General features: G+C 44.0%; 5 protein-coding genes across 11 annotated transcripts; 2 read left to right on the top strand and 3 right to left on the bottom strand.

Annotated features, from left to right (window-relative positions):
- Positions 1-12,768: 12,768 nt before the first annotated feature.
- Positions 12,769-14,328, bottom strand: LOC103636412 (protein AUXIN-REGULATED GENE INVOLVED IN ORGAN SIZE). Its single transcript, XM_008658771.4, has one exon. It carries the CDS (start codon positions 13,372-13,374, stop codon positions 12,997-12,999), a length of 378 nt encoding a protein of 125 aa, XP_008656993.1. The 5' UTR covers positions 13,375-14,328; the 3' UTR covers positions 12,769-12,996.
- A 27-nt stretch (positions 14,329-14,355) lies between these two features.
- Positions 14,356-18,870, top strand: LOC100217272 (uncharacterized). Of its 3 annotated transcripts, none has more exons than XM_008656295.3 (14): positions 14,356-14,518; positions 14,651-14,756; positions 14,863-14,909; positions 15,419-15,489; positions 15,592-15,705; positions 15,791-15,966; positions 16,068-16,156; positions 16,255-16,372; positions 16,640-16,713; positions 16,785-16,832; positions 16,915-17,080; positions 17,186-17,257; positions 18,183-18,254; positions 18,336-18,870. In XM_008656295.3, exons 2-14 carry the CDS (start codon positions 14,673-14,675, stop codon positions 18,645-18,647), a joined length of 1,443 nt encoding a protein of 480 aa, XP_008654517.1. In that variant the 5' UTR covers positions 14,356-14,518; positions 14,651-14,672; the 3' UTR covers positions 18,648-18,870. The 3 variants fall into 3 exon arrangements, with proteins under 3 accessions (XP_008654517.1, NP_001137096.2, NP_001295305.1); NM_001143624.2 differs by having other exon boundaries at positions 14,404-14,518; positions 17,186-17,299; positions 18,336-18,867; NM_001308376.1 differs by having other exon boundaries at positions 14,404-14,518; positions 14,658-14,756; positions 17,186-17,299; positions 18,336-18,867.
- A 1,949-nt stretch (positions 18,871-20,819) lies between these two features.
- On the top strand, positions 20,820-25,162 carry LOC100283247 (uncharacterized). Of its 4 annotated transcripts, none has more exons than NM_001412416.1 (5): positions 20,820-21,153; positions 21,251-21,379; positions 22,337-22,565; positions 24,310-24,439; positions 24,505-25,162. In NM_001412416.1, exons 1-5 carry the CDS (start codon positions 21,045-21,047, stop codon positions 24,772-24,774), a joined length of 867 nt encoding a protein of 288 aa, NP_001399345.1. In that variant the 5' UTR covers positions 20,820-21,044; the 3' UTR covers positions 24,775-25,162. The 4 variants fall into 4 exon arrangements, with proteins under 4 accessions (NP_001399345.1, NP_001399342.1, NP_001399343.1 ...); NM_001412413.1 differs by having other exon boundaries at positions 24,508-25,162; NM_001412414.1 differs by having other exon boundaries at positions 21,251-21,283.
- A 393-nt stretch (positions 25,163-25,555) lies between these two features.
- LOC103636414 (2-C-methyl-D-erythritol 4-phosphate cytidylyltransferase, chloroplastic) lies at positions 25,556-29,055 on the bottom strand. Its single transcript, XM_008658772.4, has 12 exons — positions 28,765-29,055; positions 28,515-28,597; positions 28,362-28,430; positions 27,903-27,958; positions 27,738-27,817; positions 27,503-27,585; positions 27,340-27,417; positions 26,535-26,603; positions 26,304-26,372; positions 26,133-26,179; positions 25,942-26,032; positions 25,556-25,854 (listed from the first exon to the last, which is right to left on the bottom strand). The coding sequence occupies exons 1-12, from the start codon at positions 28,871-28,873 to the stop codon at positions 25,801-25,803; spliced, it is 888 nt and encodes a 295-aa protein (XP_008656994.1). The 5' UTR covers positions 28,874-29,055; the 3' UTR covers positions 25,556-25,800.
- An 11,470-nt stretch (positions 29,056-40,525) lies between these two features.
- Positions 40,526-45,563, bottom strand: LOC100272571 (uncharacterized). 2 transcript variants are annotated; one of them, XM_020541943.2, is made up of 13 exons: positions 45,154-45,563; positions 43,543-43,641; positions 43,342-43,455; positions 43,010-43,081; positions 42,807-42,917; positions 42,599-42,718; positions 42,247-42,348; positions 42,086-42,158; positions 41,641-41,721; positions 41,487-41,551; positions 41,252-41,353; positions 40,980-41,168; positions 40,526-40,880 (listed from the first exon to the last, which is right to left on the bottom strand). In XM_020541943.2, exons 1-13 carry the CDS (start codon positions 45,469-45,471, stop codon positions 40,812-40,814), a joined length of 1,515 nt encoding a protein of 504 aa, XP_020397532.1. In that variant the 5' UTR covers positions 45,472-45,563; the 3' UTR covers positions 40,526-40,811.
- Positions 45,564-70,408: the final 24,845 nt, after the last annotated feature.

The following is a 70,408-nucleotide window of genomic DNA, read 5'->3' on the forward strand; positions in this document are numbered from 1 at the left end:
GTCTTTGGACCGCTTGAGAGGGGTTGATTGCAACCCTCGTCCGTTGGGACACCACAACGTGGAGTAGGCAAGCGTTGGTCTTGGCCGAACCACGGGATAAATCTCTGTGTTTGATCTCTTGTGGTATTGTGTTTTGTTGAGACTCCTCTCTAGCCACTTGGCGATTATTGTGCTAACACTTAACAAGTTTTTGTGGCTATAAGTTTAAGTTTCACAGGATCACCTATTCACCCCCCCCCCTCTAGGTGCTCTAAGATATAGTATATTTTAACATTACTAGAACATGAGGCGCCCTTGCGGGCGCCCTATCGAAACGACGTAGAATCAGTAAAATGCTAGAAGTTAAAGCCATGAAAGCATTATCCAATGCGGCAATTGTCAGTATGTAGTTAGGGAGAATGCATATCCTAAAAGATCGGTTCTCAGAACAAACATGGAAAAGAAAGCAAAAACCAATAAGATTTGTTCTGAGTTGCCGCTTCAAAAGCGAATTGGTGGAAGTTGGAGCTCTATGAAAAAGCATCACAACAAGTCAAAAAGACAAGAAGAATCGAAAACAGATGACAGCGCAAGCAAAAGGAAGCATAGACATACCACTATACAGGAAGATAGAAATCATGAGGTGTCTCAAGGAATTGAAGGATCTAGTGCAACTGCGCAAGTGATTCAAATATTGTAGGCTCTGATGCTGTAATGCACCCTAAAATGAAGAGGGCATATATGTTTATCTCAAGAAGTTCAAAAGTTCCAAAATTAAAGAAGTATTTGATGTATCAACAACAAATCCATTAAGCATGTGTCTAGCCTAAATTAAACCAGCCTGCCAGAGTAGAAAAACAATTTCCAGCAGCACTCTCAACATACCTTTCAGTAACAAAAACATCTGAATTGTTGGGTCTATGCTTCGTCGCCGAAGGTCTTCAAGGGAGAAGCGGCTTTATAATGTGTGAGCAGGTATCTTCGGACTCGTATCAGAAAGGGAGAAGCTCAAAAGATACAAAGGTTGACACAGCGCCGAAGCTGTGAAGCAGGAAAGCTTCGGCATGTTCGCAGAAAAGGGAACCGACTTAAAGATGAAAAGGCCATTTAGACCTCGATAGAGTGCAATAGAATTATCACCAAATGTAAAGGGCATGTATGTAATTTTGTATGGGTTGTACCCCGTGCCTATAAATAGGTGAACAGTACCCCCGTACTGTTCACGCGGACTTGGCATTTGCTTTTGCGTCACACTTGTATTTTCATCTCCTTCCAAGCCGAAGGTACATTTATAATTCGATATTGTATCTATTTCTCTATGATGATATAATAAAGTTAAATGAATGATGTTATATGATTATTCGTGCTATCTTTTATGTTTCATATGCTTCGTCTTTCATTAATGTATACTGTGATGATGAAGGTTCGTCCTTCATAACCTTCGTCCGGAGATCGTTATATCCTAAGGGAAATAATGCCTCAAAGGACGAAGGACTTTATCGTTTAACATTCTCTATGTTGCCTTGTTCTTAACTCATAGCATTTGAGAACAAGTCCCCAACATTGGCGCCCACCTCCGGTGAACTCACTTCCACTTTTTGAGCTGATGGCTTCGTTCAACGACCAAGCTGGAGCTGCTTCGGACCCGAAGCTGGTGCTCCCGATCACAGGTGGCTCGTCCTCAGAGCCAGCTAACAAGAAACAGAAGAAGGAAGCACAGAGAAGGGTACAGCATGTTGGGGTGCAAGGACCCTTCATCAAGTCAAGATGGTCTCACATTCCTATTACCTTCTCCCAAGAGGACCTTCAGCTCAAAGATTACCCACACAACGATGCCATGGTTATCTCTTGTGTTATCAAAGGATTTCTGGTCCACAATGTCTTGGTTGACACAGGCAGTGCAGCTGACATCATATTTGCTAAGGCCTTCAGACAAATGCAAGAGCCAGAAGATAAGATTCATGATGCTACAGATCCTCTCTGTGGCTTCGGAGGAAGACAGATTGTAGCATTGGGCAAGATCACCATGTCAGTGACCTTCGGGTTCATCAACAACACTAGAACTGAGCAAGTTGTGTTTGACATTGTCGACATGGAATACCCTTACAATGCAATTATTGGTCGTGGTACTCTCAATGCCTTCGAAGCAATCCTTCATCCTGCCTATCTTTGCATGAAGATACCTTCGGATCAGGGACCCATCGCTATCCATGGAAGTCAGGAAGCTGCAAGAAGGGCCGAAGGTAATTGGACAGACTCAAAAGCAATCCATAACATCGATGGAGCTGAAGCTTGTGAACAGTACAAATTCAGAAGGGAGAAGGCAGCTTCAGCAGACCAGCCGAAGTCTATGCTCTTATGTGAGGACATAGCAGAGCAGAAGGTGCTGTTAGGCTCTCAGTTATCCGAAGAGCAGGAGAAAACCTTGATAAGGTTTTTGTTCAATAACAAGGATGTTTTTGCATGGTCAGCCAATGATCTCTGCGGAGTTAATAGAGATGTTATCGAGCACTCACTCAATGTCGATCCATCCTTCAGACCCAGAAAGTAAAGGCTTCGGAAAATGTCAGATGATAAGGCCGAAGGTGCTCGCAACGAAGTCAAAAGACTCCTCAGTGCAGGAGTTATCAGAGAAGTGAAGTACCCAGAATGGCTGGCTAACACTGTTATGGTAAAAAAGGCCAATGGCAAGTGGCGAATGTGCATCGATTTTACAGATCTTAACAAAGCTTGCCCGAAGGATGAATTCCCACTACCAAGGATAGATTCTTTAGTTGATGCAGCAGCTTCTTCAGAGCTCATGAGTCTGTTAGACTGTTATTCAGGCTATCACCAAATTTGGATGAAGCAGGAAGATGAGCCGAAGACTAGCTTCATAACTCCAAGTGGCACATATTGCTATCTTCGGATGCCTGAGGGGCTCAAAAACGCTGGAGGAAGTTTCAGCCGAATGATTGCGAAGGTTCTCCAATCTCAAATAGGCAGAAATGTGCTAACTTATGTTGATGACATCATTGTCAAAAGCACGAAGCAGGAGAATCATATTGCTGATCTGCAGGAGACCTTCGCCAGTTTCAGGCAAGCTGGCTTAAAGTTAAATCCAGAAAAATGCGTCTTCGGAGTGAAGAAGGGGAAATTTCTTGGATGCTTGGTTTCAACAAAGGGGATTGAAGCTAATCCAAGTAAAATTGAAGCTATACTTCGGATGGAGCCACCAACTACAAAGAAGGGGGCTCAAAGATTGACAGGAAGATTGGCATCTCTCAATAGATTCATATCCAGATCAGCAGAGAGAAACTTACCATTCTTCGAAGTACTGAAGTCAGCCGAAGTCTTTCAATGGGGACCAATCCAACAGAAGGCCTTTGAAGAGCTAAAACAGTACTTAATAGATCTAACAACATTGACTCCACCAATGCCAGGGGCTCCTTTGTTATTATATGTGGCAGCTTCGCACTCAGCGGTAAGTGCAGCGCTGGTTCAGGAGAAGCTTGATGGTCAAGTCAAGAGGCAGGCCCCAATATATTTTGTATCCGAGGTTCTTAGTTTGTCAAAGAAAAATTATACAGAGCTGGAGAAGGTATTGTATGCTGTCTTGATGGCCTCCAGGAAGCTTCGGCACTATTTCCAAGCTTACAACATAATTGTTCCTTCATCACAACCTCTGAAGGATATTATGAGGAATCGAGAAGCTACTGGAAGGATTGGAAAATGGGCTGCAGAGCTCAATGAATTTTGTATTGAATATGTTCATAGATCTTCGATTCAGTCACAGGCGCTGGCAGACTTTATTGCTGATTGGACGCCAGGGACTCAGGAGGAGGAAACGAATAAAGACAACGAAGCCTGGACAGTGTTTTGTGATGGATCTTGGGGAACCTTCGGAGCAGGAGCGGCTGCTGTGTTGGTTTCACCTTCCAAAGTCAAAATTTGTTATGCGGCAAAGCTTGATTTTAATTGCACAAATAACATTGCTGAGTACGAAGCATTGGTTCTAGGTCTTCGGAAGTTAAAAGCAATGGGAATCAGAAGGGCCATACTTAAAACTGATTCCCAGGTTGTTTCAGGTCATATTGACAAAAGTTGTAAGGCTAAGGATCCGAAGCTTGAAAAATATCTGGATATGGTTTGAAGAGTCGAAGCTTCCTTCGAAGGGTTTTCTGTCAAAAATATCCCTAGAGGACAAAATGAACATGCTGATTTGCTAGCTAAGTCAGCAGCACAGGGGCTGCCCTTACCTTCGGATGTGTTCTTCGAAACATTAAAAGCACCTTCGGTGGAACTTCTTGAAAGAGCAGTCCTTAACATATCTCCTCTTTTTAGCGAAGATTGGAGAACCGAGATCATCTCTTACCTTCAGGGTAAATTCTTTTCAGATGACGAAGCTTATAACAAGAGGATAGAGGCAAGAGCTCGTCCATATGTCATGATAGAAGGGGAGTTGTACAAACATGGAGTTTGTGCTCCACTGCTCAAATGTTTATCCAGAACCGAAGGTATAGAGTTAATGAAAGAAATACATGCAGGCCTGTGTGGATCTCACATCGGATCTAGGCCGTTACTTGGAAAAGTTTTCCGTCAAGGGTTTTACTGGCCGAAGGCAGCTTTGGATGCAGCAGAATTGGTTCAAAAGTGCGAAGGTTGTCAGAAATGTGCAAGAGATCAAAAACAACCTTCGTCCTTAACACAGCTCATACAACCCACTTGGCCATTGCAAAGGTGGGGTCTTGACTTGTTAGGTCCGTTACCACCGGCCCAAGGGAACCTGAGGTATGTTGTAGTAGCTGTGGAATATTTTTCTAAATGGATTGAGGCGAAGCCTTTAGCCACAATAACTTCGGCTACCGTCCAAAAGTTTTTCTGGCAAAATATTGTTTGTCGTTTTGGGGTGCCAAAGGCTATCACTGTGGACAATGGAACACAGTTTGACTCCGAAGCTTTCAGGGATTTCTGTGACCAAATTGGTACGAAGATCCATTTTGCATCAGTTAGGCACCCGGAATCAAATGGACTCGTTGAAAGAGCCAACGGCATTATAATGACAGGAATAATGAAGTTAATCTTCAATCAACCCAGAGGAAAATGGCCAGATCAGTTAATCAAAGTGGTATGGAGCCACAACACGACAACATCAAGGTCTACAGGCTTCACTCCATTCAAGTTGTTATTCGGTGACGAAGCAATAACTCCAGAGGAAGCTAAAACCGGATCAATAAGGATAGTAGCTTCGGCAGAATCAGATTCCGAAGCTGCTTATTCTATAGAAAAAGATGCTTTAGAAGGGATCAGACTGCAAGCCGTGGAGAATATCAATAAATATCAAGCCGAAACAGTTAAATGGCGGGATAGTAAGGTTCGGCTAAAAAATATTGGGCCAGGGCATTTGGTGCTCCGGAGGGTGGCCAACTCGGAAACAGTGGGCAAATTGCAGTTGAAATGGGACGGGCCTTTCTTAGTAGCATCTTCGTCAAGACCCGGTTCATACAGATTGAAAGATATGGACGGCAATGACATTCCTAGATCTTGGAATGCGGATGAGCTTCGGCGATATTATGTATAATTCGATGTAATTTTTCATATTTTTTATTTTTTAGTTCTTCTTTCATGGCACCCTTTTCCTTTCCGAAGGGGGAGAAAGATTTTTAACGGGGCCATCACGTGTAATTTTCTTTTTTAGTTCTATAAGAGCAAAATCCCCCAAAGGATGTAAATGTAAAAGCTGAGAATGCACCATCGAGTGCCAAAAAGAAAAAAAGAAGCTCCAAAGACGTTCCTAAGGGAATGCAGAGCTTACAGCGAAAAGTCAACGCTGATTCCGCCAAAAGTAAAGGCGAAGAAGCTCCAAAGACGTTCCTAAGGGAATGCAGAGCTTACAGCGAAAAGTCAACGCTGATTCCGCCAAAAGTAAAGGCAAAGAAGCTCCAAAGTCGTTCCTAAGGGAATGCAGAGCTGAGGTGTGATTGTTTTTAAGAAAATAATGGCTATGAATATGGCTTCGGATACGTGTTTGGCCATTCATTTGCACATCACATTACATCATAGCATTTGCATTCATAAACATTCATCTAGGCATATGTAGGATAACCATCTTCATCGCATAAAATGGTTGCTTCGGCAAGAAGAGAAAAAAGAAAGGGAAAAATTTCTATGAAGGAGAGCTTCGGAGAAAAGGAAAATGTTGTCTTCTATGAAGGAGAGCTTCGGAGAAAAGGAAAATGTTGTTTTCTATGAAGGAGAGCTTCGGAAAAAAGGAAAATGTTGTTTTCTATGCTTCGTTGCGTACGAAAAGAAGGGAAGGTGTTTTTTCGCCTTCGGCTCAAAAAAGGAAATTTCGTCCACATCAAAGCATTTCTCATACATTAGTGAAAGGTTAAGGATATATTACAAGGTATGAACAGCATATATCAAAAACAAGTTTTTGTTTACATTTACAAAAGTTATCTCAAAAGTTTTTCAAGTACTGTCTGCAGTCTACTATCTAAATCTCCAAGGAGCTTCGGCTTCGGCGTTATTTTTGATCATCAGCTTCGGCTTCGTCATCCTACATGAATAAGGTCGTTGGAAGTCAGAATTAAGTTTACAGGAAAAGGTAAGCGCAAGGTATGATTTCTTACTGGATCAAGGTGGCTACGAGCTTCGTCTCCAGCTTTCTCTCGACCACCTTTTGTCCATATCATTTTTACAAATCGATTCGAGATGCTTCGGGCGAGATCAGGGATGTCATCCAGGATTGATGGTGACAAAGTAAAATTTGGCCTATTGACAATTTTCCCATGATCACAGCCAGCCTTCATGAAGGCTGCAGCAGTCCCTCGAGAAGCCACCCAGGCACAGAAGTCACCATGCCCAGCTATGACTTCGTCGAGCTCGTCAATCTCCCCCTCAATGTGTTCGAAGGTTTTTGGTAGATCTTCAGCTGAGGGGGTAAATTTTTCGCTGCTAGCTCCAACCGAGTAAAAAATCTTTCTTAGTCATTGAATGCACTTGTTGCTAAATTCCAGGCATTTTTCTTGAAGATTTGTCAGTAGTTTTCTCAAATCCGAATTTTGCTGAGCTTCGGCTTCAAGTTTTGCATTGAGATCTTGTTTTTCTTGTTCGAACTGTTCAAACTGGCGGAGAAGCTTCGAGTTCAGTTCTGATATTTTTGCTTCAGCTTCCGCCAGTAAGCCTTCGGCTGCCTGGAGCTCAAAGTTCTTTTTCTCAAAAGCATCTGATTGCTCCTTTATTTTGTTTTCCAAATTTCCAATTATAATTTCATGCTTTTTATCTTCAAGATCTTGCTGCATTTGCAAGGCTTTGCTCAATAACATACTCTACACAAACACAACCTTCGTCAGACATGTTTTTATTAGAAGCAATAAAGGTTAAGGGACAAGTCATTCACCTTGAAGTTGGAGTAAAATAAACTACCAACGACATGTTGTCGTCGGTAGCGGCTGATGTCTGTTTCTAGCTTCGGGAATCCAATACTCTTGGACAGAGTACTGATAACTTTGGCCCCTGTTTGGTCCCGAATACACTCTAATTTCTCGTCATCAACGCCTCCGAAGAGGAGTGCCCCAGGTTTGTATCCACAGGATTGAGCATACTCTTTAAGCTCTTCTATTTCAGATTTTGTTAGATGTTCTCCAACTAAGTTTTGGAACGCGAAGGCTTCGTTTTCTGAAGCTTCATCAGCAATTTCTTTTCCTTTCTTTGACGCTGTGGTCACAGTCTCTTCGGCAGCAGTGGCAGCTTCTTCTGCAGCCATGTCTAGCAGCATTTGGTCAATATGTTCAATTGTGCTCTCTAAATTCAAATCTTCAGCTGAAGTAACTTCGGCGGCTGCGGCCTCCGAAGGTGCAATTTCAATATCTGCCCCCTCTAAAGCTGCTCGTGTTTTTTGGGCCGAAGCTCTTGGCGGCGTTTTGTCAATTACCTCTGTCACGGTAATGATTCTTTGTTTCCTTGCCTTGATTGTTTTCTTCGATTTCTCGGGCTCCTTGTCCTTCTGAAAAAACTTTGTCAGTTGAGGACCCAGTGGACTTAGCTTGGCAGGTAAGGATTCAGTCATTACCTTCAGAATTTCCTCAACAACAGCAGCAGAAGGTGATGCGGGAGTTTCTTCTGCTTCGGATATTTGTTGCTTCGGAGAAGAAGTTTTCCTTTTCTTCGGAATTTTCTTCGTTACTGGCTCTTTTTCACCTTCATCTAAGGCTTCAGTTACCCTTTTCCTTTTTTGGCCTCCGGCACCTTTGTTCAGATTTTCGTAGTCTGGGTATTCGAAACCCAAGGCGTCCAACACTCGATTTAGCCTTCGTTTCGGACGAGTGCCGAAGGCTGCGGTCATCAATTGATCTTCTTTTTTGGAATAATTGCCAAGTATTTCATTACACATTGCTTCAATCGTATCTAGCCACTCTTGGCAAGGTGCTTTAAAGTACTTTTTAAACTTGAAATAGTAAGGTAAACGTACGAGTTCACCTTCTTTCTTTTCCCCCTGTAGCTTCGGCATTTCCCATTCTCTCAAACTGGGAAAAACTTTGAATGCTAAAAACTCTTGAACCAGGTCCCTTGTGCTGATATGCTCTGCAATAATTCTGAATTCACTCATTGCGTGTTGTGTTGGACCTTCGGGTGTCATATTGCAGCGAGGTCGGGTTTCTCCGAAGATTAATTCCAGCGGGCTTTGTACAAGCTTTTCCTTGTCCTCATCAACCTTGACATAGAACCACTCTGATTTCCAGCCCGCTGCCCACTTGCTTCGGTAGCTAATTACAGGGAACTTTGTAGTTTTCCGATAGGCAAAGTTATAGCAACCAAAATTATCGTGTAATCCATCTTTTCTAGCCTTTGTTTGATAATGTAGCTCGTGAACCCGGCAGAAGCTGTCTGCAAATGGTTCCACTGCTTGGCTTCGGAGTGCCCAGATATAAACAATAAGCCTAACGATAGCGTTAGGGGTCAGCTGATGAAAATAGATACCGAACCTCTTCAGTACCTCTCCAATAATCCCATGTAGGGGGAACCTTAATCCAGCCTTTAGAAAAATTTTAAAAATAACAATCTCATCCTTCTCTGGCTTCGGGGTAGTCTCTTCTCCGCCGAAGCGCAACAACTTCTTCTGATTTTCAGTAAAAAAGCCTGCTTTTACCATCTTGGACAAATCAGCCTTCGAAACAGTAGATTTCCCGAAGTCCAAGTGGCTCGGCTTGCTTGGCATGGCAATGCGGTAATCATCTTCGGAATCAGTTTCCTCAATATCTTCTTCCTCTGCTTCAGCGATTGCTTGTTCTGCTTGTTCTGCTTGTTTTGCATCATCATGAGGGATCTTTTCTGAAGTCACTAGACCCGATCGTTGCATGGCTTCGGAGATGGGAAGAGTCTCCGAAGCTTCAGTTTTCTCCCCCTCGCGCTCAACCCTGGCGGTAGAGCGGACTCTGGCCATTCAATTATGAACTTGCGAAACTTTAAAATTTTCTTCCTCCGAAGCAGGTTTCAAACTGGAGCTTCGTTCGATTCTAACAGACAAGCTTCGGCGATGGTTAAAAATTTTGGCAGGAAAACAGTGCAAATAGCAATGAATGCTGTGGTAACTTTACACCTACTCGTCTGTTTATATAGTGCTACAGGTAAGAAGGCGAAGCGCCAGAGTTTTTACACCAGGCGCACACCCGCTTGCGCTCGCTGCGCGGTGGACCGCAGGGACAAACAGTAAACTCTGCAAGGTGGGACCGCTGCGTCCTGGGAAATTAAATCGTTTCTCGGCAACGAGCTCAGGGAAGGTGTTTTTTGGACCTTCGGCTCCCCGAAGCTTAAGAGACTTTTTTCACGGATCAAGCTCGTTACGAAAAACGATCTAGCACCGCGAAAGGGGCTACTGTTGGGTCTATGCTTCGTCGCCGAAGGTCTTCAAGGGAGAAGCGGCTTTATAATGTGTGAGCAGGTATCTTCGGACTCGTATCAGAAAGGGAGAAGCTCAAAAGATACAAAGGTTGACACAGCGCCGAAGCTGTGAAGCAGGAAAGCTTCGGCATGTTCGCAGAAAAGGGAACCGACTTAAAGATGAAAAGGCCATTTAGACCTCGATAGAGTGCAATAGAATTATCACCAAATGTAAAGGGCATGTATGTAATTTTGTATGGGTTGTACCCCGTGCCTATAAATAGGTGAACAGTACCCCCGTACTGTTCACGCGGACTTGGCATTTGCTTTTGCGTCACACTTGTATTTTCATCTCCTTCCAAGCCGAAGGTACATTTATAATTCGATATTGTATCTATTTCTCTATGATGATATAATAAAGTTAAATGAATGATGTTATATGATTATTCGTGCTATCTTTTATGTTTCATATGCTTCGTCTTTCATTAATGTATACTGTGATGATGAAGGTTCGTCCTTCATAACCTTCGTCCGGAGATCGTTATATCCTAAGGGAAATAATGCCTCAAAGGACGAAGGACTTTATCGTTTAACATTCTCTATGTTGCCTTGTTCTTAACTCATAGCATTTGAGAACAAGTCCCCAACATGAATCATTCAAAAGAAAATATGAGAATGACAAAAGACATTATGTTGTACAGATACTGCACCAATACCTCCTCTGCAGCAACTCTTCCAAATATAATCTTAAATTACCCACTCTAATTCTATCTTTCTCCTTGGTTGTAAGTGAACTTCATATCTTGTCTTCGATAGAAGCAATATCTTCCAACTCTCTTGATAAGATGGTCTTTATGATAACACAATAAAACCATTAGAGACCTTGTGGAAAAGTTTCCTGGTTACATTACACATATAAGAGCTTTAGGAGTTTGGGATCGTTCAATGCCTACCTTAATAACTCTTCCATCTGAAAGCTGATCATAAAAACTAAACTTACAGTAAGAAAAGGAACGGAGAAGAAATGCAACAAGTAATTTAAGACAACAGAGGCTAAACGGAGAATGCAGTTGATCACATACCACACATGTTAAATATGGTAGCTATGTACAAAGTTCAGCTCACCCTGAAGAAGCCAATAATTAGAGCTAATATGTGAAATCTGTCTAGATGGCCTTTGAACCATTACTTTTATGTTGATGCATTTCAGGTTAGAGACATAATGCAGTTTTTCTTATCTCTCTGCTAATTATTTCGGTACAGCTTCGTCAGGTCATTCCATGGCAGATTTTGACATACATATTCTTCAGTTTTAGCTACAACAGTATATATGAGTGGTACATGTGCTGCTCCAACTCTGTTTTCATTGAAAAATGTAGGAGTATCTACAAGAAAAAATGTAGGAGTATCTACGACCAACTACTCAGGAACAGAGCACATTGCCCATATTAGGTTCTTCTAAAAATAAATGTTAACACATGGTTGATGCGCTTCCAAGGGAGGATTAAATGGACATCCTGTAGGCGCAACTACAACAGCTGGGATAATTAATATATATCAGTACAAAACGTGCATTTAGTTTGACCATATGAAAAATTATAGATGCCACCAAATTCCTCATTTGAAAAATAAAGATCGGTAATGCCATGTATAGAACACCGTATACTTTGCAAGCACAAATTTACGTTCTTCTAAATACAAAAAGTATTGTGTATTAAATGGGTACATCATCTTTTTCGGCCTTGGAATCACCTTTACTATCCGGATCCCAGGTGTCCAAGGTCTTTGCTACAGAATCATTTTCCTATGGGAGAAAAGTAAACAATCCCGTCACCTAGCAAGGGCACAAGCAGCAAAAATAAACTAAAAACAAGGCGGCACAGAGCAACAAAGTCGATGTCATCGGTACAGTCATGGCTGCAAGAACCCTGGTGGCTAGGGCGGTAGCATTCGCTGTGGCCCCCATGGTTTCGCTGGCTGGTTCCCAGATCTCCTCCGTAGCGCTGCCAAGGACACGCACCATCTGCATCGACTTCCACCTCCTTGAGCTTGCTGCCACCACAGGATTTGGTGAGGAAGGCGACGCTGGATGTGGGACAGCGTCATTGGCTTCTTTGTGTCTTGCTTTCGCTTTGGTAAGGCCAGCAGCCCGGGAGGGAGAGGAGACGACACTATGTGAGATAGCGACAGTCGCCTGAAACCCTCTCCGACTTTAGATCTTAGAACTGGGCGAGGAAATAGAGAGATAGCTAGGTACTGCTGGTCACTTCTCACCTCTCTCTGTCATCTCTCGCATTAAACTCGTGGAGCGCGGTGAGCGAGCGGGAGGTGACAGCGGCGCCGGAGTGGACAGCGTTGAGGAAGGGCCACATCGCGGGCTCGCGGCAACAGGGGAGGGAGAGGGGGAGAAGTTGAGGCAGCGGAGCATGCGGAGGCATGTGACTCGAGGGAGCCAGCTGTGCGGCGAGAGAGACGACGTGTGAGAGGGTGGGGGCACGGACACACGGTATAGCTCAGAACCAAAACGAATAATGTTTCCGGGTCCGAGGTCAAGGCCCAGGTGTCAGCACCCTTTGGCCAACAGCCGCGCGAAACGCGGAGGGGGCTCCAAACTGGAGTGTCTTTTAAGACTTTAGATACATAACTTCCCTTGTAATGTTAAATTTAATTCCTAATTGGCGGATTTTGATGGATTCGGCGAGCGGTACCACGTCGTCATTCCTCCATGTGACGCAGGCGCGACGGTGCTCCAGATCGCAACGTACGGCCGGGGCCGGAAACACACGCTGGGCGGCCATGGCCAAAACCAAAACGTGAGACGCGTGCGTGCACGAAAGCTGTTTGTGAGGAAATTCTAAGGCGGGAGGAAGGATAAAAGCGACTTTATATCGGGGGGTACCTTTTCAATGTCAATGGAATAGTATGTTCGAGTAGGAAATAACGTGCACGGTGTTCATTCCCTGCAATTGGGTCAAGTGCGCGGGACCAAATAAAACAAGGTTCCAATCCACCTGATCCGACCAGTTTACAGCAAATATATCTCAAAATCACCCCGAAAAAAAGTAAGTATTCGTCACTAAACTAATCTGATTCTATGTACGTCGGGCCTAACCCTCTCCATCTCCAGCCTCCACCTCCCGCGTACGGACGGGATCAGCGGGAGGAGCCGACGGCGAGGTGGCTGTGCGCGTCGAGCGGGACGAACGCGAGCGCGAGGAGCACGGCCAGCAGGCCCACGGGCACCAGCAGCAGCAGGGACGGCGGCGGCGAGAGCGGCGGCAGCACGAGCGGGAGGAGCGCCAGCGACACGGCCACGAACAGGCACGCCAGCACCAGCTCCGCGGTGAAGTACACCGGCGGTGCCCCCGTTCCTTGCGGCCGCCGGTGCTGCTTCTGCTCGACGGCAACGGCATCGTGCACCGCGCCCCTGCTGCTGTGAGGAGGGTCGCTTCTCGTCCTCGCCGGTCTCCGGTCCATGGCGAGCGGCGACGAGTTGAGTTGATCCTCGGAGCTGCCGGCCGCAAAGCTCATTCAGAGTTTCAGACAGCCTGTTGACCCCTCCGATCGGAGAGCTTTCTTTCTCCGATCAGCAGTCGAGGATGAGAAGGGAAGGCTGCGGCTGCCTAAAGGATCGGGAGCTCGATCGGGTAATATACAAGTTGGGCGGCTGCTCGCATTGGTTTGGTTGCTAAGCGGGCGCAGCAGGTTCGTTGAACGACGCGGAGGCGGAGTGAGTCATGGCCTAGTACTAGTAGGAGCAAGGCATGTCATGTGCGTTTTTCGCTCCGCAAGGCTGCACGTTTTGACCGGAGTGGTACCCGCGGAACGTACCTCGCATTCCATGAACCGTCAGACGGCAGTGGGTCGTGGCCGTACGGCGGGTCGTGTGATTGAGAGGACAGGGAGATCGGTTTGGGGATCACGAGGGGCTGGCTGCCCGAGAGATCCTGAACCCCGGCCTTTTCGGCCGGTGCCGGTGCCGGTGCCGCTGCGCTGTGCATTTCAGGAACGGTGGCAGGAGTGGTCGGTCGTCGCCTCGTCGTCGTGATGGTTGCGTTACGTTGCGGGCTTCCCGGTTTCGGCGTCGTGGGATGCTGGTGCGTGCTCGTTCGTTGGTCGCCTTTTGGCTTTGCTCAAGCAGTCAAAGCGCGACGTAGCGTGCCGCGAGCCGGCCGACAGGTTCGGCGCCGGGCGGCTGCCTACAGGTTCAGTGTTCCACTTGCACTGTTCCGAGAGTTCGTCCCCCCTGGGGCCTGGATTGAGGACAACGTACTGCCTGCCGTCGCCGTCCGTATGTATGCCCATCCGGATATAGCCCCCTCCCTTTCTACTTATTTGAAGTCAACATTCCACTAGCCATGGGAACGGTCCCATTGAGAGGCTAAACACAAAATCAAGATGAGTATAATGATAAAAAATGAAGAGAGAGAAAGATTAAAAAAAAAGAAAAAGCTGTCAAAACAAATGGGACGAAAAACAACGGCCCAGCATAGGCCCGTGCGGACGCGCTCCGCCCTGGGCTAGATAACCTCGAGGCCCGGACTGGGCTACCGCCGTTCACTTCACGCAGCGTCCGCGCTGTCTCTGTCCTCATCTCCGCGAAGACAGGCTACCGCCGCCGCCCTACGCCAGGTGCCGAGGCCTCTCTGTCTCTTCGCCGGCGACGATCCAATAGGTATTTCCACTCCTACTCCCTGCCTGCTGTGCGAAATCGAGCACCCAAAACCCTAATTTAAGGATATTTTATTTCTTCGACCTTTTTGCAAAAAAAAAAAAAACATCGTGCGGTGGTCTGCCTTGGCTGCAGCCAGCAGCAGAAGGAGGACACCATGAAGCTTGACGTGAATGCCCTTCGCTACCTCGCCAAGGACGACTTCCGCGTCCTTACCGCCGTCGAGATGGGCATGCGCAACGTAAGATCCCCAATACCCTGCGCCATGACCTCGCATCCCGTTACATACTAAACCACCGGTTTACGAGACTTAAGTTAGTTTTTCTTTTTGCCTGGACTTGTCACAGCACGAGATTGTTCCAGCAGAACTTGTCGACAGGATCGCCAGACTGAAGTAAGATTGTGTTCTGTTCGCAGTCCTGCAATATGTGGCTATGCTGAGATATGCTTGTGGTTGCTAGTTTTAGATGTTTAACTGGTAGTATGTTTGTTCTGATGTCCAAATCATTGTTTTCGGATGTAATTGCAGTTTTAGCATGTTGATGATTGGTTGCATGTAGTACTGCTGGTTTTTGGACCTTCCACATTATGCAATCTATTTACTTTTGGTTTTCTATTCCACCTTGTGGTGCACAAAGCAGCATGAAACCTCCATCTTTCAACTTATTCTTTCAATAGGCAAAAAACGTGGATTTATTTTGTACAAGCATCCATATGCTGAAAACAATTAGTCTGAAAACATATGGAGGCTTTGGTGGCTTGGTGCAGCTAATGTTACTCCTAGGGATGTTTGTTGGTGGCCTAGCCACTTAAATAAATGGCAAATGAAGCTATTGTTTGCTGAGTGAAAAAGAATTTGTTGTCCATCTCAGTGGAACGTGCTCTAATGTATTATGAATTCAGGCATGGAGGCACATACAAAGTGCTGAGGAATCTTTTGAAGAACAAGCTAGTGCATCATGATGCCACTAAATGTGAGTCATTGACAGCTAATCATGTTTATAGGATTTTCGGTTGCTAGGGCACCAGCACTTAGCTCCAAGTCTTTATTGCTTTATTGGTTCCGTTCCATACAGACGATGGGTATAGACTCACCTATCTAGGATATGACTTCCTTGCCATCAAGACTTTGGTTAATCGGGGAGTTTTTGCTTCAGTTGGCCGTCAGATCGGTGTTGGAAAGGAGTCTGGTATGTTGTGTTCATATTGTTTGTTCTTTGTTTGTCATGTGGCTAGCGCACATGAAGTTATTTCTAATATCTCTATGATATACAGATATATTTGAGGTTGCCACAGAGGATGGTACAGTACTCGCCATGAAACTTCATAGGCTGGGAAGGACATCTTTTAGGGCTGTGAAATCTAAACGTGACTATCTAAGGCACAGAAGGAGCTTTAATTGGCTGTACCTCTCACGACTTGCAGCCTTGAAAGAATTTGCCTTTATGAAGGTCTTTTTTTTCTCATTCTATTTCTTTTAAGTATATCTGAGCTATGTGCTCTTTTCATTTTCCTTTTTGTTTGATTAACCCATGACTGCTTATATGTCCAGGCTTTAGGGGACCATGGTTTCCCTGTTCCAGCTGCTGTAGATTGCAATCGCCATTGTGTGATCATGTCACTTGTGCAGGGATATCCTCTGTAAGCATATATCTGTGATCAATCAACTGTGGATTCATATTAGTCGAAAGTATGTTCTGTCAAGCAGATCCTGATACAAGTTGCTTTATGCTCTGTAGTGTTCAAGTGAAAGAGTTACAAAATCCAGATGACGTTTTTGACACAATTCTTGGTCTTATTGTTCGTTTGGCAGAGCATGGACTGATACATTGTGACTTTAATGAGTTCAATATCATGGTATCTCTTCCTTTTCCTTTTCTTGTTTGTCTTGATTTTATAAGTTTTAAATCCTTGGTATAAGTGAAAATTATCTGGATAAGATACTATGGAACAAGACATTTTTATGGCAAACACATGAACTAGATCTATTTGTTTGAATAATTTCTAGGTGCAGTTTGTGAGCACTTAATTTTGTGATGTAGTAATACAATTCAGCTACATAGGTCATAGGGTAATGTTTTATGTCAGTGTATAATTAAATTTATTGATGCCAATGTCATGCAGATTGATGATGATGAAAAAATTACGGTTATTGATTTTCCACAGATGGTATCTGTTTCTCATCGTAATGCCCAAATGTATGTAGCTTACTCAGATCACTTATGCGACATTGTCTTATTTTTTAAAGTAACGGATTTTTCTTTTGCAGGTTTTTTGACCGAGACATTGAATGTATCTACAAGTTCTTTAACAAAAGGTTTTAATATATGCAAGAAAGCTTCAAATAAGCTTAATTCGGTAGAATCATTTTCTTATGAGTTTGCTTTTCTTCATGTCAGGTTCAATCTGACATCAGAGAAAAATGAAGAACAAGCTGGGTCTGAAAGTGATGATGAAGGGAATAGCAGACCTTCCTTTTTGTCTGTGAAAAAGACTGCTGGTTCCTTGGACAAGGAACTAGCTGCAAGTGGATATACCAGGAAAGAGCAAGTGGAGATGGACAAGGTAGGTCAAAGGTTTCTGCAAATTTGTTTTTCATGCATACATTTATAGATTGTTTTCTGGCTTAGTTCTCTGATGCTTTTTTTTTTTTTGCAAACTTTCTTACAGTACATTGAGGAAGATGCTGAAAGACATGATTCCAGCTCAGATGATGATGACGACGACGACGACAATGACAAGGTTGGTGATGCTGTGTCTTTGGTTTCCTTGAAGATAGACCAGGTACGTCTGCCTAGCAAGTTAATTTGAATATGTGCAGACTGTAATGGTAGTCAGCCAGCCAGGCTAGTCTCTCTGCCTAGCAAGTTAATTTAAATATATGTGCAGACTGTACTGGTAGTCAGCCAGCCAGGCTAGTCTCTAGGCCCTGTTCAGTTTAGGACCTGTTTGGAAGCACTCAATTTTTAATAATCTGGTTTGTACAAACTGGAGTGATTCCAAACATACCAGTTTATGTCCTAGTTTATAGGAACTGTATTCCCAGTTTATAGAAACTGTATTCACTGTCGTCCACCGACGGCGCAGCATGCCTTGGTCGTGGATCTCGGTGTGGAGTTCTGGCTATTGGCTCAGAGGTCATCCTGACGTGTGGGGTGGAGGTGCTGGGGTGCCTCTTCCTCCGTCGTCGCATGGTTCTCGGGGCAGCCGATCTCGGTGGTTGTGGGGATCTTCAGCCTATGGCCGAAGCGGGCAGTTGGTGGGCGACTTGCTTATGAAGGTGACGTTGGCTAGGCTGCAGCCGACCTCAAGGCGGCACCGGCAGGGCGGCGGTCGGCCTTGGGGAAACTCCAGCCGCGTTAGCGAGGAGACTGTCTCGATGCGGACCGGAGCAGTCCTGCGAACAGGGGATAGAGGAAAAACTGAATCACAGTGGCAGGTGGGTAATTTCTTCGAAGTTGCCCACCTTCACAGTGAGTCAAAGCAGGGGGAGTTGCTGTGAGTTTTGTACTAGAGAAAAAGTAGCTATGGATTGCCACCTCTTTGTTTGGAATTTTTTTGAAGCCAAAGTATGTTGAGAAGGCCAACTAAATGGGGCCCTATTTTAGTTAGAAGACGCTATCTAGTTAGAAGACACTATTATTGAAGTGTATTTTGGCTGTCTCAGGACGATTCTGCTGAGCCTGATTGTAATCTTGCCTCAAGGGATTCAGATGTGCCTGGAACTTTTTCTGAAGAGGTTAGCCATCTATCCATCAGAATGAATCTGCAAAGTTTTGATAGCATTTACCTTACAATTTTTTTTTTTTGACTGGGACAGAATGAAACAAGCTGTAGCAGTGAGAAGAGATTGGAAAGTCCCTCGGGTGACAATGGAGAGGCTATGAAACCGCTTGAATCTGAGGGCAAGACGCTTTCCCAGAAAGACGACAACAATGATGATGACTCATCAGAGGATGCTGATGAAGAAGAAGAAGATGCCGAGCTCACGAAACAATTGAACAAGCAAAGGAAAAAGGCAATAGCAGCTGCCAGTGGTCGGAGAAGGCCAGTGTCGTCCAGGAACGCCTGCAAGGACAAGGGTAAGGGCACCATGAACTCCAAAATCCAGAGGCAGGCGTGCCAGTGGTGATGGTCACTCGAATGTCTGCAGTGCCTCTTTCGACAATCGTAAAGTAGACCAAGAGTAGGATTTTCCATGAGGGTAGAACCGAGGGATCCCTGTACTAGAATCAACTCTGGTTTTATTCTTTTATCACATGTCGTATACCTTTTTGTACACGGTTATGGTGAGATCATTTGAGTTATGCTTGTGTTTATACCAACTGAATAGCTGAGCGTACTGCCTTCTTCAAGAGCCCGTACTGCTGCCAATGCCATTGTTCTTGAGCGCTTTCCAATATAATCCAACTGATAAGTGGAACTGTGTAGAGGGACAAGAGGAAAGAACAGCGTAGAAACTAGAAAGGTTGTACAGGTTGGTCAGAAAAAGCGAGGCCATATGCCTCCGCGCGGGGCTCGGCCTGCTCCTTTGTGCTATGCATGGGAGATGGGACTATGGGAGCATCAAGCATGTAGATGGTCCACTCCGGAGGAATGCACGTCCTCTCATAGTCCACGGAGGACGGGTCTACCGGTTGTAAGGGCCTGTTTGGTTTGTGGCTAAATGTGTCACACTTTGCCTAAGGTTAGTCGTTCGAATTGAATAACTAACCTTAGGCAGAAAAGTTAGGCAAAGTGTGGCAACTGAGGCAGTGAACCAAACATGCCTTAAATCTCTACTACTTATTAAAGCTGTAAAGGTAGTCTACCATTTTCTAATCTTATTTCTGTTCTGTCATTCTCATCCTTGTTCTACCTTTCTCATTCTCCTCTTCCTACATAGGCCACACCTATTTCCATTTCCATTCTCCTGCACGACCTACGCTTAGCTAAAACTATAAAACAAACACATGGCCGCAAGTGGATTCGAACTCACACCTTCTCAAGCCAATGAGAGCAGTAGCTACTGTCTACACCTATGAGGCTATGACACGAAAAACATCTACTACATATCTCCCCAAGTCCACATGCTACTCTTTCACAATGCGCAATAACAGATAAGTATCACTGAGATTTTTGAATTATTATTGGATGGAGGGAGTAGTATTTAAAGAAGAGTCTTACATGCAATTTCTTTTGTTTGAATAATGTTTTTAACTTAAATTTATTTTTTTGCATGCGCGACATTTATTCTTCGTAATATTTTTTCCATGATCTAACTTGTGAGTCATTTTCATAAATCAACGTCAAGTATGAATCCATGTTTCTTACTTGGAAACTCTGAACAAACATTACTAGCAGGAGGCGCTCGCGTTGGCGTCACTCATCGACGACGAGAAAAAGCTTGGTAACTGACAATTCGACCTCTAAAAGCAGTCCTACGTGGCCGCTTGCGCACCTGTGGACGAAAAGTTCTGGCGCTGTCGCCGCTTGGACGTGGTCCAAAGCGGCTGTACCACTCTGTTCATCGTCAAGCAGGGGTATCTCATGTTCGTCGGCAACTCCGACGACTCTCGGGTTGTTCTGGGCACCACATTCAACGACGGCGCCATCACGCCGTCCAGCTCATCGTCCACATGAAGCCCAACCAGCCACTTAAGTCGCTATTGACCGGCCATGAATTCTTGTGCACTGGGTGACGGGCGTTGCTGATGTTGTGTGAGTACTTCAAACATGATGTATGCGGAGGAGTAGCGCATACGGTGGTGCAACGTCCAGTTGTACTACCTCGCTGATAAGCCAGGGGTGCACTTCGTCTGGCAGCCCGACCAAGAATCGTCGTGACTCGTCATGTCACGCGCGTTCGACGATTACTATATAAAGGATTATGGTGTCATCTCGGCGCCGGAGGTGACGCGGAGGAGGACCGACAGCAATGACCAGTTCGCCATTCTCGCCACCATCAGGGTAGTTTTTGTGTCTGCCTACGTTTAATTCTCTTCGCAAACATACACACTTGTCTTTTTGTTTAAGCAAGTGCATATGGTGGTGCGTGCCTGATAACTGATGACATACGAGAGAACTTCTTCCGGTAGGTGTAGGACGTGCTCTCCATTGACGAGACCATACAAATTATAGTATATATTGAAGACTGCATGATAGTGATGGTTACAATATAGTGATGAAACAGCTAGATTAAAATAATAAAAATTTATATATACGTAGAATTATAAATAGATTATAATTTTTTTATCGTATCAGTATAATACATATTTTATATATAAATTATCATATGTTTCCGTCCGTCGCTCACCGGGACACACCGTGATGGAAGCATGGAGCACCCACGCATGGATCAAAATCCTCCCCCAAAACGCGACGAAATTCTCCGCGAGCAAAATATAAAGTTTATAAACCCACTCCTCCCCTTCCCCTGTTCCCTCTACCACCACCACCGGCACCGCGGGACAGTCTGCTCTCGTCCCGCTGCAGCCCGTCCCCGACCCGGAACCCTAGCGACTGCCATTGCCCACGCGCCGCTCGCCCGATGAACGGCGGGGGCTCTGGGCTGGCGCCCAACGCCGCGCACACCGCGGACGAGGTCTTCCGCGACTACAAAGGCCGCCGCGCCGGCATGATCAAGGCCCTCACCACTGGTACGCCTTCGCTCGCCCCGCCGATTGGCCCCCTGATTCTGTCCTGTCTGCGTGGATTCATGCGATTGACGCGGGGTTTTCTCTTGTTCTGTGCAAGATGTGGAGAGGTTCTTCAAACTCTGTGACCCTGGTGAGTGCGCTCGATCTCTTTGGTTCCTCGCCCCAGGATGTGGAGTGATAGCCGAGGAGGCTTCCGTGGTTTTTCTGCTTGGGCTTCGTTGCTTCGGTGGGGGATTGGATCATTGGAAGCTAAATTTGGAGAAATTTCCCTTTTCTCTGTCTCCTCTACCCTCACTCGACATGCTTTGGATTCGATTATTGGTAGCCTTGCAGCTTTCGTTAATGCTCTGCTTGTGCTTGATTGTAGCTGTTCGAATTTGGTGAGAGATTGAACCCCATGATGACAGTTTTATGTTGGTTGGAACTGTGGAACCAGTGGCTGACATATAATTTTTTTTTGCTGTTAGGTTGTTACTTGTTAGCGCTATGGGGTTGCCATCAATCTTGTATTGATAGCTTGCTTGCAGAAAATCGCTAGATATTTTTGGCTGATCAGTGCCGTGGAATTTCGACTGTGTACTGGGTGCTTGGTTTCTATATGATTGCTTTTAGCTAGGGCAATGGTGGTTGTGCAAGCAGTCCTTAGGTGCAAACGAGTTCTCTCGTCCATTAGATTATGATCTAACTGAGGCGTCACACTTTAACTAGTATGTCTATTGTCTTGTCTGTTGTTTTTTAGGGGCGGTCTCCAGCAGCTCTCCTAGTATCATATCATATTACCTATCTCACATCCTATTTCAAACTCCACTCTGTAAACAATGTTATCTGCAATACAAAACATTGTTTTATATGACAATATGTACGATCCGCGACACAACATTATGCTACTACATAGTTGTTGGTACAGTCAATTTATTGGAGTCAGTGACATAATGTGGATAGGTATACTGATTCAGCAAATCTTTTTTCTTTAGTGCATTGATGGCACTGTTCGACTGGCTGAATGCATGGTTGTTTTAGCTGCTCGCTCTATTAATGTAATTATTATTATTGTGGAGTTTGGTTGCTTCTCATTATTGTATGGCGTGGTCTGCAGTGTTTTCTGCTTCAGCCTCGCACTCTTGTTTGCAGCAGTGCCCAGTTGGTGTAACTTGTTATGGCTAATTCCATTGGTTTTGAACAGAAAAGGAGAACTTGTGCCTTTATGGCTATCCCGATGAGACGTGGGAGGTGACCTTGCCAGCTGAGGAAGTTCCCCCTGAGATCCCTGAACCAGCATTAGGAATCAACTTTGCTAGGGATGGCATGAATGAGAAAGACTGGCTGGCGCTAGTTGCAGTCCACAGTGATTCCTGGTTACTGTCTGTTGCATTCTACTTTGGTGCACGCTTTGGATTTGACAGAGAAACTAGGTAATTCTTCTGCTATGATTCAACTATGCAGTTTTCATACCCAATCATTGTTGTTTGTTCCTTCCTATGCTGGCATATTTTTATCTGAATTTTGCATACCAGAAAGTACATATGCATCTTAATTTACATATTTCTTAAATTAGAGCACCTGTTATAATCCATTTCATATGGAAATAGCTTCCACCTAAGTTTGGGAGCAAATTCTTCACACAAGATTTGGTCGATTCTTTAATGCTTTCACACAGTAGAATCTACATTCAGAGTCTGAACACCCAGTGCCACTGAACAATATTTTGAATGTTGAGATTATAAAACAAATTATGTACTGCATATCAGCATAGCTTTTTACTGCTGCTTGCGTAAAGAAAATGGGGATTGCATTTGTGTACATAGCAGGTTAAGTTAGGTAGAATACTAGACTCACCATATCATATTCTTGTAGTAACTAGTAAATATCGTGGGATTTTGGGGTGGTTTCTCCTCCTTCCTTTGGTTCTGTTATTATGCTCGTTTTACAATTTTCTCTTCTCAGTTCGGAATTTGAATTCCTCTACTATAATGTTTATAGGTCTGATACTTTGGAAATGCAATTTAACTTTAAAATACAATTTAACAATATTTTAATCATGCAGTATGGGTTTCATGTGCAATCATTTCATCTACTTCCTATCGGTAGCAAATAGGACATGAGAATTATATTTTAGCATAATTGTGCCACCATGTTTATCCTGGCATCACTGCCTAGTAAATGTTGTAATGTAGATTGCATTCTTTCTGTAACCTTAAACTTACATCCAGCTCTGTCTTTCATGTATAAGGCGGGGCCATTGGTGTTTAGAATAGTAAATATATCCATTAGTGAAAGCATTAAGCACCCATATAGCAGATATTTTGTTTGACCCCACTTTCTAATGCCACAAATGTATATTTACAACATCACATTGTTGCCATAGAAAATTGTCAGCCTGTATTTACTGGCTATCAAGTGTCAAATCAAATGGAGGAAAAAGCTACAAGTGAATGTAAATGTCACATGCCTGCAGGGATAAATGATGCTAATATTGATTCACATGCTATTAATAATAAGTACATGTTTAGTTAACTACACTGAAATCAACATTACATAAAGTTCCATGATTACCACCTTGCCCATATCCTTGCTGTACCAAACTGGACCTTTCCTTTTTGACCTTGCATTATTGATATTCGGTAGTTACTATGCCCTGGCAATTGGTAAACCAACTGTAGGCATGCAGCTTCACATTGCTGTTTGAAAGATGGATTTAATTTGAGAAATGGAGTTGTTAGCACTCGAGTAAATACTACTCTCATGTTTGGTTATTTGGTAACATTATATGGTTATCTGAGCGCAACATGGTGCACATTCAGAGATACTCAAATACATTTTGCAGATTCAAATTGTGAAACTGTAAACTGGACTTAGAGTGTAAACCATATAGTGCAACATGCTACAGAATTAGTGTAGTTGATTGAAGCAAATCTCATGTTTAGAACCACTGAAAATTAACACATAGCAGCTCCTTTATAGAATGATCAATTCAGAGTATACTGTTAAGAATTAGGTATTGGGTGACTGCATTTTGCAGCCTATTGTTTCCTTTATAGTAATAAACATTACCATTCATAACACTTCATTTGTTTTCTCACCATCAATCTCAAGGGTTTACTCCAACTATTTAGCCACTTATTGCATTCCTTGTGATACTTCATTGCTGTAATGCAGGAGGCGACTCTTTAGCCTGATAAACAACATGCCCACGATATTTGAGGTAGTGACAGGAGCAGCCAAGAAGCAGGCGAAGGAGAAGACACCTAATAGTAGCAGCAAGAGCAACAGGCCTAGTTCAAAAGTGGTAAATGTCTGTCATTTCCTGTTGCCATCCAGCCTGAATTCTTGCTGATAACATTGTGTCTGCAGCAGTCAAGAGCAGAGTCTCGTTCAAAGGCTAAGGTCCCCCAAGACGAAGAAGAGAGCGGTGATGACGATGAGGATGAGGAGGCAGACGAGCACAACAATACCTTGTGTGGAACTTGCGGAACTAACGACAGCAAGGACCAGTTCTGGATCTGTTGTGATAACTGCGAGAAGTGGTACCATGGGAAGTGTGTCAAGATCACGCCAGCTCGAGCTGAGCATATCAAGCAGTACAAGTGCCCAGACTGCACCAACAAGCGGGCCAGGGCATGAGCGGCAAACATCGGCATCGGGCGACCTTTGATAGGAAGGAAGAAACCACCTCCTGGCTTCAAGATCCCTAGATATGGCGTAGGTCCCTAGTTTACGAAGTCTGCATTTTCATGTGTTCATTAATATATCTGCTGATTAGCTGTTCGACCTAGCAGTGTCTAAAACGTGCCGTGTGTCTTCTGTGCTGAGTGTTGACATGGGGCCTCCTCCCTCCAGCCTGTAAACGCTGTCACTGAAGGTACCTCTCAACTGACCATCCTTCATTGTTGGTGTCGTGCAGTGAGTAGTGGCCGTACTCTTTGTTCCCAGTTCCTAGCATTTGAATTGCTCAAATGCGTACCTTGCTGAGTAAGGCCGTTGGAAAATGACGAATAGCTGCATTTCCGTGGGTCTCAATGTTCCCCAAAGGGCACCACCACTGAACCATTTTTTTTCCTTGAGGAATCTCCCTGTTAACCACTAAGGCCCCTTTGGAACATAGGAATTTAATAGGAACCATTTGAGAATTTCATAAGAATCAGATCATTTTTACAGGAAAAACGTAGCAAACCGGAAAATAAATCCCGTAATCTAAATGGAGCCTAACTCTTATTTGCCAGCCAAAAGTTGTTGAGGCGGCTGTGCTGAATTGCTGGTTCAATTGGCTGTAACTACCTCACGGCTATACAATTCTAATTTTGTTTTCTTATCAGCATTTGATGATGATTCGAATTGAAGCTCCTACATTTAAATGCGCCATGGATTTGTTTTTAATTTCCATTGCCATGCGTGAAAACGGAAATTATAACCATAGCTTGAGCTCCAGTTTTCCGCCAAAGCATGAACTCGGCAGAAAGCGTGGCCATTTTTTCATTGATATATAATATAGAAAGAATGACATAATGTCTACAGAGAGCTCAGATATCTCGAGCATGAGCTCCATAATTATTTTGGTTTTTGAAAACTGTAGAAGTGTAGATAAATGCCGTCCTACAAAATCGTACTTGTCTGTAAAATCAGGCAAAGAGCTAATTTTGCCTATCACCTCTATTCCTCATTCATCAGGCGCTCAGCTAGTAGCAAGTCATCAGGCGTAGTCACCTGCAATAAATTCACATTTCACGGCTCTCTCCAAACTAAGCAGTTCAGAACATTATAGTTCAAATAACAAATATTATTCTAGAATACCTTAATGTTTGTATAAGAGCCTTCCGTGATATACACAGGGTGTTTTAGATATTCTACAATGGATACATCATCAGTGACTTCAAGGCCATCCCTGCGATAGCATAATTAAATCAAATAGAGAACTAAGCAGTATAAGCAGTGTATAACAATACCATCAATTTGATTTGCCCAGAGGTAAGACCAAAACTAACCGTTTAACGAGCTCAAAACCATCTCTGAGTAAATTGGGCTTCATAGCCTACAATCAGAAAAGACACTATTATAGTGTTGTGGTCCCTCAAAAGCAAAATGGGGGGGGGGGGGGGGTCTGTGGGAGCAGGGGAGAAAACAAAAAATATAGAAAGAAGTAAAAGTATTATTACCTGTGGAGTTTGCATTTCCCAGAGAGTTTTCCGGTCAAGAGTTTTCACTACAAAAGAATTAGTATTGGCCTGAAGGGGATATAAGTGGTAAGGAATGTTACAATCCATCCAGAATGCTATTACATGGATCATGGTAGCTTAGCAAAAAGTAAGCCTACGATTGATTGGGTAATTCTATTTGAAAAATCATAGCGACACATCATCAAGATTCAAGACTGCATGAACACTTACCTCCTTTATTGTAGCTTTCACAGGCACACCAAGAACAGCTGCTCCATGTACTGCAGCATCTTCTAAGACCTAATCAGTAAAATCAAAACCAATATTATTGCTTGAACAAACTGCAAAGCACTTGTAGCCATCCTTTTCTCTCTATATAAAGCACAAAAATAATTGGCAGCTTTCAGGAAATACACTTCCTGTGAAATATGAAAAACTAGCTGTACGTCCTCGTATATTAATTGCAGCAACCCGTTCGCTCGTGCTCAAGTTCGTTGCCGATCAATGCTGCAGCAACAGCAACATCGTCTCCACGGTATGTGGCGATGAAACGCCGCGACACTGGTGTGCTAGCACCGCGTATACAACGAGAGGAACAACGACAACGTCTTGGACGTCCGCAACCCTATGGAGAGAGGCAGCGGCTGCAGTTTGGATTATTCTCTCTAGCACGTCAGCCCCTTCATATATATAGACCTTTGCTAATGGCCTTTTACCCTAAATGTCCTTTAGATCATGATTGTCTCTTACTTTCTTAGGCATATATACAATAGAAGGGCCTGCTTTCTTCTGTAAGCTAGAGTTCCCCACGCTTCCTGTTTTTTTTTGTTCTGTGACACTGCTTTCTATAAAAGCTGGGTTTACCTCTGTCAAAAGAAAAATTATAAGTTGCAACTTGCAGGGGATAGTTATCTGCAGGTTCCTAGCTGGGAAAGATAGTATTTCAGTGCTTCCAAAGAAAGAACAAGCTAAAGCAACCATCTGATTAGACATACGATGATATAGTTCATGCTGCATCAAGAACAAGAGGAGTAACCTTTTTTACATCTTCAGAAGAAACTAAGGGCCTTGCAGAATCATGGACACAAACTAGTTCTGAATCCCCATCAATTTCCTGCAAACAAGCAATACACAATATCCCCACGATATTTATGTACAGGAGCAGAAGGAGCAATAGATACAAGTGATTTGCCACTTACCTGAAGTCCATTAAAAACAGAGTCTTGTCTCTCTTTTCCCGGGCGTGCAAATTTAAGGGGTATTTGCAAGTTGTCAATAGAACCTATGGAAACGGATAACAATTCAAGACAACTCACTCAAAGTCACGAGTGTATCATGGTTCGAGTGTAGTCATAGAAACTGCTGCTTCTAATACACCTTAGATAAAACCATAGCTAAGTCCATAAAAATAGAATGAGTGGAAAATATTGCTACCTTCAAATACATCACTGTAGTCTGGATCACACACTACCACAACTTCTTTGACTTCCTTCAGTTGACAGAATGTTTTTAAACTGTGGACAAAATGTAAGGATTCCTGTGTCCACATCACCTTGCTAACTTGAGGAATTTGAAAACTCTTATGATAGAGAGAGGAACCTGTACAATGCAATTGGTAGTCCTAGTAGAGGTAGATACTGCTTTGGCATATTCGCCTGTTAAAAAAGATGGGCAGAATTAGACAGCAATGAAGCATTGGAAGAACACACTAATGCAAATATTTTTACAGTGCTCAGTAAAACATTTCGCTGCAATTCATCTATATTGATAGCAAACAACAATGACTTTTTTTGGCTTAACTCGATTCATTTGTTCAATAGAGCACACAGCCTTGGTATAATATGTTTATAATACTTTAAATTAGAGTGTTGCTCAAAGACTCCATTATCAGTAACTGAAAAACTGAACTGTCAGGGTGACCTTATTGTCCCCAAACTGATCAAACTGGTGAACATATCCCCAACGAACGCACAAGAACTAGAGAGCATGCCCTCGCACTGTTGCGACAAAAAAAAAAAAAAAACTGAAGACACGTTTGAAGCAGAAGAGACATGGTACCCCCATTCTCTTTCCCTGCCCTCCGGACAAGAGGATCACCGAGACGCTCCTCTCCTTCACAGCCACGCCCTGGCGAAAAAAAGCTCATGTCAGTCAGTGGTTCCCTCTTAATCAACAGTACACGCGCCACGCGGCTTCGGATAGACACTGCACCTGCTCGCCGTCGGTTATTGAAGCGCAGATTGCCGGACTCGAACGCCTCGTGTGCCGCCTAAGAGCAACCCCGTAGCTACCACCTGACCACAAGCCGCAGCAAAATGAAGGTCCCTCTCAGTTCGGTAGCATCTACGAGCAATCCAATCGGAATTCGCTTGATTTTTTCACACGGATGGTTGCTAGTAGCCCAGCATTTGGACGGAACGAACTCCTAAACAAATGGAGAGGTGGCTGAAGCAATCCTTACCCGTCCGAAGGCGGCGGGAGGCCGGGAGCACCGCGGTCGCCTGGAAAGGCGGTGGCGTCGTGGCAGGAGGGAGGCGCGCGTGGAGACGGAGGCAGAGGCGGAGCTCCATCTCGGAGGCTCTGACCGCTGCGACCGCGAGGCCGAGGGGAGGGATGGTGATGGTGGCTGGTGGTGACGATGGTCGCAGAGAAGAAGCGACAAAGGGTGGACACCAGGCCGGAATGGAGGCGGAGACTGCAGCATCGCCTCGCGCTTCGGTCAATCCACGCCTTCCACACTTTCTCGTCACATGGCTCTAGGATTTTACGTACTCAAACAATACAAAATGTTTTAGTTTTTTGAGATACACTTGCTATTGTTATTCTATGTATGTAGTTTTTATATTAAAAATCAAAACATCTTATAATTTGAAATAAAGAGAATAAATTATTTAAAAATAACTAGATTTATAGAAAATATTAGTAATAATACCAAATATATTCACACGTTGCAACGAAACCAAATACATATAGAAATTGAACTTCGTACCGTCGTTATATAGACACTAGCCAATGGCGCGCACCAGCGCGCACATGAAAATTAAATACTTATATATATGCTGTAAAAAACAAAAACGGAACATTATATTATACATATATATCTATATAGAGTGTTGCGGTCTGTCATATGATTATGACTATTGTAGAATATATAGTCATCACAGAAGTTGACGAGTTACAAACAATACGTGTTTAGCATCACTTGAGTCTATATATATATTAAGATGTATAGACAAAAGATATTTGGATATTGTTTTCTAAATAAGGCAAAAGTTATATATTTTCCAAAGAAGTGGTGGTTCATTGAAGGCTTAAATCTAAAGTTCGAACATCATTCCTGCAGTGTACGGTAAGCAGGTTATTTTGAAGTTGAATAGATTTTTTTGCAGTTGAAGTAAAGGATGGTAATAGAGTATATACATCAATAAATGGAATGAATAAGATATCATTATCGCAATCAAACTTTAAACATTTGCGCCTAGCCCATAATCTAAAAGGAATGGTAAAATGATGCCTTTTCGATGGTGATTGAAAAGACTGTAGATTTTGGTCTGCAGTTTGAAGACTATCATCTGTTTCAAAGCTATCATGTTGATGGCATGCAAGTCAACGTGTAAGCATAAGGAAATATAAATCTAAATAACTCGAAAAAAATGAATTACTAAACACGTTGAATTTAACTTATATGTGGAGAAATGGATGTTGATAGTCTAAACACGTTCAATAAATGGGTGGTAGACACCGGCGAAAGCAAATGCGCCGACGTTGTCGCCCTCAGCAGCATCATTATGTTGGAAAGCAATCGAAGATTGGGACCCTTGCAGGGAGCAACGAACAGGGTAAAGCGAAATGAAGCCTGAGAAGGGTCTGTTTAGCTCTATAAGACGATAGCGGTGGCAGAGTCAGCAGTACAATTTCTATCGCCGTGTGCACAGTGGGCATCGGGAGTATCCTCCATTCATATGATTTAGTCATTTTAGGTTTATCATATTTTAACTATGACCAACAATATATATAAGATTACATTATTCTAAACTTAAAAAGTTACATATAACTGTAGTTAAAGTCATGATGAATCTAATAACTTTACTTTTATATTGTAAAATATTATGAAACATCAGACATAACTGGTCAAAGTTAATAATAATTGATTCAGGATAAATTTAAAACGACTAAACCATGTAGAGGGAGGGAGTGAGTAGCTGGAGGCTGCAAAGCGAGAGGTCTACTTCTTTTTTTCTATTTTATTTAGTTGGGAAGTTGAAGAGAAGGCATGTTAGCGGCTGATTCGTTGGATCGCCAAGGTGAAGTGATACGGGACACGTGTGCGGAGGAGATTTTTTAAGCAACGTGGATGCTGCTTTTGGCCGCGGGGCTGCATCCGTTTAATAGAAAGAAATTCTGACTTCTATGAGTGCACGTAAATGAGTCAGGGTCACGTATGAGATACGTAGGGTGCGAACCAATCAGACTCCGCTCCGCATTCATTGTCACTAGAAAAGACAGCGCCCTATCGGGCGCTATATAAATTTCATATATAGAAAGTTATGAACTTAGTAATGGCAAGCTGATTGCACAATCGTGAGGAACCGGACACCTTACAAAATATATTATATGTCATGTTTATCAAAAGATGCCGGTTACACAAGTAATTAAACAACACAGTTCACGACCAGAAGGTCTTAGTAGCAGATGGTCTCTATATACATGACAGTGGGCTCGGCGGCTACTGCCTGCGGGAACGACCAATGGATATTGACATACAGGAAGGCTCACAACCATGATCAGAAGCAGAGAAACCATCATCTAGCGATGACCTGTAAACACTGATTAGTGTGAGAACATTAAAGCATGTATTGAGCTAAATTTGAGAAGCTGCGGTACTCTTGAGGAGCTTTTTCTAAAGGGGAACATGACTTTCTTAGGTAAAGGTGTATGCTGGATTTATTGGTACCAATCACATAGAAAACATGAAGGCTCACTTCACAATTTTACTCACTTCGGAGAGAAAGAACATCATAAATTAGGAATAAGTGTATAAAAAAGATCAGATGTCAGTCCTCCTTCAGGCTGAGTGGTAGGAATATAATTAGGTTACTATAACAGCAAACTGTACCAAAATCCAAAGGTTACGACCCTGTAACCACTAACCAATCTTGAAACAACAAAAACAAACTTGCACTAAATATAATACAGTTTCAGTTTGAAATTAACAACTTCAAATGTATGATGACCTCTCTAAATTCACACTGAATCAGCTCTAGAATTGCAAATTAAGCAAGTCCTTTGTAGAGTCTAACTTGTTTATACGTGGCCTATAGTTGGTCGGGTCTCTTTTAAAAGTAATGTCAAGATGCTACCACAAGAATGGCAAGTGAAGTTAGTGCAGGGAAATAGATAAGCCAATGATGAAGAAATCAAAGCAATGACACAGATACAGCAACAGGTTTTTTATGTGCAAATATATTCGAGTTCTCAAATCATACTGAAGATTTTTGTTAGACATCAAGGTGTTAGTAAGGTCTTGAAGAGCCTGGTATGTCAGAGTCCTGTTCGTTTATAAACAGCCTGTAGTTGGTTGGATCTTTTTTGGAAACCAACATGGAGATACTACACCAAAATCAAAAGAAAAATGGTGCACGAAATTCTATGTTTTTGCACAACCCATGAAATCCTAGGTTAATACTATAGGAACCAATGTAAAGGGTAATAAGCTAGACTCCAGGCCAATAAAAGTTTGAAGTGCAGATATATAGTATGACTGAAGATTAAACTATGAGAACTGCATATGGCTGGACCAACAAAGAGCACGCTATGTTATTGGTAACAGTCCATATTTTGTTATCATGCACTTACCGATAAGAATTTATTCATCCCGGATACTAAAGACTGTGGTGCATTGGCAGTACAGTCAATAGAAGGTCGCCCCTCATAAACAATGACCTTGTCAGCCAAGTATGTTGCCATGATGAAATCATGCTCAACAATAAATGTAGTTTTCTTCGCGTGAAGAATGAATCTCTTGATAACCTTTGAGGCCACAATACGCTGCTCCGAATCAAGATAAGCACTTGGTTCATCAATCAGATAGATATCTGCAGGCTGAACATATACCATAATTTAAGTGTGCAGAAGCTGACAATCAATTCAAATGATATAAGGTTAGTGGTATCTAGAGGCTGAGCGTCATTAAAGTATTAGGGATATATGGTTCCAGGCATCATCAATAACTGGAGCACTGGACTATACCATAGTATCCAAGATGTGCAAAAATGAGAAGTAGCAGAAATGAAAAGGTGTCATGCTTGTTATATAGGGACTATACTGTCAGCCAACAAATCTTTGCATTATCACAACTTGTAACACACACATCACTATATTTTCCATGCATGGACGACGACCAATATCAATATGCAAATATAGTGATACACGAAATAATTGCAGACTATAGTCACAATGAAACTCTTACATTTAGGAATAAAATAAGATGATAATTTACATTTAGGGATAAATTTTGTTTGAACCATCATCATTCTGGCCAAGAAACCGAGTACACGTTAATATAAAACTCATATATTATCAAAGTCCAACATAATAGCATAGGGAATAGCTATAGCTACAGGTACATAAACCTACAAAAGCATAATAAGCATTTGCAATTCTTACCTCCTGCATAAAATTAAGATCATAAGTCTTGTCCTCACCGAAAAATTCAGAAGCAAGAACATCCATTTCGATGACCACCTGCCACACAGTTAAGTCGAATCAACTATACACACAAAGGTTTGTCTGTTTGTGAACCAAGTAGATAAGAGAGAACATACCTTTCCGTGTAGCAAGCCTTTTCTATAGCCGCATTCAGTAGTTCAATGCCATCTTTGTTTTCCTGCATAGATTGGTTGGCATAGAAATTAGATTGTGACATAAATGGATGTCGATGATTGATTTTGTACGTACTGTCAACATAAAACAAAAGAGTGTTCATGTACTGAGAGAACCATTTAGCAATAATTAATCTACTACTGTTTTTTTGGATAAAATCTAAGTTGCCAAATTTTGAATTACAACCTGTTCATCTTAGGTATGATAGATATCTTAAACATATGTATAATAACCGTCGCCTTTCTCAATAACAGCTGCAGAGAAAAACATATGGACACTATCCGCATGGCAAATACAACTAACATGTAGACTGAAAAGAACACAGTTGCACCCAGTGCAATTCCAGTTACACCTTCAATCTACATTTATAACAAAATGTATCAGCAAGCAGAACTCAGACCAGGTAAATAATTCCAGCAGCATGTCTGGACTTCAAACTGCATTATTAACCTGCTGAACTCTGAATAATACCAAACAAGCCTACTTGTAATTCCTTTTTGCATATTCACTCGCAAGTAGAGCCTACATTTAAACAGAACACATACATATTTGTAATCGGGCTCCACCTGTCGTCGTGGCTATAGCATCTGCGAAACTTGCATGTTGCAAACGTAGAACATACCACCATTTCACATACTAAAACACGACACATTTAAAAGATAATGACGACAGTTTGCAGCAAAACAAATTGAACAATAAGAAGGCTGCAAAGTGCCAAATCAGTTTGTGTACCATCATGAGAAAGATGCGCATCTAGCTAGACACCTCTGCCATCCAAAGATGATTCTCGGTATATGATCCCATAAATAAATATTTCATTCATTGTGATTTTTCAATCCAGCCATACAAACTTTTACCACCTTATTTTAGTACCACAGGCATTCACTATACATTTCATTTATTAAGAATAACTATATTACCGAATTAGGCTAATCTCTTGTAGTACAACAAACAAAACATGTCAGTATAAACTGGCATTGGAGCATTCCATATGAATTAAACATTTGACTCCATCAAATTATGTGATGAAAGCAGAGGTTGAAAACAGTTTTCATCATCTTCATCCTGCAGGCTGTCCGCTAAATAAATGCTTCACTATGTCAGTGCACTTTAAAGAATGAACATGACTGTGATATTAGTACATGAATAGAGTGCCCAACATACAGAAATACATACGCCCAACATGTTTGCCTTAATAAATCACTGATAATGTGCATAGAAAATACCACACAATGAGGCAGCCCGTAAGATACATCAGACACACCTTAATGAGCTATGGCTGGTAGATGCAGTGTCCACTTTATCAGTCTAAAACTTCGAGCAGTGAAAATAAATGTTCGTGCATATCTATAGCTGCTGGAAAAAATCTGGAAATGGCAACTTGGACAACAGGGTGCATTATAAAGACCAACTTTCTTCTGAGGCTTGAGCTTTGTGTTTTCCAAATTCTGGAGCTCTGATTCACTAAACGTCCACATATTAGGAAATAACATGACCCTGCAAACGGTGCAGAGGATATCAATCGAAGAATATGCCCAAGTTCTGATCGAATTGGAGTACTCTATGCAGCGTGAAATTAAATGGGAAAAGTTGCAATGACAGTAGGAGGAGGAAGAGGGAGAGGAGTTGCCTAGCTGAAGTGGAAGATTTGTGTGGCAAACGCGAGTAGGACGGCGGGGAAGAGGAGGGTGAGCCTGGTGGCGAGCAAAACCTCATGGATATTGTCAAGGAGACGGCAGAGCGGGGCACAGGGGACCATGTGGAGGAGCGCGAGGTCTGACTTCTTGCAGAGCGAGGAGGAGGTCATGTTGAGGTAGTGCGGTGGGCGAGGTGGCGGGCAGATATCTCCTTGCCTGCGACGTTGGCGGAAGAGGCGGAGGCAGATTCGAGGAGGGCAGTGGCGGCGGAGTCCATGCGAATGCGGCAACTCTGTTCCTCTGTGCGAACAGCGGTGCCGCCCTAGTAAGAAAGTGGTGAGCCGAGGCGACGAGTCGGAGGCGGTGGAGGGGCTCGTGCCCGTCGTTGTGGCGGAGGTTGTTGAGATGCTCGTCGCGGCGGTGAAGCGAGTCAACAGCTTCGAAGCAAGCGGGGCAGGAGGAGGCGGCGGCGGCGGCAACAAGCTAGGGTTTGGGCGAGGCAAGACCGGTGCTCGGGGGACCGCGGCAGGGCGCCCAACCGAACCTGATTGAGGTTCGGGCGAGGACCACGGGTTGAATCGCGAAAAGACGAAGGACCTTTCTGCAAAACTATGACCGCAAAACGCGGGGAGAGCTCGAAATGGCTTCAGGTTTTAAGGAACCAGACTAGAGATACACTGGTATGAGTATGGGTCATGAATCTACATCATATATGAGACAAATGACGTGAATACAGTTTGTGAAGTAAAAAATGAAATGGAAGAAACTCTCTACTGCTCGGTAATTAGAAGAAAATGGACAAATAAACATAGAAAAAACTAGCCTTTTAATGTTATATTTATTTATTTATCTAAATAGACCGAGTGCTCTCTACGAGCCGATTTTTATCGCTTTAACATGATGAAAACTCATGACCATATACAAATTCTGAGCTAGATCACCCACAACCTCTTCGGATAATCATCACACTTCGATCGCCACCAAATCGTCTAGATGATGACGATCACCAAGAGTAAAAACATAGGCTCTCACTTACTCTCTCTCGAGGCCAATAAGAACAATGGATGCATAATAATTGCTCTTGTTTGCACTAATGATGTTGTTAATCTCATAAAATTTGACTCAAATTCCTCGCTATACAATGACTTCATATCTCACACTATATGGATTACTTTGGCTATTAAATAGGACAAGAGCAAGTGTGTTGGCTGGTTGATGGGTATGTATAGCCACCAACTAACCAACTAGCTGTTACCGCCAACTCAGGCTAGATTTATAACTGTTAATCCATACAATAGGGTTCGATAAGACACAATGATAACGGTTGTACTACTATGTCTAGCTGTTTGAAACTCAATCACGTATGATCCAACAACCACCAAAACCCTTACACTCATCAAATCCATCCTCTATGGTTCGACGAGCCAATTGTTCAGAGTCTAACGACCCTATAGTTAAAATCCTAGCTAAAACAATGTTGCCATATGGTCTAATGCATGTTGTTAGACCAATTTAACATACCTTTGAAACTCTCGGGCCTAATCACATAGACCATCAAACCTAACACATTGGTTTGATTCACACGGTCTGACGCTTGAACGCTCTCAACATGTTTATTTATAGACGTCGCACCAATCCACTATAGTCCGACGACCCTAAAACATAGGGTTCGACGTCTCAAAACCCCTTCTAACTTATACGGTTTTAAAATATTAGAATTGGATTGATTCTTGGTAATTTTGGGACTCCCTTAAGCCACTTGAGCTAAAGACATCTAGTGTGCATACTAGATTCATTAGATTTACCTAGGTCAAACTACTAGTTTATACCCCTGTTATAATACAAACAAAGTCTTAACTACTCTAAGTCTCGATTCGGTCTCTCAGCTTGCAAGTCTCGATTGGGTGATGGGTCTCTCAGATCTCTTAGCTCCAATCGACATTATAATCAGGGACGACGCTACGTACACTTTGCCTGGTGCACGGGCACCAGGATAAAATACCATTTCCACTAGCTAAACATTTTTTGACCATGTATTTCTAAAATCATGTGTATATTTACTAAGGTGTGCACTATGGTTAAAGTGGTGCTATGTATTTCTATGATCCTATGTATATTTAATAAGGTGTGCACTATGGTTAAAGTGGCGCTAGATTCGCCCCTGATTATAATATGCCATTCTTAACTTTATCTTTCATTCTTTGAAAAACGACAATTTTTTTATTATTGGTATATATTCCCTAAACCATTTCTCTACCATTGTAATCGGTATAGAAACCATAGATTCCCTAAACCATTTCTCTATCATTGTAGCATAACTCAAATTTGTTTCTGCTGTAGAACACATTCTTAAATTTATCTTCATCCTTTCAAAAACCACAACAATAATTAGGGGTATAAAAACCGCCCAAACCATTGTGACCTTACTCAAATTTGTTTCTACATTACACAAAATGCATGGTAGTCACAATAATGATATGTTATTATTAATTATCAAAACACTTGCTTAGATGCTTATGATGCCGTGTTTTAATCGCCTCTCGTCTTTAGCACAATACCGAACGCGCACCCAGAGGACAGCCCTCACCTGTCTGACAAACGCAAATACACAATAATGACTTACATAAAAAATTCACAATAATACAGCAGTGGTAGATGTCCACGCCAGTAATAAGAAACATCAACACAGATGGCTTGCAATTATTACCGAACATGTATATACGAGGTTTGAAGTCATCTAAGGCATGAGTAATGATTCTTCACTTAGAAACTGGAGTCTAGTACTCAAGTGCGCGCGCGGGGGAGGGGGGGGGATGGATCCGAAGACTTCCAAACAAGAAAACTCCGCAGCCGACGACGGTTACAGCAGGAATGGCTGCACCAAACATAGACTATAGACTAGCTGGATGCTCGTGCGTTGCAACGGGAATATATAATACCAGTATACTACGATAACTTATATACAAAATCTGTGTTATATTATTATGAGAAAATGTTTTATAATCAATTTGTGATCCTAGCCATACATAAATTTTGTTATTTTAATCTAGTTATTTCACCACTACATTGCAACCATCAGTATCATGCAGATTTCGATATATGCCACGATTTGTATGGTCTCATCATTGGAGAGCACGAGCACGTTCCACACATGCCGGAAAAATTCCCTCGTACATCGTTAGTCATCAGACACACACCACCATATGCTCTTGCTTAAATAAAAAGGTAAGTGTGTATGTGTTTGTGAAGACAATTAAATGCAGGCCGGCACAAAAGCTACCCTGACGGTGGCGAGGATGACGAACTGGTAACTGTTGTCGGTCCTCCTCTGTGTCACCTTCGGCGCCAAGATGACGCCACAATCCTCGATATAGTAGTCGTCGAACGCACGCGATATGACGAGTACCGATGACTCTTGGTTGGGCTGCCAAACGAAGTGCACTCCGGGCTCATCAGCGAGGTAGTACCCCTGGCCGTTGCACCACCGAATGCGCTATTCCACTACATACATCATGTTCGAGGACACTCACACAACGTCAGCAACGTCCATCGTTCCAGTGCACAAGAATTCATGTCCGGTCAGTAGCGACTTACGTGACAGGTTGGGCTTCAGGTGGACGATGAGTTGGACGGCGTGATGGCGTCGTCGTCGGATGCGGTGTCCAGAACAACCCGAGAGTCGTCGACGTTGGCGACAACCATGAGGCCCCCCTGCTTAACGATGGACAGCGCGGTGCAGCTGCTCTGGACCGCGTCCAAGCGGCGGCTTCGCGGGAGCTTGTCGTACACAGCGGCGCATGCGACCACGTAAGACTGCTTTTAGAGGTCGAACTGACAGTCTCCAAGCTTCTTCTTGTCATCGATGAGCGACGACAACACGAATGTCTCCTGCTCATGGAGTTTGTTCGGGGTTTGAAGTAGGAAACATGGATTCATGCTTGGTGTTGGTTTATGAAAATGACTCACAAGTCTGATCCATGGAAAAAATATTACGAAGAAAAAATTTCACACATGCAAAAAAGGGAATTTAAGTATGATGCATTATTCAAACAAAAGAAATAGCATGCAAAACTCTTCTTTAAATAATATTACCTCCATCCAAAAATATAATTCAAGAATATCGGTGATACTTATCTACTACTACGCATTGTGCAATGGTAGCAAGTGAGCTTGGAGAGAGATGTAGTAGATGTGTTTCCTGTCATAGATGTAGACATAAACACATATAGGTGGGTGCCCGTGCGTTGCAACGGAAACATTTAATATCATGATAACTTATGAACAAATGTGTGTTATACTGTTATGTGAAAATGTTTCGTAATTAATTTGTGATCCTAGTCATACATAAATTTTGTTATTTCAATCTAACTATTTCATCACTACATTGCAACCAACAGTACCGTGCAGACTTCTATACATGATAGCTGAATGCCCGTGCGTTGCAACGGGAATATATAATACCAGTATACTACGATAACTTATATACAAAATATGTGTTATACTGTTATGAGAAAATGTTTCATAATCAATTTGTGATTCTGGTCATACATAAATTTTGTTATTTATAATCTATCTGTTTCATCACTACATTGCAACCATCAGTATCATGCAGACTTTGATATATATCACGATTTGTATGATCTCATTATTGGAGAGCACGTTTCACACATACCGGAAGAAATTCTCTCGTACATCGTTAGTCATTGGACACGTACCACCATACGCTTTTGCTTAAACAAAAAGGTAAGTGTGTGTTTGCAAAACTAATGGTCAAACATCGTATAACCACAAAGTTAGAATACTATATTAATATATTAAATAAATTAATCCAATAGACATAGATTAACCTAATTAACATAGGATAAATAAATATCTAATTATAAAAGTATGAAACATGGTATAATCAATGTTGTTACTGCGTAGTAAATATTCATACGAGACTAACACAACTGGAACGATTCAATTTGGAATTAAAATGGGAAAGTTACGAATTTCCAAAGTTTCTATGTATTTGATATTGGATTAATTAGGAAAACAATTTTATTATTGTTTTCATGACAAAACAGAGGTATTATGTGATAAAAATAATATTATAGAATTATAGAAATTGGAATAAACTCATTTGGATTTAATATGAAATTTCCATGAATTAAATGGGTTTCTGCAATTATTTTTAAACTAAAAATCAATTTCTAAACTCTTTTTCCCTATTTTCTTTATTTCCTGGACTGCGTCCCAAATTCCAGAAAGATCAGGGGCCAAGCTATAAATGTTTTTCTAGACTCAGTTAGCATACAAAGTGGACGGTGGGTTAAACACAAAAGACGTTTTAGTTGAAGTTGTACACAATTCAATATGAGTCATGTTGGCTAGAGGCTGGAAGGCTAGGCATTGTGCTCAATAGATCCAAGGTTCGATCCCTAGGCAGCCACGGTTGATTTTTTTTTTCTGCGCGCGGAAAACTGGTGTGCGGGATTGGACGGCTAAAATTGTAGAACGGTAGAATGGATGGCTGAGATCGTAAAATGGCAGAACACAAAAAGGCAGGCTACTATTACTAACTTAATAAGTAGTAGAGATAAGCCTCTAGTCTGTGCAGTTAGCAGTACCAGTTTTGAAGTCACCCTCGTTGGGCCCTTTACTCGCGAGTCAACAACCAGCACACCACCTATCCACTCCATGTTGATATATGACACCGTTGACTTTTTTCAAAAACTCTGACCGTCTTATTCAAAATATTTATTCAAAAATGTAAAATTTTAAGTCAATCACAAACTATGATGCCTAGACACGAAAGAGATGGAACTTACAAATAGTAAAACTCTTGCTCTTCCTAGAATTTGGTAGTTTCAGATTCACGCCTATTGCTGGGAACCAACATATGTTAGTTCAGCTCCTAAGAACTGAGCATCCTGTCTGGTTAGAAAAGTTAGTCTTTACAAACATGAGATTGGTATCATCTCATCGACACTGAACTGAAACAGTAGATTCATTGTGGTTTTGCTGCACATAATCGAGCCTTGCCAGGGTTGAGCAAAGATTCTGACATTATCCAACCCTGAAATGCAAAACACAATGTGGTTGGTTGTCACTGTCAGAACTAACTCACATATATAATGGACAGAAGCATTCATCATAAAGCACACGGAGTTTTTACCTGTTCCCTTGCTTTCTTCTTGAATGTTCCGTACGATGAGGAAACAATTTTGCAAGATTCAGCTATGTGCGCCAGGAAATCCACGTTTCTAGAGTACAGATGCTCTGATTGGTCAGGGTTTGCCTGCTTCTGCTTCAGCTTCAGCCTCCGTGCATGTGATGCATTAATAAAATGCAGTAGCACATGAGCCTGTGCAGCAGAAACGCATTGAGTATAGGATAAAGAAACCAAAACACATACCAATTACATTGCAGTGAGGAACAAATGCTTACATGAAAAGCAGCTTTGATAATGTCATCTGATTTTGCTTGGTCCTTGAGCAAAGCATACACTTTATCCTTTGTCGGGTTATATGTTACCATGTATCTCTCGTCCTATAATTAAGATATCAAATGTTGGTCATACCAAAAGCACAATTCAAAAATGCAGAAATTACTGTGCATATATGAAAGCACAGAGTAGTTTCTGGATTCGTTTTTTAATTGCTGGTGCCCAGAGAGGGCATACCTCAAACAGGGGTCTTATGGCAAGAAATGAAGCTGGCTCTTGAAATGCTTCTCCAAACCTTGAACCTGAAATACAGTTGAAATAGAATATGAAAAGTGACACCAGTATCTCAAGAAAGGAACACAATTTGAATAACACTTGCACTTGCACAAACCTATGGCGACTGTCTCGTGCCGCCAAGGTGGATTAAATATCGTCTCCTGTGAGTTTCCTTCCTTCAAGGAGGGAATGTGACCTGTATCATAGAAAATTAAAGATTCAAGAACTGGATATTTTCAAGTTAATATATCTAGAGGTCTAGAAAAGCCGGAAACAAGTTTCAAGCTTCGAATAAAACTGAACTATGTATGAATGAAAAAGGAAAATAGGGCATGTTTAAAAATCTTTGGACTCCATTTTCAGTATGCAGCTTCTATAGTGTCTATACATGCATAGTGTTGCAGCATCGCGTTTTAAAAATAAGCAGATTTTCCATCAAGTTTCAGAATTGATCAAAAGAATCTACATACTAGCTTTTATATATGATACATGAAGTCCTACAGTTTACCACTTAAATGGTCCAAATAATAATTGAGTATACATTTTCAAGTTTGACCTACCAGTTTTAATGAAGGAATCTACTGCGACGGTGAACCTCGCTCTGTTTAGGGTATTCAGCACAACAGATCTCACCTGTTAATCAACAATATCAAATTATTAATCATCGAGCTATCAGCTTTTACAAACTCTGAAGCAATACGCTAGAAGAATGAAAGTGGACCTCTTGATATGAACTCAGGAGATATCCACAGGAAAGGAAGGCAAACGAAGTCACCAGTGACGGGTTCCTTTTTGAGATAAAGATACTCAAACCAGTACCAAGCTTCAGGTGTAATAAAACAAAAGGATGTCAGTATAGCTGCTAAATCATGTTAATATGAGAACGATAACATTCAAAAATAAACAGAAGCCATTCTGTGTTGATTGCAGTGAAAAGGCAAACCAAAATTATTCATACATGAGCATCTTATTATACTAACAAAAAAAATGACATTTCACGAATATGTTAATTTGGCATGCCACCATGCAACAAGAAAGATTTAGAGGTAACAATATGATTAATTGATTTTTACCAGATCTGCAATGTTCCCGACAGATTCGCCTTTAGCAGTGACATCTCCAATGTTTTCTCCTCTAGCATAGGCCTTATAGATAGGAGTGCGAGTTGAAGTTGATGTAACAGCAGCGACGTTCTACATGATGCATGAAAAAGAAAGGATGTTTTTCACCAATGCTGTTAAACGGTCCAATTTGAAAATACTAGTGCTGATGAGGGCAAACCTTTACAACATTGGCTACACAGGCCATAGGCAAGAAAAACTGAGGGAATGCAGCAGTAGTTAATTCTATCCCAGCTCCTATTTCCAACAAGAGATCACTAGAAAACCGCAACTGCATATGGTTTTTGTTTCAGTTAGTTTCAGTTATTTATCTATATTACGAGGACCATGTATATTGAAAAAATTGTGGTTCCACATGTTTACCTGCTTTAGGTCATTGTCAAACTTCTTTCCTTGACGTGCAAAAAGCATTTTTCCAACACGCCCAGCACCATCCTGTGGTACAAGTGCGATGATAACCATATTACCTTACAAGCCAGGGGGCATCCACATGATTCCTAAGCATTAAAGCTTGGTATAACAGAACAGAGTATGTGGTAATGGTAACATGGCTAATATCTTGTGTGCAAAAAAAGCCCAGTAGTTAATAAAGGGTATTCACTCTGGATAGTTAGAATATTGACTTGAATACATTGTACAGGTTAGTATGGTGAACAAGAGAAAGAAGAGCTCCTGAATAGACATAATATTTTTACCTTGAGGATCCAGTTGATAGCAATGGCACCTGGTATTACCTTGCTTTGAGAGACTCCAACAGAACTCAGCAAGGTTCTTGTCGTAAACACCCCCATGGCACCACCAAAGAAATGCTGAATAGTGAACAAACTATTAAACTTCGCTTGATTCTTGAGAACAGCAGTAAAAGCTGACGGTTGAGCGTAAGTTCAACAAAATACCTTCAGAGCCCTCCAGTTCATGTAAGGTACATATGAAGGAGTAACACTGTCTGGAAACCCTTCAGGCACAACATATGATCTTATGAATGACATTATTTCCTGCAACCATATTCCATGTCATACTTATTTTTTTAATCCTTAATCATGATCACTTGGAACAAATAAGCTTAAATTTGCACATGCCATTAAACAAAGCCCAGGACTATGGAGAACAAAAGGTTCAAGGGCCAAGGGGCAAGCGTGAGTAAAATTCCGTTGTTCAAAACTTGGAACATAACATATCACTAAAATTATTAGTGCCAGAAGCTGTTACCATATTAAGTTACAAGTAATTTCCCTAGCATCTCTCACTTATCTGAGGCGTTTCCATAGGGGCCAACATACTGAGACCAATAAATCTCACACGTGGTCAATCCAAATGCCCAATTCTCTACAATTTACGAGAACCAACTAGAGACTGAAACGTAAAAGTACAATTTGAAACAAAAACAAAAAAATAACACAGCCTAGGAATTCTCGAGCAAAACTAACTTCCCCAATTTCGTCTCAACAAATTGTGGGATCTCTTTATGGCTGAACTCTCGATTGTTAGCTTTCTTTTTTTCCTTTACTCTTCCTTTGTTCGTGTTTATTTCGGTGTTCTTTGTAAAATCGTTTCTGCTTTATCTTAATAGAATTGCGCTGTAGGGGTCTCTCCTACAGCTTTTCACTGTAAAAAAAAAATTCGTCTCAACAAGGGATGGAGCCAGCTGACGCAGCCATCGGTGTCAAGTTCCACTGGACACTAATGTCAGTTCTATGGATGAACATTGCATTGCATATCAAAGATTTTTTTCACTGATTTTGTAAAAAGTCGCCAGTGTCAGCTGACACCGATGAACAGGTCTAGCTCAGCCCCTGGTCTCAACTTACCTAGAAATGACCACCGCTAGTCCAATAATTTAGTGTGCATCGTCATATGAGCGGGTAAACACATCTATTAGGGCATGTACAACCCAGATACGGCTGCACGGTACTCCAAGTATAAGACACAGCTAAAACACAACATAATACAGTGGTCGTATCTAAAACGTGTGTCTTACCATATTCATTGTACCAATCAGAGCATTCAATAAATTAAAGTGACCAATCAGCTAGCCTCCTGTCTCAAACATAGAGCTAAGACACTGTGTCTTCGTCAAGATACATGTCTTGAGTTTTTTTACATTCACCTCCCTAGACACACTCTAAGACACAACTTAAGACACTCATTGTACATGCCCTTAGGCCTTTCACGGTAGGATTTCATGGGGAAAACCGTGTATACACGGTTACCTAGTTTAAATATGATTTGGCAGGAAACAGTGCATTGAAACTCACCACCGAGAATGGCCTTAGAACCCTCATGCATATACATACCGATTAGATCAATATCCGAATATCGATTTGGCAATTTGATATGCCTTCTATTTGAAAACCAATTGAACGAACACCCTAGCAAACAATCCAATCCGATTATTCAAAAACCGAAACAATTCTCCCCAATCAAACGCCCGTAACCGCAGCGGAGACATTCAGGCGAATCTTAACCCCGAACCTACCAGGAAGCCACAATTCCACCCAGCTGCTCACCTCGGCAGGCGGAAGCGGCGACTGCAGCGGTACGGCCCTGACGGAGGCGCCAGCGGGGACAGCGACCCCGCCACTGCCCCTCCCCTTCGCGGACCCGCCGTCCACCACATAGCTCCAGCGCCTCCCGTCCACCTCCTCCAGGCACAGGAACCCCTGCAGCGCCGCGGCGGGCGCCGGCCTCTCCGTGGACGCCGGAGCCTCGGCGGGCCGCGACGGGATCGTGGACCGCATGACATCGCGCACAGCCAGCCGCGCGTCGGGCGGCGGCAGTGTGATAGTCTGGGTGGAGGAGCGCTTGAGCCTCACCGCTGGCGCCATGGCTGCCGCGTCCGGTGGATGGCGGCGACGCCTGATCAGGTGGGCGAAAGAGAGATAATATAGAGTGGCCGCGATGGGCGCAGAGTGGCAGTTAATATAGAGAGAGAGGGGAGGGGGTTAAGACGGACGACGCCAAAAATGCTGGGTAGCAGTTATTTTTTTTGAAAATTATTTTCGAAAGAATTTAATTAATTGTAACTTTATAAATCCTTCGCCTGTTCTAAATAAATTTAACTTATTAGTACGCAGGTGCCTATCTCTTTACTAATAAACACCTACTAAACACTAGATCGACAGGTTTTATTTAATGGTGATGAATAACGCTATATATCGTCAGCCATTGGAGAGGTAGTGACATTATATTTTTTTAAAAAAATATAGCCACATGTACTAACTATTTGGATGATCAAATTTGAATATACAAAAGCCTAACCATTTGAGCTCGCTTAGTCCACAATTCAAAATTTTTCTTTTATTCTAGGAGTTGATGCAATTCAACAAGGAATTAGATGGTGGAAGAGTTAAAGTGTTAATTATAACATATGGTTAGATCATATCTAATATATCAGGAGGCTCACTTGTACGAACCCTATAACTCCCCTTGATCTCTATGTGCACCAAACATAATTGTTCGGTTGACTGACGGTCGTAGTTGTTGTAGCTGTTCGGACTGTTATAGCTTCAGTCTATAGAGACAAAATATTGTAGAAGCAACAGTCGCAGCAAGCTGCAGCGAATAAGCACTCGCCTTCATGGCAGGCCAGACAACGAAGAAGGGACGTTGTGGTCCAGCTTGGCGTCAGGCATCGGAAGCATCATAAGACTACCCGCAACAGCAGCCACGCGCCCACCCCCTCCCGTTGCATGGCGGTTACAAGGGCGCGCGGACGCCCGCAACGTGGCCCCCTACGACGTCCCCCACGCGCTCGCCCTCTTCTCTCCCTCATACTGTGGCGTGTGCCCGACCCCTCCCCTTGCACTGTTGACGTGGGCCTGCCTTCAATTGTTAGTAGAAAAAAATTGATAGTGGATAAAAAGTAGGTATAGGAAATGATATTTTATGGTTGTAGTGGGGTATAAAGGGAGAATTAATAGGGAATCGATGCGGGAGATGAAAAGGTAGGAAATAAAATATTGACAACGTGACTAGGGATGAAAACGGACGGAAAAACTCCTCTCCCGTTTCCGTATCCGCATTTTATCATCGGAAACAGGATCGAATCTGGAATAGTCAGGAACGGAAACGGGAGCGGGATAAACGGAATTGCGAAAACGAACGGAAACGGAAATACTAACGGAAACTCATAATTTAATAGAAATAGAAATGTTATTGATGTTTGACTAGTGATTGATTGGCAAAACAATAATATAAAACAAATAGATATAGAGAGGCAACATTCTATTGTTGTTTGGTTGCTAAATATGTACATTTAGCTACATTTGATGTTGTTTAAGACTTTAGATCACTTGTCATTTGAAAAGTGCCGGTGGTTACAATGGTCAGCTGTGCTATAATTTGTCACCTAAATTCACGACGATTTAGTTTATATACTAATGCATATTAGGCTCGTCCCATATTTATCAAATACGGAATAAATACGTGTTCAATCCGGAAAAAATAGGATCCCGCAAAAAGGACGGAATAAGCCCTCTCCCGTTTTCTGTCCCGTTTCTATATTTTTCCGTAAATACGGAAACGGTCGAGTCAAATGTAGAAAACGGTACGGGTCGGGACGTAATTTTTTCCGTCCGTTTTGAACCCTAAACCTGATACAAAAAAGTGATATAGAAGGATACATTTAGGTGGAACCCATGTGTATAGCCTAATCTATACTATACTTAAAGCACCAGTTTCAACGGTCGTCACGCGTCATCTTTTTATAAATAACCCCTTACAGCTATTTCAAATTAATCCGCTGCACGAGTATAGATAGCTAAACGGCGGCTCGGCACAGGCCAGACGCCCGTGGGCCACAACTTTGGCCCAGGCACGTCATGTCGGTCTGCTAACTGTGTCGGGCCAGCCCGTTAGCCCGTCAGCCCATTTGATTAAATCAGCGTAAAATGTTAAAAATAGTGGCGGCCCGGCACGGGCCAGACGCCCGTGGGCCATAACTTTGGCCCAGGCACGTCATGCCGGCCTGCTAACTGTGTCGGGCCAGCCCGTTAGTCCGTCAGCCCATTTGATTAAATCAGCGTAAAATGTTAAAAATAGTGGCGGCCCGGCACGGGCCAGACGCCCGTGGGCCATAACTTTGGCCCAGGCACGTCATGTCGGCCTGCTAACTGTGTCGGGCCAGCCCGTTAGCCCGTCAGCCCATTTGATTAAATCAGCGTAAAATGTTAAAAATAGTGGCGGCCCGGCACGGGCCAGACGCCCGTGGGCCACAACTTTGGCTCAGGCACGTCATGCCGGTCTGCTAACTGTGCCCGTTATCCCGTCAGCCCATTTGATTAAATCAGCGTAAAATGTTAAAAACAGTGTAGGAGGTAGGGTTCGAACTCATGCCCTGATAGAAGAATGGCGGGAGACACAACATCATGCTCAGACGTTTTTAATATTGAATATAAATTATATATATGTATATAAGTTCTTTTGTAAAATAAAAAATATAATCATGTCGGGCCTGACCAGTGCTACAGGTCGAGGCTACAGCCCAGGCACGGCACAACGTTCTTGGCTCTTGCAAGCATTAGGTCGCTTCTGAGACCACATTGGCGCAATGATGTTTGAGGTTGCTGGATTCAATGAAGCAACAATGATTTGTCAAACTAACAGTAAAATAAAAGGTTATTTGTTGGTTTTAAATATTAGTAATTGCTACGAAGTAGCATAATTTATATGGAGCGCATCCAGTTTTTATTGATGTCTAACTTTAGCAATCACTTCATATTTTGATCTATTTTTTTATAAGTTTAAGTTCATGTGACTTTTTTAGAAACTTCACAAACTTTCTCTTATTTGGTCTCTGTATGGTGGAATTATGTCATTTTATAATCTCTGTTCGTTCAGTCAGCCGCTGTGAACTCTCTTCTAATCGCTCACTTCATTGGTCGTGTTGTACCAAGACCTATTAAATGAAGTAAATAATAAATCAGTTAGCAAAATCAAAAAAAATATTATACGGAGAGCGGAGACAATAAATAAAAAATATTGAATTTTTTGGTGGATAGTTTATATGGATATTGTTATAAGCCGTCGTAACGCACGGGCAACCGACTAGTATAGCTAAGGTACGGGTACAAGAATTAACAACCTCATTCTGTATCCGCCTTCCGGATGGCTGTGGGCAGTACAGCCGAATGTCACTGTTAGGAGGAGACTCAGGAGAGGAGGAAGATAGGATAGCGGGGGAGGGAGACGGAGTTGGCGGTGGCCTGGTGGGCGAGCGGCAGGTGGACCGCTGGCTGAGGAAGCACATCGCTGGAGGCGGAAGCGGGCGCAAATCATATTAGCTGCCGGCACCGAAGAATAAACCTACCGTACTCAGACCCTGAATGGGCAACCGTGAAAGATCAACCAACAATAACTACTACTACTAACTCCTACCGAGGCTGCATGTCTGTAACCAGGCCGGCAGGGAGATAATTGGATTTTTGTCACTCACAGTATTATCTTCTTGTTATAATTACTACTGCGTCAGCTAGGTCTATGAGATGTGGGTCTAATGACATTTTTACAAATCTGTTTCTTGCTGATGACAAATATTAGAATCTCTCGGCCGGCAGGTGGCCTCGTGGCGAAGCGGCACCGCCGGCTCCCGTGAAGACGCGCCCCAAGTATCGCCGTACGTCATTAGCGCTCGGCAACGCCGCAGGTGGCCTCGCGCGAATCCGTCCCTCTCGTCTCTTGGGTCGCGTTTGGTAGTGTTGGCTGCTGCTCGTCGGCTTCGTTCGTTCGACGCTGCCCAAGATCGATCGCCTGGCGGATGTGGCGGGGGAGCTTCTTGCTCGCGTACCGCAGCACGGTTTCGCCGCAACGCAGAGCCGTGGCGGCTTGGCAAAAAAAAAAGCTTGTTCCCGCGAGCTCCACGCGTTCCGTGTGACTCCCGTGGTTCCCTCGGCCCGCACAGTGCCCGATCTCTGTTTTGTGTGCGATGACTATGCATGCGTGCACACGTCACGTCACGTCACGTTGTCCGCGGGCGATCCGCTACTAGCTACAACTACAACAAACTCTGGTTCGTTTTCCGAAACAAAAACCTCGTTATACTCTTTTCTGTCTTGGATCACAAGGAATAAGCTACCTCGTTGCGTACCGAAGAAAAACAAAACACAACGAGAAGAATACTCCTCCTCTGGGGACTAGAACTAGAGATGCTTATCCGATGAGAACTTCGATTAGAGGTCTTTGCAAATTAAAACGGAGATCCACACATCGTCCGATGTTTCCTGAGCTAATAATAATAAGCGATCGAAGCTATGCATCGTCTAATCATCTTAACCCTACGTACGACCGTCGCCGCGCCGCATGCGGTCAATCGAATTCGAAGCGGCAATCATCAGTTACGTCATCCAGCTGATCATCATAGTATTATACAAGGGAAAGGGAGAAAAAAAAAGTAAAGTAACCCAGCGAGAGTCCAAAATCTTGGAACAGCTTCCAGTTTTTAATTAACTAGAAAAGGTAGCGCCCTATCGGGCGCTATGCTTGCCGCCTCCCTCTCCTGTTTGAGGCAATTCTTAAGCAAACAAAACAAAGTATTTTATCCAATAACACTATAACTGCAAATTGTGGGTAAATCCAGACATCCAGTTCAATAGCACGCACATGATTCCATTCAAAACAACAACAAACTAAAGAGGAACGAAATCGAACAACTTGAAATAAATTACAGAATATTATGTCATCGTATATGTGCAAATGGCTAATTTGATCAACAAAAATGATACTCGATTTTTAAAAAAACAAAAAATACGACATTGGTAGCATATAAGTGAGTCATGGAATAAAATGCATTTCTGGGTTGCCAAAAGACTTTAGCCAAACAAATAAGTAGAGCATAGTTTGCAGCCGTGCGGTGTAGCAAAAGGTTTAACAATGGGCAGTTGATATATACAAAAGAGTAGGTTTTTCTTCTGCCACTACACAGTACAAGTTGCTAAGGATGAACATCAGGGGAGGAAAGGTAACAGACACGATTTTAAGTGAGATGCATTCACGTTGACCGCCAGCATATCAAAAGCGTCATAGGCGTAGCATCCTGATCAAAGTTAACTTGAAATACAGTTAGACAATATTACCAAAAGAATACACAGAGTAAAAAATTATACAAAATCGTGTGTGTGCCCGGACAAGAGAGCGAGACTCAGGACGACGGTAGATCTGGTCTCTAAAAAGCGAAGAGAGGACAGGGCGTGTAGGAGAAGCACGTAGTAAAATGGGAGAAGGTACTAACCGAGAACAGGGTCGACGCCCATGCCGCGGCTCTGTTGAACTGTGGACGACGTGCGCAGCCGTGAGGCGACGATTTCGGCGACGATGTCCACGCAGCGGGCCGCATCCTCTACTCGCTACAGCTGCGCGTGGGTCCACGCGGAGCCGTTGCCCACCACAACAACGGTAGTGTAATCTGCGCAGCGGGTGAAGGCAGCGCTGCTCCCGTGCGTCCCCCGACGAAGCTGCAGAGGGATGGCGAGGGGCGTCCACCGCAAGCTTCAATCGATGGGACGCCCAGCGTCATGGTGACCCGCATAGACGCCATGAGAGGGAGAGATCTGAGACGCAAGAACGATCCACCGCTGATTTTTGGGGACGACGGAGCGGGCCGCATCCTCTGTGTGCTACAGTAATTCAGTAAAGCGGGTAAAAGAAACACCCTTTTATTATTGTTCCGTATCCTATAGTGCTTATCTGCAACTTGGTTCTGCTTCAGCACATGGCCAAAGCAGAAGCTACGAGAAACTTATTTTATTATTGCAGAGTATACTATAATCGAAGTCATGGTAGATAGTAAAAATATAGAAAAATACCAGGTTATTTTCAGTACAAAGAAATCACTATTTTCCTAGCAAATAAAATTAGAACGACACATTTCATTCCATTTTGCATGTCGGCCTAGCTAGTGTCCCTAGCTAGTCGGCACTCGACAGCACCAGCTTAATGCATAGATTCTGAAGTGTGTTACACTTAAAACCTATAGATAACTCCCCCATAGACCATAGAAAAATGGGAAACTCCTTATTCGTGGCCCATCGTTACGCCATCAGTCGTTCCTTACATGCCTTTAGGCCTGGTTGCAGTCACAGCAGGACCGACATGTCACAGCAGCTGCACACAGGCGAGATTAGCAAGGTGACGAACGGTATGGATGAAGCTGGGCGTGTGTGCGTGATTACATGGAAGGATGTTTCCATCTTCTGCTTGAGGACTCCGTGCTCCCTGTTCAAGTTCTTCAAGTTCTGGAAGGACCTCATACAATTACAGACACAAACGGCAGGTGTATCAGTAATGGATGATGATTAACAGATCTAGCTCAGAGAGAAGGTAATATAAGTTACTGTCCATTATAGACAAAAGGACAACCAGCCTGTGAAACTATCAACAGCCAAGAAGGGGATGGTCCTAAGTCCTAACTGTTAGAAGAAAGGGCAGCAATAGAGCATGTCTTTTTCAGTTCGCTTGTACCTACTGGACGTGGTGGTTTTAGGGTGTCGTTGATGGTACGTAGAGAGAGAAACTGCACACGATAGGGCCTGCCATGGCGTATGGCAACAGTAGCCAGCCATGGACTTCCTCGCTTGCCTGCGGCTGCCCATGTGTCTGTTCCACCTTCACATGTTGTTGCGATAGGTGAGCAGTGGCCAAACTGGTATGGCATGCACTGCGCTCAGCAAGTGTCACACGTCAAAATGTCGTGATTGGGGACCTGGGAGAGGAGGCACGGTGAGGGACGGAGGAGGCGGAGGATGATTGTGACCAACAACACTGACGATACGCTACAACATGTGGTGCAATGACCAGCAGATACTATGCTTCCGGTGTAACTGTGCAAAGCAGACGTCCTCTCTCTCATGGACAGGTGTCATGCGCGCGCAGTCGGCACAAAGAGCGGTCTCCGTCTGCATGCCTGCTCCACGCGTCATGCCGGAGGCATGCAAGTCCGCGTGAAATGCGGGCGTGAGCCCAAATGCGTTCAAGTTTTAAGGAAGCAGATTGGAAATAACGGCGACGTTGATGTGTGGTCTTTATTTAATTGTTTTTACTTGCACGGTCAATTCAATCCCGCGGGCTCCGCGGTGAGGAGACAGACGAACCGGGCGGACTCAATGAGTAGTAGGTGCGATCCACTGCCTGGGCGCGCCGGCGCCAGCGCTTGCATCTGAATTCTGAACGTCCGCGGAGGCATGCACGCACGCGCCGTTTGACACCTGCGGTCAATATAGATGGCCAAACGGGCTGCCCGGCACAGCACGGTTAGGGCACGGCCCGTTTAGCACGATTATTAACCGTGCCGTGCCGGCCCGGCACTAGTGCCTGAACCCAGGCTCAGGCACGGCACTAAGGGTCCTTAGCTGTACCGTGCCGGCACGGCCAGCCCATAGTGTCAGGGCCGGCCCGGGCGCTACACCAGAAAACACACAAAACCACATATAATTCACAAACACACAGTTAAACATACTAAAATACCTAATACTGAGCTGTTTAGTGCAATGGCTGCCTCATTAAAAACCTATCTAGGTAAAAACTCACCCTTGTGAGAAAACCCTAGATAGGAAAAAAGAGTACAGCCCACAGCTCATTTAGTGTTCTTACAGTCATTGTTTACAGTGTACAGTTTAGTTATAGGCACATCAGCAGAAATATGATCAAACTAGCTAAAGAAGATCAGTCTTCGACATGTGGTTGTGGATCAGTAGGTGTCTGAGATTGAGATGCATGAGAGGACCCTGGAGTGTCAACTGGAACTTGTTCATCATCAAGATATAGATCAGAGAATGAGTCTTCAAGTTCTTTGTTCTCAACAGTGTGTTGGGTCCTTGCATTCCCTTCCTCTCAGTCCTTGATGCAGGTCAGCATCTCGACCATCTCCGAGGTCAGTCGACGCTCCTCGATAATCCTGCCAGTGAGACTGAAAGCACTTTCTGATGAAATGGTAGAGACAGGCACAGTTAGTACATCCTTAGCCAACATAGAAAGAGATGGGTAGGTCAGCTTGTGATCCTGCCACCATGTCAACAGATTAAAGTCATCATCACACTTCTGGACAGTATCACTATCCAAATATGCTGATAACTCAGAACCAGCCCCAAGGGATGCACAATTGCTTGTTGCTTGCAGCAAAGCACTAGCTGAAGTGTGTCTAGAGAGAGAAGCAGATGGAGTAGGGTTGGAAGAAGAACCTGTTCCACCAATTGGGGTTGAAAACAAATCATCATCATCATCACCATATATCATACCCCAGTTAGTCCTTTTCTTACCGATCCTTGTTGATTGTGAGGGTCTAACTGAGGGCACTGCACCAAACTTAGCTTCATACTTGTTAAATACCTCAGTTAATTGTGCTCTTACAAGAGTTAAATAACCAGAGTAATCATGGTGTGTGACACCAGCTAAAATAGATAGAACTCTATTGAAGCCCCTCAATTTAGCTCTAGGATCAAGAATGAATGCAAATGAATATAGAAGTGGAATATCCCTCCAGTACTTAAGGAACTTAGTTTGCATAGGAAAGACAACAGTTCCAAGCAATCTATCATGTTCATATGAATTTAGATGTTTAGCAATCTGAATTATATGATGCATCATCAATGAAGATGTTGGATAGTAGACACCAGATAGAACACAGGTTGAGTCATAAAATAGTTCAAGGAATACCAGGATTTTTTCAGCAACATACCAGTGATCATCAGACAAAAGCAAAGGTTCACCTACAGCTCTAGGGTAGTGAGTTTGAATGAACACATCAAATGTGTTCCTGTAAGGCAGTAGATGCTTAAGCATAAGGTAAGTGGAGTTCCACCTTACCTCCATATCCAATCCAAACTTACGAGGACGTGTATTCATAGCAATGCAATATGATTTGTATAAAGCAATGCGTTGATTAGAAGAGTTCAAAAATGATATAGCAGTTCTAAATGATTCTAGATAAGGTTGAATCCTTTTTAAACCAGACTTAACAATCAAATTCAGAATATGACATGCACACCTTTGATGCAAAAAAACATCCCCAACATAACCACTAAGTAGAGGAGTAAGTCTCCCCATAGCAGATGTATTAGCAGAAGCATTGTCCAGGGTTACAGAAAAGGTTTTATCATTAAGACCATATTCTTTTAACACCTCAAATATTCTCTCAGATATGTTTTCACCACTATGTGAGACATCAATCAGCCTTAGTCCTATTATCCTTTTTTCCAATTCCCATGCAGAATTAACATAATGTACAACAACACTCAAGTAATCCTCTTTAGCATTCCCAGACCATATATCAGATGTCACAGCAACAGAAGAAACAGAATTTGTAAATGTTTCAAGAAGCTTAGCACGTGAATCATTGTAATACTTTTTAATATCTCTAGTGGTTGTTTGCCTAGAGACAGCAGAAAATCTAGGATTATGAGCCTTTTTAATGTACTCTTCAAAAGCAGATGATTCAGCCAAGCAAATAGGTAGATCAAGCCTACTTATCAAACGACACATCTCAGACCTAGCAACATCAGCATTGTACTCCCACAATCTAGCACTACCATCAGGATTAAACTGGAGCAGGGACTGGGCAAAGGCATTTCTGCCATGCTTCAGTTTGCATGCAGTTCTATGCCTATTAAGATGACCAGTGCCACCAGAAGATTTAGCAGACAAAACACACTTGCAAACTTTGCACTTAGCCTGACACCTGACCCTCACACCATCAACAACCTTATATATTTTGTCAAAGTCATTCCAAACATCAGATGTGGAAGCTCTATTTCTTACCCGAGAACTAGTAGGTGTGTCTGCCTCAACATCGGCCACAACAGTGTCAGGATCTATGTTGATGGGCTCCACCGCCGTTGAAGGAACAGCAGCCTCACTGCCACCAGTTTGGGCAGGCACGCTGTCGTCGTCGGCCATCAAGCACAGATCACAGAGCACAGGCCACCAGATTAAGAACTTACCAAAGCCGGAGCACCAGATCGGTCCCTCACGGCTAAAATCATAGAACAATAGAGTAGATTAGGGTTTGAACCAACATAGATCACAAATACAAGCACTGGATTAAGGACTTACCAGAGCCGGAGCACCAGATCGGTTCCTCACGGCTAAAATCACAGAACAATAGAGTAGATTAGGGTTTGAACCAACACAGCTCACAAATACAAGCACTGGATTAAGGACTTACCAGAGCCGGAGCACTAGATCGGTTCCACACGGGCGGCTCAACTCACAGAACACAAGGTAAAGTATAGTAGATTAGGGTTTGAACCAACACAGATCAGAAATACAAGCACTGGATTAAGCACTTACCAAACCCGGAGCCCCAGATCGGTTCCTCACGGCGGCTACAATCAGAGAAGGTAATATAGTAGATTAGGGTTTAGGGTTGGTACACAGATCACAAGAACAAGAACCGGTTACGATACACAGATCACAAGAACAAGCACCAGATTAAGAACATACCAGAGCCGGAGCACCAGATCGGTCCCTCACGGGCGGCTAAAATCACAGAACACAAGGTAGTAGAGTACATTAGGGTTTAGGGTTCGAACACAGATCACAAACATAGATCACAAGAACAGATCACAAGAGTAGCTTACCAAAGTCGGAGCACCAGATCGATCCCTCACGGGTACAATCACAGAGCAAGAAGGCAGTAGAGTAGATTAGGGTTCGGGGTTCGAGCACAGATCACAAGCACAGATCACAAGAACAAGCACTAGATTAGGAAGTCTCAACCTCGTCGGACCGTATCGGAGTCGGACCGTGAGGTGGAGCGGCGGAGTCGGACGGTGAGGAGGCGGCGGAGTCAAATCGCCCCCAAATCGCCAGGAGACGAAGAGACCAAGGCGAGACCGCGAGAGACAATGGTGAGGACTGAGGAGGAGCGGTGGAGCACCGTACCGGAGTCGGACCGTGAGGTGGAGCGACGGAGTCGGACGGTGAGGCGGCGGCGGAGTCTGAATCGCCCCCAAATCGCCAGGAGACGAAGAGACCGAGGGCGAGATCGCGAGAGACAACGGGCGAGGCGAGAGAGTGAGAGTGTCTGACGAGGCGAGCCCAGAGGAGAGGGGGGACAGGATATTTGTGTATCCTATAGCCGTGCCTAACCGTGCCTGGGACTTAATCGTGTCGTGCCCGTGCCGGCCCAGCGTGCCTGGCGCTCGGCCCAGGCACGGCACTACCTGTCGGGCCGTGCCGGCACGGGCCCGGTACCAACCGTGCCGTGCCCAGGCACTACGGGCCATGCCATGCCCAGGGCCGGCCCGATTAGCCCGGCACGGCTGGCCATCTATAGCGGTCAATTCCAGACCGCCACTCCCCTGTTTGTCAGTTGTGACCGGCCGATGATCGCCACACTTCCCATTTTTCTAATCTATTTGATCCTTCATCAGCCATCACACGCATTGGCGGTCTTAAGATTTTAGGGGTCTGGAACAAGGTTTCAAATAGAGAACCTTCAAATTATTTTTAATATATAAACATTACTAATTAAACAATCGGAATACATTTTAAAATATCCATATCAAATAAAAAGCTATATATTATATTATCCTCTTAAAATTTTCTTCTAGCATATTTAGATATTCGTTACTTTGTTGATGGACTATTTGATCATATGACTAGAATTGGGCCCTATAGATTCGGGTGCCTAGGACGACCGTCCCTCTACCCTACCCTCAGGGCCGCCACTAGTGTGTCGAGCCCTATCGACAGATGGCCTTTTACCGCGAAGCCCTGTATGTTTTGACCTTCGATTAGTTGGTCAATGGACTGGAACTCCTAGTAATATCATGTAAGGCTAAGCCTTCCCTTTGACATTTAGGAATTTATATATCTTTTCTACATAGTTGCAATTCCAGACTAGAACATTAGCTTATTTGTCACATATGTTTATTCTTTTGTTGTATTTTGTATTATCTCATTTTTTAGACACATGCACAAGATCCATGCTGGACATGTGTGATATCCTGCTCCTGGGATGGTGATATCATGGCCCAAGGCTTAATATAATGAGTATTCATACTAACAAGGTGCATCTTCTTTTTCGGAAGCCTATCTTGAAAGAACCTCCAAGTTAAGTGTGCTTGGCTTGGAGCAATTTGAGATGGGTGACCGACCGGGAAGTTTTTCTCAAGTGCTCATAAGTGAGGACAAAGTGTGCACAAAAGACCTGTGTTAGTCTGTGGGGACAATATATGATCATATAGATCTGTCAGGAGTAAGTATCGTCGGTCCATGGATTGGACGGGGTGTTACAACATGTGTGGTTATACTTATCCAAACGGGTCAGCCCGGCGGACGACATGCGACCCGGCACTATAGAGGCACGACACGAGCACGGCTGGCCCGGCACGGGCACATTGACGTGCTTGGGCAGGCAAGCCGGCCCACAGTACAGGCACGGTGCCGGCGCGGTTAAGGGGGTGGCCCGATAACAGCCCGCTCCCGCATACACCGCGCGCGCGGCCGCCACCCCCACCCGAAACCTAAACCTAATCCCCTCTCCTCTCGGCTCTCGCGTCTCTCCCACGCTGCAGCTCTCGGGTCTCGTTGTCTCGGCCTCCGCCTCTCCCTCGTTCGCCCCCTCTGCTCAACGGCTTCGCCCCCAATCTGAGGCATACGCCGGCAAGCCAGTGCCAATCGTCGACAGATCCGACGTTCTGGTGGCTGGTGCTCTCGGGTCTTGGCCTCCGCCTCTCCCTCGTCTTCTCCTCTCTGCTCGACGGCTCCGCCTCCAATCCGAGGCATACTCCGGCGAGCCTATGCCAGCCGTCGATGGATCTGATGCTCTAGCGACAGGTGCTCTAATCCTCCTCTCCTATCCCTCTGGTGACCCTCTCCATAACCCTAAATCTCGATCTAGTCGCTCTAGTGTCTGTGTCTCCTCTCCTCTCGTTGCCTCGTCGGTAGATCTAGTGCTCCGGCGTGCAGGTATGAATCCCTAAACCCTAATCCTCGATTTCATATGTTGTTCTTTGATTCTTCATTTCTCACTGATCCCTCCCCTCTCTTCCTGTCTTGCACCTTGTGAAGGACGCCGGCCACCGGGTTGGTGCCGCTCGTCGTGAGGAGCCGGAGACGTCGACGAGGTGACGGGTTGGCCGGCTAACGTTTGGTGCATTGTGGCCTTGTTCCTGGTTCGATGTCATCCATTAGAGACGTCTAGGAGCTAGACCCAATCGCCGAGGACGAGGAGGGGAGGCTAGAAGACAAGAATGAGGCTAAGGATGCCCTCCAGTTCCTCGTCGGTGGTGCTGGTGTCGTTGAGGCGGGTACCGCCACTAGATCCACGCCGACGAGCCCCACAGTCAAGGCGAGTAGTGGCTCTGGATCCCGCCCCAACCCAGCCACCCGTTCGAGGAGGAGGCGACCGACGTCCAAAGTCTGGCTAGACTTTGAAGAAGTGAGTGCCATGGAGGGAGGTAAGGAGGTAAGAATCGCTATCATTTTCCATTTCTGCAAGCAAAGTTTATCTGCTAAGTCTTCTTCTAGTATTGGGCACTTGATCAGACACTCGATGCATTGCTTAGCTAAGAAAGAAAAGGAGAAAGCTAGCACTGTCCAGTATGTTCTTAGATTTAATACTGATGGTTCTGTTGTTACATGGGAGTACTCTGCTAGTGTTGTACAATCTGAGCTTTGTCGTTTGATTGCTAGATTAGATTTGCCTATTTCATTTGGTGAATATGATGCTTTCCAGGAATACATTACTCGTGCTCATAATCCTAGGTTCATTAAGTCATCTAGGCAAACAACTGCAAGGGATTTAATTAGACTCTTTAATGTCCATGCTGGACAACTAATTGAGGTCTTAAAATCTGTATCCTCTGTTGCTTTAACCTCTGATATTTGCTCTCACAAGGCCAAAGAGGATTACATCAGTGTAGTTGCTCATTTTGTTATTTGTGACTGGTGTTTAAAAAAGAGGTTGCTTGGTTTAAGACCTATATAATAAGGGCTATGTACAACTACCGCCGGGGCCGGGCCCCGAAAGATGGTACCGGGCACTTGTAAGTGCCACCCAGATACCTAGGCTGAAGAGATCTGGTGCTGCCACGTGTGCGGACTGAAAGGGAATTAGGCTTACACCTAGTCCCTAATTAATTATGGTGGTTGAATTGCCCAACACAAATATTTGGACTAACTAGTTTGCTCTAGTGTATAAGTTATACAGGTGCCAAAGGTTCACACTTAGCCAATAAAAAGACCAAGTATTGGGTTCAACAAAAGAGCAAAGGGACAACCGAAGGCACCTCTGGTCTAGCGCACCGGACTATCCGGTGTGCCACTGGACATGTCCGGTGCACCAGAGGACTCAAACTTCAAACTCGTCACCTTCGGGAAATTCCAGAGGCGACTCCGCTATAATTCACCGGACTGTCCGGTGTACACCGGACATGTCCGGTGCTCCAAGGAAGAGCGGCCTCCGGAACTTGCCAGCCTCGGGATTTCACTTCAGCCGCTCCGCTATAATTCACCGGACTGTCCGGTGTAACAGCGGGGCAACGGCTATTTCGGCGCCAACGGCTACCTGCGACGCATTAAATGCGCGCGGTGCGCGCAGAGGTCAGGCACGCCCATGCTGGCGCATCGGACAATCTACAGTGCATGTCCGGTGCGCCACCGGACATCCAGGCGGGCCCAGAAGTCAGAGCTCCAACGGTCGGAACCCAACGGCTTTGGTGACGTGGCTGTCGCACCGGACATGTCCGGTGTGCACCGGACTGTCCGGTGCGCCATCGAACAGACAGCCTCACCAAACGGCTAGTTTGGTGGTTGGGGCTATAAATACCCCCAACCACCCCACATTCAAGTCATCCAAGTTTTCCACTTCCCAACTACTTACAAGAGCTCTAGCATTCAATTCTAGACACACCAAAGAGATCAAATCCTCTCCAAATTACACACAACGCCCTAGTGATTAGAGAGAGATTAGCATGTGTTCTTTCGAGCTCTTGCGCTTGGATTGCTTTCTTCTTTCTTGATTCCTTCTTACGATCAAAACTCACATGTAATTGAGGCAAGAGACACCAATCTTGTGGTGGTCCTTGTAGGAACTTTGTGTTCCAAGTGATTGAGAAGAGAAAGCTCACTCGGTCCGAGTGATCGTTTGAGAGAGGGTAAGGGTTGAAAGAGACCCGGCCTTTGTGGCCTCCTCAACGGGGAGTAGGTTTGAGAGAACCGAACCTCGGTAAAACAAATCCGCGTGTCTCACTTCATTATTCGCTTGCGATTTGTTTTGCACCCTCTCTCGCGGACTCTATTATATTTCTAACGCTAACCCGACTTGTAGTTGTGTTTATTTTTGAGAATTTCAGTTTCGCCCTATTCACCCCCCCCCCCCTAGGTGACTTTCAATTGGTATCAGAACACGGTACTTCATTAGAGCCTAACCGCTCGAAGTGATGTCGGGAGATCACACCAAGAGGGAGATGGAGACCGGCGACAAGCCCACTACGAGCCACGGGAGCACTTCATCGGAAGAGTCCCGCACCAAGAGGAAGGAGAAGAAGAAGGACTCCTCCAAACGGAAGGAGAAAAGATCTTCTTCTCACCACAAAGAGAAGAAGGAAAAATCTTCTTCCCACAAGTCGCATCGGAAAGGCGACAAGCACAAGAGGATGAGGAAAGTGGTCTACTACGAGACCGATACTTCATCAACATCGACCTCCGACTCCGATGCGCCGTCCATAACTTCTAAGCGCCAAGAGCGCAAGAAGTTTAGTAAGATCCCCTTACACTATCCTCGTACATCTAGACCTACTCCATTACTTTCCGTTCCATTAGGCAAACCGCCAACCTTTGATGGCGAAGATTATGCTAGGTGGAGTGATTTAATGAAATTTCATCTAACCTCACTCTACAAAAGTATATGGAATGTTGTTGAGTTTGGAGCACAGGTACCATCCATAGGGGATGAAGACTATGATACGAATGAAGTGGCCCAAATCGAGCACTTCAACTCTCAAGCTACAACCATACTCCTCGCCTCTCTAAGCAAGGAGGAATACAACAAGGTGCAAGGGTTGAAGAATGCAAAGGAGATTTGGGACCTTCTCAAGACCGCGCACGAGGGTGATGAACTCACCAAGATCACCAAGCGGGAAACGATCGAGGGGGAGCTCGGTCGTTTTCGTCTTCGCCAAGGGGAGGAGCCACAAGATATGTACAACCGGCTCAAAACCTTGGTGAACCAAGTGCGCAACCTCGGGAGCAAGAAGTGGGACGACCACGAGGTGGTTAAGGTTATTCTAAGATCTCTCATTTTCCTTAACCCCACTCAAGTTCAATTAATTCGTGGTAATCCTAGATACACACTAATGACTCCCGAGGAAGTAATTGGGAATTTTGTGAGCTTTGAATGTATGATTAAAGGCTCAAAGAAGATCAACGAGCTTGATGAACCCTCCACGTCCGAAGCACAACCGGTGGCATTTAAGGCGACGGAGGAGAAGAAGGAAGAGTCTACACCGAGTAAACAACCAATTGACGCCTCCAAGCTCGACAATGAGGAGATGGCTTTAATCATCAAAAGCTTTCGCCAAATCCTCAAGCAACGGAAAGGGAAGGACTACAAATCCCGTTCCAAGAAGGTTTGCTACAATTGTGGTAAGCCCGGTCACTTTATTGCTAAATGTCCATTATCAAGTGACAGTGACAGGGACAACGACAAGAAGGGAAAGAGGAGAGAAAAGAAGAGGTACTACAAGAAGAAGGGCGGCGATGCCCATGTTTGCCGGGAGTGGGACTCGGACGAGAGCTCCACCGACTCCTCCTCCGACGAGGACGCCTGAGAGCACCTAGAGGGGGGGGGTGAATAGGTGATCCTGTGAAACTTGAAAACTTAAGCCACAAAACTTGGTTAATCGTTAGCACAATAATTGCCAAGTGGCAAGATAGGAATCCTCAACAAAACACAATAACAAGCAAAGATCAATCACAGAGATGACACGGTGGTTATCCCGTGGTTCGGCCAAGACCAACGCTTGCCTACTCCACGTTGTGGCGTCCCAACGGACGAGGGTTGCAATCAACCCCTCTCAAGCGGTCCAAAGACCCACTTGAATACCACGGTGTTTTGCTTTGCTTATCTTTATCCCACTTGCGAGGAATCTCCACAAATTGGAGTCTCTCGCCCTTACACTTAAAGTTCACAAAGAAGCACGGAGTAAGGGAGGGAAGCAACACACACAAATCCACAGCAAAATGCGCACACACACGGCCAAGAATCGAGCTCAAAAGACTATCTCAAAGTTCTCACTAGAACGGAGCTCGAATCACTGAGAATGACAAACGAATGCGCAAAGACTGAGTGTGGATGATCAAGAATGCTCTAAGGTTGCTTGGTATTCTCCTCCATGCGCCTAGGGGTCCCTTTTATAGCCCCAAGGCAGCTAGGAGTCGTTGAGAGCAAATCTGGAAGGCCAATCTTGCCTTCTGTCGTCGGGTGCACCGGACAGTCCGGTGCCCGATTTCCTTCCTAAAATGGCGCGGCCGACCGTTGCAGATCTGGGAGCCGTTGGCGCACCGGACATGTCCGGTGCACACCGGACAGTCCGGTGCCCCCTTCCGACCGTTGGCCCGGCCACGTGTCGCGCGCAGATTCCGCGGCCGACCGTTGGCTCACCGGACAGTCCGGTGCACACCGGACAGTCCGGTGAATTTTAGCCGTACGCCGTCGGCGAATTCCCGAGAGCGGCCACTTCACGCCGAGTCAGCCTGGCGCACCGGACAGTGTCCGGTGCACCACCGGACAGTCCGGTGTGCCAGACTGAGCTGAGTCTTGGCTGTACACAGCCAAGCCTTTTTCACCTCTTTTCTTTTCTTCTTCTTTCTGTTTCTAACACTTAGACAAGTATATTAGTACACAAAACCAATGTACTAAGGCTTAGAAACATACCTTTACTCTTGATTTGCACTTTGTCCATCCATGAGCATAAATTCACATTTAAGCACTTGTGTTGGCACTCAATCACGAGAAATTTGCTATTTTGCCACTCTCAATTTTGGCTGCCTGTTATTATGCCATCCCGTGTCTATGACTGGTGGGACCGTCCGTGTCTATGATTTGTGGGTCCGATGGCATACTGGCGAAGCCCACAAATGATAATGGCAAAATTGCCAATGGCTCCTCAATCACCAAAATACTTAGAAATGGCCCAAGGGCACATTTCCCTTTCAATCTCCCCCTTTTTGGTGATTTATGCCAACACAACATAAAGCAACTAGAACAAGTGCAATATCACTTCAAATAAAACTCAAATTTATTTTGATTCAATTTTGGCATATATGGATCATCCTTTGCCACCACTTGGTTTGTTTTTTTCAAATCAAACTCAAATCTCTATCTCTAAGTCAAACACACATGTTGAAGCATAAAGAGAGTCATTCCAAAAGAGATTGATCAAAGATTTCAAAAACTCCCCCTATTTCCCATAATCAACACTTCTCCCCACAAGAGGCCAACTTTTGACAAAAGAGACAATGCAAGAGTTTTGACAAAACAAAAAACTCTATTTTACTATTTCTCAAGTGGTAGCTGATCCATTTATCGCTTTGGCCTTTATTTTCTCCCCCTTTGGCATCAAGCACCAAAACGGGATCAATCTTGGCCCAGAACCCCATTGCCTCACCAAAATCTTCAATAAGAATACAAAGGCAATAAGAGTACATGAGGTGAACTTGGAATAAGTTACCCTCTCATCGGAGTGCAGTGGAAGTCTTTCATGGTCCAAGTCCACCTTTTCCCTTTCAAACCTCCTTTGAGACTAAAACAAGCAAACTCAAGCACATGGTTAGTCTCAAAGGGTCAAGTTGTAACACATCTCCCCCTAAACATGTGCATCACTTTGCAACGGACTTGTGAGGTCCAGGGAGTGTTTGTACAACTTGAGCACCATTAAGCAACAAAATGCAGAAGGAACATGATCAAAAGGCATAAACACATGTATGCTACAAATCAATCCAAGTTCCGCGAATCTAGGACATTTAGCTCACTACGCAACCTGCAAAAGGTCTTCTCATCTAGAGGCTTGGTAAAGATATCGGCTAGCTGGTTCTCGGTGCTAACATGAAACACTTCGATATCTCCCTTTTGCTGGTGGTCTCTCAAAAAGTGATGCCGGATGTCTATGTGCTTTGTGCGGCTGTGTTCAACAGGATTCTCCGCCATGCGGATGGCACTCTCATTATCACATAGGAGTGGGATTTTGCTCAGATTGTAGCCAAAGTCCCTGAGGGTTTGCCTCATCCAAAGTAGCTGTGCGCAACACTTTCCTGCGGCAACATACTCGGCCTCAGCGGTGGATAGGGCAACGGAGGTTTGTTTCTTAGAATTCCATGACACCAGGGACCTTCCTAAGAATTGGCACGTCCCCGATGTACTCTTCCTATCGACCTTACATCCAGCATAGTCGGAATCTGAATATCCAATCAAGTCAAAGGTAGACCCCTTTGGATACCAGAGCCCGAAGCAAGGCATAGCAACTAAATATCTAAGGATTCGCTTCACTGCCACTAAGTGACACTCCTTAGGATCGGATTGAAATCTAGCACACATGCATACGCTAAGCATAATATCCGGTCTACTAGCACATAAATAAAGTAATGACCCTATCATTGACCGGTATGCCTTTTGATCAACGGACTTACCTCCTTTGTTGAGGTCGGTGTGTCCATCGGTCCCCATCGGAGTCTTTGCGGGCTTGGCGTCCTTCATCCCAAACCGCTTCAGCAAGTCTTGCGTGTACTCGTTTGAGAGATGAAGGTGCCATCCTTGAGTTGCTTCACTTGGAACCCAAGGAAGTAGTTCAACTCGCCCATCATCGACATCTCGAATTTCTGCGTCATCACCCTGCTAAACTCTTCACAAGACTTTTGGTTAGTAGAACCAAATATTATGTCATCGACATAAATTTGGCACACAAACAGATCACCATCACATGTCTTAGTAAAAAGAGTTGGATCTGCTTTCCCAACCTTGAAAGCATTAACAATTAGAAAGTCTCTAAGGCATTCATACCATGCTCTTGGGGCTTGTTTAAGTCCATAGAGCGCCTTAGAGAGCTTACACACATGGTCAGGGTACTGTTCATCCTCGAAGCCAGGGGGTTGCTCCACATACACTTCTTCCTTGATCGGCCCGTTGAGGAAAGCGCTCTTCACATCCATTTGGTACAACCTGAAAGAATGGTGAGCGGCATATGCTAGCAAGATACGAATTGATTCTAGCCTAGCCACAGGAGCAAAAGTCTCCTCAAAGTCCAAACCTGCGACTTGGGCATAACCTTTTGCCACAAGCCGAGCCTTGTTCCTTGTCACCACCCCGTGCTCGTCCTGTTTGTTGCGGAACACCCACTTGGTTCCCACAACATTTTGCTTGGGGCGAGGCACCAGTGTCCAAACTTCATTGCGCTTGAAATTGTTGAGTTCCTCTTGCATGGCCAACACCCAGTCCGGATCTAGCAAGGCCTCCTCTACCCTGAAAGGCTCAATAGAAGAGACAAAGGAGTAATGCTCACAAAAATTAACTAATCGAGATCGAGTAGTTACTCCCTTGCTAATGTCACCCAGAATTTGGTCGATGGGATGATCCCTTTGAATCATCGCACGAACTTGGGTTGGAGGTGCCGGTTGCGCTTCTTCCTCCATTTCATGATCATCTTGTGCTCCCCCTTGATCACACGCCTCCTGTTGATGAACCTGTTCATCGTCTTGAGTTGGGGTTTGCACCATAGTTGAGGAAGACGGTTGATCTTGCTCCAAATGTTCCTGAGGCCGTACATCTCCAATCGCCATGGTGCGTATAGCGGCCGTTGGAACGTCTTCTTCATCTACATCATCAAGATCAACAACTTGCTCTCTTGGAGAGCCATTAGTCTCATCAAATACAACGTCGCTAGAGACTTCAATCAAACCCGATGATTTGTTGAAGACCCTATATGCCTTTGTATTTGAATCATAACCTAATAAAAACCCTTCTACAGCTTTGGGAGCAAATTTAGAAGTTCTACCTTTCTTCACAAGAATGTAGCATTTACTCCCAAATACACGAAAATACGATACATTAGGTTTGTTACCGGTTAGCAGCTCATATGAAGTCTTCTTGAGGAGGCGATGAAGGTAGACCCTGTTGATGGCGTGGCAAGCCGTGTTCACGGCTTCCGACCAAAAGCACTCGGGGGTCTTGAACTCTCCAAGCATCGTCCTCGCCATATCGATGAGCGTCCTGTTCTTCCTCTCTACCACACCATTTTGCTGTGGTGTGTAGGGAGCGGAGAACTCGTGCTTGATCCCCTCCTCCTCAAGAAACTCCTCCACTTGAAGATTCTTGAATTCGGACTCGTTGTCGCTCCTTATCTTCTTCACCTTGAGCTCAAACTCATTTTGAGCTCTCCTGAGGAAGCGCTTGAGGGTCTCTTGGGTTTCAGACTTATCCTGCAAAAAGAACACCCAAGTGAAGCGGGAAAAGTCATCAACAATAACTAGACCATACTTACTTCCTCCTATGCTCAGATAGGCGACGGGTCCGAAGAGATCCATATGCAGCAGCTCCAGGGGTCTTGAAGTGGTCATCACATTCTTGCTGTGATGCGCTCCTCCCACTTGTTTACCTGCTTGACAAGCTGCACAAGGTCTATCTTTTTCGAATTGCACGTTAGTCAAACCTATCACGTGTTCTCCCTTTAGAAGCTTGTGAAGGTTCTTCATCCCCACATGTGCTAAGCGGCGATGCCATAGCCAGCCCATGCTAGTCTTAGCAATTAAGCATGCATCTAGACCGGCCTCCTCTTTTGCAAAATCAACTAAATAAAGTTTGCCGTCTAATACACCCTTAAAAGCTAGTGAACCATCACTTCTTCTAAAGACAGACACATCTACATTTGTAAATAGACAATTATATCCCATATTGCATAATTGACTGACAGATAACAAATTATATCCAAGAGACTCAACTAAAAACACATTAGAGATAGAGTGCTCATTAGATATTGCAATTTTACCTAACCCTTTTACCTTGCCTTGATTCCCATCACCGAATATTATTGAATCTTGGGAATCCTTATTCTTGACGTAGGAGGTGAACATCTTCTTCTCCCCAGTCATATGGTTTGTGCATCCGCTGTCGATAATCCAGCTTGAACCCCCGGATGCATAAACCTGCAAGGCAAATTTAGGCTTGGGTCTTAGGTACCCAACTCATGTTGGGTCCTACAAGGTTAGCACAAATATCCTTAGGGACCCAAATGCAAGTTTTGTCTCCCTTGCATCTTGCCCCTAATTTTCTAGCAACTATCTTCCTATCCTTTCTACAAATAGCAAAGGAAGCATTCAAAGCATGATAAATTGTAGAAGGACCATCCATAATTTTCCTAGCAACATGAACAATATCCTTTCTAGGCATATGATGAACAACATTTCTTCTAAACACATTTCTACCATGCATATAGGAAGAACTAGAAACAAACATGGCATGAGAGTCAAAAGCATTATAAGCATTACAACTCCTATCATCATGAACATTTCTAGAAAATTTTCTATCATGGTACATGAAGGCATGGTTCTTTTTAGCATTACTCACCATAGGGGCCTTCCCTTTCTCCTTTGTGGAGATGGAAGCCTTATGGCTTGTTAAGTTCTTGGCTTCCCTTTTGAAGCCAAGCCCATCCTTAATTGAGGGGTGTCTACCACTCGTGTAGGCATCCCTAGCAAATTTTAGTTTATCAAAATCACTTTTGCTAGTCTTAAGTTGGGCATTAAGACTAGCTACTTCATCATTCAATCTCGAAATTGAAACTAGGTGTCCACTACAGGCATCAATATCAAAATCCTTACACCTAGTGCAAATCATAACGTGTTCTACACAAGAATTAGATTTATTTGCTACTTCTAATTTAGTATTTAAATCATTGTTGACACCTTGTAAGGTAGAAATGGTTTCATGACAAGTAGATAGTTCACAAGAAAGCATTTCATTTCTTTTAACTTCTAAAGCATAGGATTTTTGTGCCTCTACAAATTTATCATGTTCATCATACAATAATTCTTCTTGCTTTTCTAAAAGCCTATCCTTTTCATTCAAGGCATCAATCAATTCATTGATTTTATCAATTTTATTTCTATCTAGGCCCTTAAATAGACATGAATAATCTATTTCATCCTCATCACTAGATTCGTCCTCACTTGAAGAAGCATAAGTAGAGTCTCGAGTACATACCTTCTTCTCCCTTGCCATAAGGCATGTGTGACGCTCGTTGGGGAAGAGGGATGACTTGTTGAAGGCGGTGGCGACGAGTCCTTCATTGTCGGAGTCGAACGAGGAGCAGTCCGAATCCCACTCCTTGCCAAGATGAGCCTCGCCCTTTGCCTTCTTATAATTCTTCTTCTTCTCCCTCTTGTTCCCTTCGTCCTGATCACTATCATTTTCGGGACAGTTAGCAATAAAATGACCAAGCTTACCGCATTTGAAGCATGAGCGCTTCCCCTTGACTTTGGTCTTGCTTGGCTGTCCCTTGCGACCCTTAAGCGTCGTCTTGAATCTTTTGATGATGAGGGCCATCTCTTCATCATTAAGTCCGGCCGCCTCAATTTGTGCCACCTTGCTAGGTAGCGCCTCCTTGCTTCTTGTTGCCTTGAGAGCAAGGGGTTGCGGCTCGTTGATAGGACCATTCAAGGCGTCGTCCACGTACCTCGCCTCCTTGATCATCATTCGCCCGCTAACGAATTTTCCAAGGACTTCTTCGGGCGACATTTTGGTGTACCTGGGATTCTCACGAATATTATTCACCAAATGAGGATCAAGAACGGTAAAGGACCTTAGCATTAGTCGAACGACGTCGTGGTCCGTCCATCGCGTGCTTCCGTAGCTCCTTATTTTGTTGATAAGGGTCTTGAGCCGGTTGTATGTTTGAGTTGGCTCCTCGCCCCTTATCATTGCGAACCGTCCAAGCTCGCCCTCCACCAACTCCATTTTGGTGAGCAAGGTGACATCATTCCCCTCATGAGAGATCTTGAGGGTGTCCCAAATCTGCTTGGCATTGTCCAAGCCGCTCACCTTATGGTACTCGTCCCTGCACAAAGAGGCTAGCAACACAGTAGTAGCTTGTGCATTTTTATGAATCTGTTCATTAATAAACATAGGACTATCCGTACTATCAAAGTGCATTCCACTCTCTACAATCTCCCATATGCTAGGATGGAGAGAGAACAAGTGAGTACGCATTTTGTGGCTCCAAAATCCGTAGTCCTCTCCATCAAAGTGAGGGGGCTTGCCAAGTGGAATGGGGAGCAAATGTGAATTTGAACTTTGCGGAATACGAGAGTAGTCAAAAGAAAAGTTCGAATTAACCGGTTTCCTTTTCTCGTAGTCGTTGTGGTCGTCGTCCTTTTGGGAAGAAGTAGACTCATCGCTGTCGTAGTAGACGATCTCCTTGATGCGTCTTGTCTTTTTCTTCTTCCCATCTTTGCGTCTATGGCCCGAGCCCGAGTCGTTGGACTTGTCATCCCTTGGCTCGTTGACGAAAGACTCCTTCTCCTTGTCGTTGATCACGATTCCCTTCCCTTTAGGATCCATCTCTTCGGGCGGTTAGTCCCTTTGTGAAGAGAACGACTTTGATACCAATTGAGAGCACCTAGAGGGGGGGTGAATAGGTGATCCTGTGAAACTTGAAAACTTAAGCCACAAAACTTGGTTAATCGTTAGCACAATAATTGCCAAGTGGCAAGATAGGAATCCTCAACAAAACACAATAACAAGCAAAGATCAATCACAGAGATGACACGGTGGTTATCCCA

This window comes from Zea mays, chromosome 8, assembly GCF_902167145.1.
Source record: "Zea mays cultivar B73 chromosome 8, Zm-B73-REFERENCE-NAM-5.0, whole genome shotgun sequence".
Lineage (NCBI taxonomy): Eukaryota > Viridiplantae > Streptophyta > Magnoliopsida > Poales > Poaceae > Zea > Zea mays.

Excerpts from the sequence above, each read along its gene's own strand:
- LOC100283247 (NM_001412416.1), top strand. The coding sequence starts at position 21,045 with ATGAACGGCGGGGGCTCTGGGCTGGCGCCCAACGCCGCGCACACCGCG. Across the intron at positions 21,154-21,250 it reads GATCAAGGCCCTCACCACTG|ATGTGGAGAGGTTCTTCAAA; the intron begins GTACGCCTTCGC and ends GTTCTGTGCAAG. Across the intron at positions 22,566-24,309 it reads GGATTTGACAGAGAAACTAG|GAGGCGACTCTTTAGCCTGA; the intron begins GTAATTCTTCTG and ends GCTGTAATGCAG.
- LOC100217272 (NM_001143624.2), top strand. The coding sequence starts at position 14,673 with ATGAAGCTTGACGTGAATGCCCTTCGCTACCTCGCCAAGGACGACTTC. Across the intron at positions 14,910-15,418 it reads GACAGGATCGCCAGACTGAA|GCATGGAGGCACATACAAAG; the intron begins GTAAGATTGTGT and ends TTATGAATTCAG. Across the intron at positions 16,714-16,784 it reads TCTCATCGTAATGCCCAAAT|GTTTTTTGACCGAGACATTG; the intron begins GTATGTAGCTTA and ends TTTCTTTTGCAG.
- LOC103636414 (XM_008658772.4), bottom strand. The coding sequence starts at position 28,873 with ATGGAGCTCCGCCTCTGCCTCCGTCTCCACGCGCGCCTCCCTCCTGCC. Across the intron at positions 27,818-27,902 it reads CTACCAATTGCATTGTACAG|TTTAAAAACATTCTGTCAAC; the intron begins GTTCCTCTCTCT and ends TTTTGTCCACAG. Across the intron at positions 26,373-26,534 it reads TGAAAGCTACAATAAAGGAG|GCCAATACTAATTCTTTTGT; the intron begins GTAAGTGTTCAT and ends TATCCCCTTCAG.
- LOC103636412 (XM_008658771.4), bottom strand. The coding sequence starts at position 13,374 with ATGAGCTTTGCGGCCGGCAGCTCCGAGGATCAACTCAACTCGTCGCCG.
- LOC100272571 (XM_020541943.2), bottom strand. The coding sequence starts at position 45,471 with ATGGCGCCAGCGGTGAGGCTCAAGCGCTCCTCCACCCAGACTATCACA. Across the intron at positions 42,719-42,806 it reads GTGTAGCCAATGTTGTAAAG|AACGTCGCTGCTGTTACATC; the intron begins GTTTGCCCTCAT and ends TGCATCATGTAG. Across the intron at positions 42,349-42,598 it reads TCGGGAACATTGCAGATCTG|CTTGGTACTGGTTTGAGTAT; the intron begins GTAAAAATCAAT and ends TTACACCTGAAG.